Below are 52,913 nucleotides of genomic sequence, written 5' to 3' on the forward strand. Positions count from 1 at the left end.
TGCACACCAATCGTTGTATATCGTCGCATACCGTCGTATACCGTCGTATATCTTCGTATATCGTTGTATATCATCGTATATCGTCGTCTATCGTCGCATATTCTTCTCCTTTTTTCACAACGGGAACAAAAACTGTAATGAAATATTTATTTTAAAGTTCAACCGCCAGTTAATGCTAGTTGTACATCGTTCGTAAATCTTGCAATGGCTAGTTGACTTTCTTTTTCAGAAAAATTTTTAAAAAATCAAGCTAGTACTTCACCGAAGATAAGAAAACATTTTCATAAACAGCGCCATCTTATTTTGATTCTTCCACAAAAAGATTGCACGTTGAAATGTCAGCCCCAAACTTATTTTTAGCTACGCATGCTAGTTTTCCACCATCAGTTTTTTTAACTGATGTTATTGTCAGTTGTCTGGAGTTATTTTCTATAAGTATTCTACCATCTGCAGATGTACTTAGCAACACGTCATTTAGGAACCATTCGATTTCAGTCGGAAATAGCACGCTTGCTAAACACACTACTTCCAGCTTCTCACCGATAGGTTTCGATAAACTGTATGGCAACCGAGTTAGCAATCTTGGTTGTAAGCAAGTTTGAAAAAAACAGCTGAAATCTTCTTCTTTATCATCAACTTCTTTACACGGTTCTTCAATGCTGCTCAAATTAATGTTCTCATACGAACTATACAAGTTCTGAGCGGCTTTTTTTAAATGATATTCTTGCAGCTTATTTTCTATGTAATCTAAAAGTAGATGGTAACAAGCAATTAAAACTCTTAAAGTGTTAAGCATTAACCTAATAATCAAAAATATTTTTTGATCGGAAAATAAAATTCATATTAAAGGACCTCAAGAAGTTGAGATTTTTATTTTAGATTATTATCAGTACATACGTTCAACTTTGGTTAACGCATAATAAAAAGCGGGATCTGTAGAAAGTTCACGGTTATCGAGCATTGACTTCAGCATCCGCATTTGAACTGAAATAAAAAATTTTAATCAGGTTGAATTACAAACAAGTCATACAATTTTTGATAAGAAAAGGTGCATTTTTTTTCCAATCTAAAACTTTTCTTAAATTATATATTTTCGACCAATGTAAACAAACAAAAAAAACTCGTTACGAAATATTGTAAATATTAATGGGTTTGTCACGAAATAGATTTGACAACTATTTCGTGACAAACCCATTAATTACAGATCGATAGAAAAAGACTTAAAGCCAATTGTCTTGTAAAAAAAAAGAAAAGATTATATATAAAATGCAGAAATATGTCGACTAATTTATTCGGTAAAAGAAACCTCTTGAAATTAAGTTCTCTTCAAAGATATCTGTAAAAACCTCATTAAAAAAAATTGAAAGTAAGCCAATCAAGATAAGATAAGCCTTGATTCTTTTTATGTGCTTTTAAGATTTGTGTCGTCGCCTGTAAAACTTTCTTCTTAATTATTCATTCTTAACAATTAATTATGAAAATGTACGACTTCCTGTAATTTTGTTGCGAAAATGTTGAACTGCTAAATTTATTACATTTATTTAATGAGGTATTAGAGAGAATAAAGTCATTGAGCATAAATTGTAAATGGCATCCTAACATCATTTTTTAACTAGTGCTCACTTAACTCGTGATTAACAATAAAGTGTGACAATAGTCATGAGAAATGGATTTAAAATTATCTATCTAGAAACTTATAATAGCTGTTTTTTAAATGTAGTGTTAATAAATGTGTAAAACCAATGTTTCAAAGAGGAACTAAATCCAATTTATTTTAACTTATGTAAAGATTTTGTTTTTTTTAGTGGAAATGTAAAACTATTAAAATTATTTCAAGATTCTCTTTTGTTTTAGACGCTTCACTTAATCACTATGGCAACAAAATTTTTATTAAGACTAATAAAATATCTTTGAAAATCCAAGATTAAGAATGTTTGACGGGCGTAAAACTCATGAATGAAGAAATGTTGCAATAATCATACTGCTAACAAAATTTCTATAGTAACCAACAAAATCATAAGACAGAAAAAAAGTTTAAAATATTTACAAATAAATTTGATCACTGTCGTGAGCCCGTTATAAACAAACATTTCTCTGAAACCCACAAGTTAAGAATCAGCTGAATTAAGAAAAATTTACATTAAAAGTGTTTTCTAATATCGTCTCAACATCCGATTTAAAATAAATAGAAATATCTAATCGGAAGACATCTTACCAGTTAATCTTCTCAAGATAGCTAAATGACTGGATCAGGAATCTTTATCAGGAGGTAGTTCATTATATCCTAATAAAAATTCCTTCGGTTAAAATTTTATAAAAAAATAGATTAAAAATTCTAAGATACAAAAAACCTTAATAAAAAAAAGAAGAAGAAGAAGAAGAAGAAGAAAAAAAAAACGATGATAATGACAGCTTAAATATTTTCTTTACAATATTTTTGTAAATGTGTTTTTAGATTTCTAAAAAAGTTTGAGTTTTTTTTAGAAAATAAGTAAAGATGTGTTCAAACTTTAATATATTCAAATACCATGACAACCAACTTATACAAAAATACAAACAATCAACAGTTTAAAATGTGTTTAACGTAAGTTTTCCGCTAATTACAGGAGAAAAACTTCAGGAGAACTGTGTTGTAAGGTCCAACATAAATCTTGTGAACAGTTATCGTTATAAGGTCCAACATAAATCTTGTGAACAGTTATCGTTATACTGTTTTTTCGGTTTATTGCTCCTCGTGTTAATCGCTTACATTGTGTCTGTATGTATGCTTTTAAATTTCATTTTTCAGAATGTTTTATTAAAACTAAACAAAACGAGGGTGATGAGTCCAAACGGACTTTAAATTTAAAATCAACGTTCTCGAATTAGTATGAACCATATATTTGCTGTTGCATTCAAAGGTTCACCTTCATAAATTCTATTTTTCAGTTTTGCAAATTAATAACCAATGTAAAATTGTTTTTCAGTTTTGTAAATAAATAATTAACATAAAAGATATCATATTGTTTAAAGACACCTACCAAAGACTTTAGCAATCGGAGCCCATCTAATGCGTACATTTTTGCAACATTTGTAAAAGCACTTTGAACTACTATGATTATATAGCACAGCTTGATATCTACGTACGTAAGAAAACCTATTAACCGTTCCGTTAAATAATTTATTGCCATTGAAACTAAAATAGTTCTATTTTTAATCAGCAATACCTAATAAAGTTAAAGCAGAATAAAGTACCTGATTAAAACTTACTTAAAAGTAAAGCTAAAAAATTGCGAACATTTTTCACATTTAAAATGTTCAAATTAAAAATGGAAATGTTGTAACTTTTTTTTTTTACTGCTAATTTTTCCTATACCTGTTAATCCCGTTTCTAGCTGCTAAAATGTACAGTTGATCAGGATTTTAGAAATTTTTTTTTTTTTTTATAAGTAAAGCGTTAACAAACGCAGATTTGAATTTTATTTTCTTATTTGTAAGAAAAAAAAAAAAAAAAAAATCCAGACCTGTGTAAGACTTTTCTTGACGGTAGAAAGGAAAATCCGTTGAAAGCCGAACTTTTAATTTTAAACCCGTTGAAGTCTGCACCTTTAATTTTTATTTGTATGAAGACTTTCATGAATTTTTTCTTCGCTTATTAAAATTGCGGTGGTAACTAATCTAGGATTCCTTAATGAAGCGTCAGTCATCTTTTAAGATTTCTTAAAAAATGAGGTCACTTACGTGAATCAACATTTGCTGAAAAAAATTAATACTGGTTTTTAAAGAAAACAAAAAACTGGCAGAAAAACTAGAACTATTAAACTTAACTTTTTTTAGATTTTTTTCCAAGTCCCAAAAATTAAACATATTATTCTTTACTAGAGCTTAGTTAATAACGTCCTGAATAAAAGGGCAGACAAAAATTACAGTAAAACAGAACTAGAAACACCGCACACTTTAATAAAACACACATAAAAAATACGGTAAAAAAACGGCATCAACAATTTTATTGATAGGGCAATAAACAAAAACTGCGTTTCAACACAATTTATAGTGACAAGTGTCAATCATAACTTTTCTGTAAAGATAAACAAAAAAACACGAAAAGTGGACGTCGTGATTTTCAGCCGTCTTTAGTAATGAATCTTAAAGCTCTTACAATCCTAAAATATTGGTCGATTATTTACAAAAGGGTATTTTACAGAATTAATAAAGAAATTTCAAATAACATTTAAATTATGAAACGGTAAACGGCATTTTGAAGGCCTTAAGCAATTCAAAGATTACTACAATAGGATGGAGTTACTGGAGCTAAATTAAAATCATAGTAATTCTTGTTTAATTTCTCTCAGCAAATTAAAATCAACTTAAAAAACGGAAACAGAAAATTTAAACTTCATTGAAACTTTTTTGCCGAAGGAAAACGTACGCTATTACATGTTGCAGCAAAAGCCCTTTAGTATAATATACAATAAGACTGCCTCAAACGTTCATTTTTCATAGTTTATTAGTCATTTTATCTTGATTAAGAGCGACAAGATTTTATGTTTTCATACCTGCTTTTAGGATGAAACAATTTAGTTCGAATTAATAATAAATGACAAAAACCAACTTACTTTAATGCTAGAAATTTTCCAAGCTCCTGTTTTTAGCAGTTAAACCTTTGTCATAAGCATAACAAACAGATTCTAAAGTAAAAAAACTATATTCACTTAGAAGCGTTTTCATGGAGGAGAAGGAAGGGGGGGGGCATAGGGTGTCAATTAAAAGCTGTGCACGACACCCTTCCCCAGTTAAAAATAATTTGTAGAAATATATTTTGTATATTTTATCGGTGCCGGTAAAAACATTTTTATGACTTAAGTATATCATTAATCCCATACTTTGAAGCGACACGAAAAAATGTTCGAAAACATCGATGATTAATTAGTCAATTCGCTGATATGTATACCATCGTCCTGGGCATTATAATTCGGAAAAGTTAATATAATTATATATAATTGCGACAAAATTATTGATACCCCTGGCACGTTGTAAAATTTTGTTTTCATACTCTAACGTGTTTATTCTTTATTGGTATAAAAAAATAAAAAATATGTGAACATGATAATAAAGAATAATTCTGTGTTGATAATTATGTTGTTATGTCTGGTTATATTTAGTATGTAACATTAAAAGTGCAATTTTATATACGGTATAAATATTCATATTTTTTTGATTGTTTTTGCTGGTAAATTATTTAATTTTTTTTATCTGCACCACAGAAATAAAGTTTAAAATATTTTAGTAACTACTTCTTTTGTTTTAGTTTAAAAGTTTTCCAAAGTGCCTAAGACCAAAGAAATTAGTGTTGAGGTACAGCAAATTATTGTTGATGATCATGAAAGTGGCTTAGAGAAAAATTGCTGAAAAATATAATAAAATTATGGTAACGGTGCAAACAATCATACAAAAGGGTAAGAAAACTGAATGTGAGCAAAATAAAGCATATTCAGGCCGTCCACCAAAAACAACATCCAGAGAAAATAAACTTATTGTACGAGAAGTAAAGCGAAAATCTGTTATTTCTGCCAAAGCTGTTAAAGAGAAACAAAGCGTGAACGCTTCTGAACGAACAATACATCGTAGACTTTGCTCTGCAGCGTTTTATGGGTTCCGTGTCACAAAAAACCTTTCATTTTAAGAAAAAATAAAACGCCTTGCCTTTGCAAAAAAGTACTTTTTAAACCCGCTAGTTTTTTGAAAATCAGTTTTATGGTTTGATAAAAGTAAATTTGAACTAAAGAACTCCTAAAAAAGACTAAATGTATGGAAAAGACAAGGAAAACCCTTGGATAAAAAAGCTGTAAAAACAACCAACAAACAGAAAGGCGGTAATGTACTTGATTAGGACTGCTTCAGTTATAATGAAGTTGACAGGAACTGGATTTTTTTTGCTTTAGAGGCAGCTTGGCAAAATATACCTCAAAACTATTTACAAAAATTGATAGTATTCCTCGTCGCTTACTAACAGTAATCGATGCCCAAGAACTTCATACTAAATATTAACTGTAAAACAAAAAGCTTAATAAAATTTTGAAATGTATGAATATTTTTGACGTTTCATAATATCTCAATTTCTAAAAAGTTTTCATTCATTTTAAAAACAAGATATAATTTAGCAAATATTTTAGTTTATATTATTAATAGTTATACTAATTTTTTTTTTTAGTATCTACAAATATTTAAACCAATTTGGTTTTTTTTTTTTATTGCTAAAACATATTTTATACTGCTAAGCACAAAAGTGTATCAAAATGGTAACTTCAATCAAACTTTTCAGGGTTTTTTCAACTAAAAAAAATCGTGAAAATGAATTTAATTAATTTTTTTCACTTTTAAAAGAAAAATCAATTATATACTTTATCAACTATACAATTAACATTAGTAAGATAAGGTAGTTTTAAAAAAATAGTTAAAAAAAAATTAAATAGTTACATAATCATAAAATGAGCTGCATAAAAATTGAATCGAGTTAAGGTTGAGAACATAAAAAATTTTAAAAAAAATACGAATTCAACATTTAAAGTGTCCTCCTTTGGCTCGATAGCAAAGAAGAACTCGTCTCTGGATTGATTCGACCAACTTCATGCACATCTCCTGTGGCTTTTTTAACCAATACTCGTTTAAAAGTTGCTTCAAATGCTCATTTGATTGAATTTGTTGGTTTACCAATTGAGTGTTGTTCTATGACCAAATAGTTTCTATTTGGTTTGTATCTGGTGATCTAGGGTACCAAGGCAACAAATTAATCTTCTTTGTATTAAACCAGTGTGTTAAACTGTGTGCTGTGTGTGCTGGAGCCCCATCTTGCTAGAAGATGTATTGCATGCTTCTGCCATACAATTGCCTTATCGATGGAGTCAAACGTGTTTCAAGTGTGTTTTTGTAGGTATATTGATTGGTACAGCTATTATACAGCTTACAAATACCAATGCCTTTATTGGAAAAACATCCCCATATGCCTACTGAGCCTCCACCACCTTGTCGTCTTGCTTGCAAATAGCGCTCACAATATTTCTAAGTTGCAAATCATTTAAAGTATATATTCTTCCTTTGAGGTTCATAACCTGAAAATTTGACTCGTCGCTCCAAATCACTTTTGCCCAATCTTCAACTGCCCAACGAAACGTTCTTTGCGTCGATCCATGATTGACAGGATAGGCTTTCATATTGCAATGTAAGACCCAATGCATTTTTTTTCTAACGTTCTTCTAACGAGTTCTGCGCTTACATTTCGATTAGTTTAAAAATTTCAACATTGTAATGAGTCTTTGATTTGACCAGTCCAATAGTTTACCATTTGATGCTCTCTGACACAACTTTTCTACCCATTTGCAAGCGAGCTGAAATTTAAAATATTGCAGTGATTCTTTAGATAATTTTTAGCAATTAAAATGTTTTTTTGTAATTTTAAAATTATCTTTTTATTTAAGAATTACGAGTACTCACTATATTTATCATTTAAAGCGGTAATTAAGTATAATAATTATTTATGAAGTGTGAAAAATGTAAAGTAAAATAACTCGATGAAACTTTTATGTCATCAGTAAAATACATCGTCTAACGTTCAATTAGTTTTACAGCAGTAGTGTATGTGTGAATAATTTTTTTTCGTCTATTATATCAATACAAACATAAATAGAAAAAAAAAAAAAAGATAAAATTAAAATCTTTATCCGATAAACTTTAATGTTAGAAAAACTAGCATGTTGTTTTGAAAAACTCCATCCCTATTAAACTTTTGTGCATAGCTGTAGGAGGGTATGAATAATATTGTCGCGTACTGCAGATCAGTGATAATTAAGTTCTAAATATAATTTCAATTTCCATTTTTACTTCGTTCTTGTAGCATTGATTTAATTTCTAATTTTAATTTTACTTGTTTTGAATCAGTTCTGATGAAATTAATTTCAGTTCAGTTCTTACGATTTCAATAATTTTACTTCTTATTTTCAGTTACTAATTCAGTTCATATTTTACTTCAATCAAATTTTACAGCAATTAGTAATCTTAACGACACATTTGTTTGAAAAAATTTACACTTAACGTAATGACAAGCACGTGACCAGTTTTGTGGTCCAATTATACATTCTATAATCATTTCAAACATAATTCATTATGGTCAAAACATGTGCGCCAATTTTAAAGCAAGTAAAATTTGTAAACTTGTCAAAAAAAAAAAAAAATTTTTGTATTAAAATTTTTTTAACATTTAATAATTTTCGTTCGGTAATAATTCCTAATTCTATTCCTATTTTCGCTTTTTGATGCTTATATTCAATTCTATTTCAGTTTTCGTTCTTCAGATATATCCTAATTTTAAATTTTTATTCACATTAACGAAATCAATTACTTTTACTTCTGCTTTCACTTCACGTTAATGAAAATATCACTGCTGCAGATCGAATTTGTTTGATTTAAAATGAAGTTAAAACATTCTAAGTTTATTAGCTGCACGTCGTAAATAGTGTTTTTATAATAGTGCTATAGTGTTTTCAATATAATGCAATCATACGTCGATTACTTAATAAATATAAAACCAAAGGAACTGTTGAAACATCTAGGTGGACAATCAAAGAAAAGAGCTATTCATACTGATCGTAAAATTATTTGGTACGTGAAAACAAATCCGTTTGCTAGTGCCAGAGATACAACTTGCAACTTGGAACTCATACACTTCAGAAACACTACACTACAGAAATCATTTTTTTGCCCATTCATGCGGGACTGCCTACTAACCAAACTGAGTGTAAAAATGATTGCATCATTAAAAAATTGATTCCTATGATTAGCAAACATCAAACCAATGATTATTATGTATTTTGGCTTAACTTAGTCTCTTCGGACCTATTGAAGATATCCGGTAAATCCTCAATAGGTTCAAAGAACAAAGTTCTTCAATCTGATCAACTTTTTTAGCTTCCCAATTGTTTATAAAAACTACGCGTTTAAAAACAATTGGGAAGCTACAAAAATTTAAGAAAAGTTGACAAAAATCTTGTATAACGTATGTGCGAACATGTATACAGAAAATATTATTTTCGTTATTTCAGTCCCAACACTGATCTCTATAATAACTGGATAGCGCATCTCTAATATCAAAATTCACGCCAAAATCGCCATATTGGAAAGCCCCAGAACAATGAAATCTGATATGTGCGATAAAGCGATAAAGCGATAAGCCGAAAAACAGAACTTAAAGCTTACGGGATTAAAATTTTTGGGGCTTTCCAATATGGCGCATTTGGCGTCAAAAAATAAGAAGTTTTCTAAATCTAAAAAGGAATGACAAAATGATCTTTCAGCACGTCAACACTCGGTACCAAGTAGCAAAAGTCATCAAGGAAAAATTTTTTAGGTAACTTTTATAGGATGTCCTACCCTTTCCGCCATATTCGCTAGATGTTACTCCTTCCGACTACCACTTGTTTCGGTTGATGACTCATGGTCTGGCCGAGCAGCGCTTCAGTTTTTACGAAATAGCCAAAAATTGGGTTGGTTCTTGAACACCTTAAGAGATGAGAAATTTTTTCAATGCGAAATTCGTATGCTGCCTGAAAGATGGGGAAAAGTCGTTGCTAACGATGGACAATACTATGAAAAAAAAAAAAAAAAAATGGTACCAAAATCTCTAAACAATACTTCAATGTTCCTAAAAAAATTTCAAAACTTATTTCTACCCCCAATACTTAATATTGTAAATTTGATTTACTTTTTTTTAATTCAAGATAAGGATTAGACTGCTAAAGATCGATTTAAACATACCAGTATCCCAGGTGTCAGGCGAAAAAAACTTCCAAAAGTATCGAGACTTGATAGAGGAGGTATTTCAATAAACTTAGCTTTAGGCTGCATTTTTAAATAGTTTTTTATTTGATTTTCATTATTCATACTTATCTAAAGCTAAAGATATCATAACTGATAATTGCAAACTAAACAGAAGCTCAGCGTTATATCATTCGTAAAACACATAGGAAAGACTCATGAAGTGATTCCTAAGTTGATAAAAAAATTGAAGTTGGAAACTAAACTAAAAAAGTACTTTGAGGAGGGAGAACTAAATTAAAAACAACGATCGAAAAAACGTACACAAGATGACTCATCAACTCTTTATGTAAGTAAGTGATAAAACGTAAGAAGAAAAATTGAATACAACTGGAAAAAGACGTAAACACGAAAACGCATAAACGATAAAGCGTAAGAAAAGTTAAACACAACTGGGAAAAGAAGTAAACGCGAAGACTCATCAACCTGCTTCATAAATAAAAGATGAATAGGTATCGCAACCGAAAAACAACCAAAAGCTCAAAAAAAAAAAAAAAACAGTTGGACGTCTTTGGACGGAGAGTAGAAGAAAAGAAGATTAAGTTTTAAAGAGAAAGTTTTAAGAAGAGTTTTAGAAAGAGAGAGAATTTTGTGATTAAAAAAAAATAATTTGACGAACAAGCAGTTTAATAAACAGTTGAATAAAAGAGGAAAGGAAGAAGAAGATACTGATTGAAGAAGAATAACCAGAAGTTTTCAAACAAAGAAGAGATATTTGTGTAAAAAAAAGAACCAAGAAAAAACGAGTAACTGATATAAACAGTATTGAACATTGCAGGAGATGTAAGAGAATATTGTTTGTATTATATAAACGTAATGAACAAAAGAGTGCTAACCATTACACACTAATAGAACGTTTATTGAGTTTCATTGTATAAGAGAATTGAGAGCTTACGATAAGAAAACTGCAACGGCAACTTCTACAATTTATGATAAATATTTGACACTAGGTATGCGCAATGGATGGGATTCCCTGAAATGCCGTTTTAAAACTTTTTACGCAACGTCAAAACGTTGAAACTCGCATTTTCTGAAAACAGCTTATAAATAGATCAAAGTAGTACTTGCTCCAAAAGTGTAACAAAGTAATTATTTAATTTCTGATACAAATTTAGGATATATACATAAGTATAAATATATATATATATATATGTATATACTCGATATATTTATGTATATACTCGATATATTTATGTATATACTCGATATAATTATGCATATACTCGATATATATATATATATATATATTGAGTATCATATAGAGTAGGAAAATCGTTTTAAAAAAATATACAGTGCTTCCCACCGGAGTAACTTTTAACCCGTTATAACATACAAACTCTTGAGGTAGTTGAAGTACATTGAGTTAGCGATATATATCACTACGTAGAAATCACTTTTGCATTCATCATCAGACATGATTTCTAAACAAAATTGCTTAACTCCGAAACGGTAAATCTGGATTCTTAGACAAATTTAATTTGTACAGTTGTAAAAATTTTTCGTCGTCTATGATATTTGATTCTAATGAAAGTAATAAACTATTTCTAGCATTTCTTAAAGGAGCCATTTTTAAATTTTTTCTGTTTATTTCAAGATGTTTTCTTTTTTTTTGAAGCGGAAATTCGTAACTAATTTTATTGGAATACCGCAACTGCAAGTCGCAACCGCTCGATCCAGACCTTTGTCGTCTCCGTTGCCGATGCAGTTTTCATATCGTAAGCTCTCTAATTATAGTTACAGTAAAGAGCTTTATGTATATATGAGTTAAATCGTTTTCTTTTTGTTTATTTTTTAGTAGTTTTTACTTTTCTTTAGTTTAACAATTCTAGTTAAATATGTTAACCAAGAAAAGTTACAGAAAAAAGCTGAAGTATAGTTAGGGATTACTTTACTGACACTGTTGAAAACATAGCAAAATTTGAAATGTGCAAATAATGCAAAGTTCGGCTAATATGTCCTATGCCATGTCTAATTTGCGAGACTATTTACAAAAGAATGTTAGTCACCCTGTAATTCTTTTTTTAAGGACTCTGAGTTCTTAAAAAAAGAATTACAGGGTGACTAACATTGCCGTTGTAAAAGTAAAAGAGCCGCTGAAAAGATAAACTACCTTGATATTATACTGGACAGACCTCTTAACTGGTCCGTCCATTATCAAGGCTGAACATTCTAAAAAAATCTCTTAATGGCTTAATGGCTGATTCAAAATTAAAAAAGATATTCTCCTTTTTTGTATCAAAAACAATTATTCTAATATTCGCGTAGCATTAAGAGGTGAGTAGTTGTCTTTTCGAGACACTTTGGTATTAATCAAGTACATGGTCAGCTTTAGTTACCTAAGCTAAGCGTCTTGTCAGTGAGACATGAAAAGAGCAGTTGGTATTGAAATGGTTTTAGCTGGGGTCACAGAATTTAATCTAACTAAATCTGAATGAAATTTGGTTGAAGCATGCACAAAATTGTTGGGAATCCGAGTAACAAAAACTGAATCAGATGAAGTTTATTTACTAAAATTGATTACTCCCTGGCTTTATAATATGTTTTCTATGACACAAAATTTCATTAACTTTGCATGAGCAGTTTAGCAATTAATTTTGGAGAGGAATTGTTCAGAAACCGTTTTCCCCAATATGATGAGAATCTACCAAACCATAGTTTTATTTCATTACAGATGACGTTTTTTTCTTTATGAATAAGTATAATTTTTTTCTTTTTCGAACACCTCTATTTCAGACACCAAGAGTAAATCAAAAAAGGTCTGCAATTGCTTCTCTATCAGAAGTAGTAGCAAACCGCCAAACGACTTAGATTAACTTCAATGTCAAAGACTGGTCAGATGTTTAGGAAAATGTGGTCCCTAACTAAGAGGAAAACATGTTCATACTTAGAGACTCATTGAATTACTTAAGTGCAGCATGAGATATGTTGGCCTCCACTCTTTAAGGATATTGATAATAAAAATATTCAGACTGCCTTAATGCAGAGTGATTTTTTTTTTATTTGTGTGTGTGTTTCTACCAAAGTCTTACTTGGAAATAAAATTTAAGAAGTAATTAAGTATTATTTTCACTCGAATTATACAAAACAAAAAATGAGAATTTTTTGGTAAAAGTATTGCAAGTTTTATATATTTAGACAATTTTCTTCACTTGTCCACTGTTCATTCCTGAAAAAAAAAGTTGAAAATTTAACTTTTTCCAAACTGGCCGATATACTTTAAAGCTAAAGCATTAAATATAATTATCTCAAAAGATATTTTTTACAGGGTTTTTTGTTGTTATGAACTTAAAGAAATCAAACCTGCAATTAATTTTTGATAAAAACAAATTTTCAAATTAGATGGTAAAAAAAAAAAAAAAAAAGAAAAGAAAAAAAAAGCAAAGAAGTGTAAAAAACTTCTTAGATATTTAGATATACTTTTTCACGAGTTTTTCAAGATATAAAACTCACTCCAACAAAACGATAAAGCGCATTCTAAAACTGAAAGCTCGCTTCTCGTCGGTCAGCTTGTCTAAAGCATGAGGATTTCACTTTTAGCATAACAAATACCGTTAAATTTAACATAATCACAGAATGGATATCAGCAAACAAATTGATAATTTGGTACGTTTTGTTAGTTATGAAGCCAAAAAATCGACGATTACGTTATCAAGTATTTCTCTTAATCAAAAATTTTTTTTATGATGTGAATTTTTCCAAAAGCAAAAACATTAAGTTTTGAACACAATCTACTTTAAATTAGCGATTGTTTATCATGTAACGTTCAACTTATAGAGAAATGAGTGCAGTTGTTTATAACGAATTATTCATTTACAGTTAACTTCTCTTTTTTCAATTATCTGTTTTCAAATGATTTTTTTTTTCTTATGGAAGTTTTTTAAAACTTCAACTTGAGAAAATTTCTAATCCAAAAATTTTTAATCCTAAACCCTCAATAATTCAAAAATCAAGGTGAAAAATAAACTTTAAAGAATTTCTTGTTCTATAAATGTCAGTATAAACTGTATACTATGTGCTTTAAAAAGGTGGTTATCATGACCTAATTAAACAAAGATAAAAAATAAAAAACAACCTTTAAAAAAGTTAAGAGATTGAATTACAAAACAATCATGTAAATGAGCTGCAATCATTTTGAAATAAAGTAATTTGGTCAGATAAAAAAAATTTTCTTCAAAACATCAAGCCCAAGTGAACATTTTTTAGTTTTGTTAAATTCAGTAAACAATATTTTATTAGCCAATTTTTTTTATTGCATCAATTTCATTTAAAATATAAGACAGAATTCATTTGTCTAAATACTTCTTTTTTTAATTAATTTCATACATCACTGCATGCCATAATGATAAAAGTATTAATTAACAAATTATATTTGTTAATAGCTAGTTATATCTCAAAGAAATTGTTAGAGTTTTAGAAGTAAAAGAAAGAGAAACAAATCTAAGTGTTATTGAAAATATATATATTAAAAACATTTAAAGCTATTATACATATTCTAGTAAAAATTCTTTTTTTTTAAGAAATTTTCAGATGGAGTTAAAAGTGTAAATGATGTAAAATGTGAGAATGATGCAAATAATTATGTTAATGATGTAAGTTTTACAATTATTTATATAAAAGTTTCATGGAAATTAATTTATATAAGTTTTTTTTTCAATAAGAAGTTATGTAATTTCATATACATGGCATTAATTCTTTTTCTCCTTTAAAATTGGTATTGTATCTTCTGTTAAAGTTAGTATGGTTTTTTTTTTCTTTCAATTTTCAATTTAGACATCTGTTGAACTTTTATGGGCCATGAAAGCTCACAAGCATGCTGAAGTCTATATGAAGGTTGATCTATTTTTTGTGGTTTTAAAACTAAATGGTACATATTTAAAGGTTTAACATACACAAGTTTGCTTTTATACTAAAACTTGTAAGAAATGATAAAACATAAAATCTTCTTACATATTGTCAAGTACCTTGGATTTAAACTTTTCATATCAAGCATTCAGAAATCAAACAGAGTATTTAAAACAGCAACCCTTATATTTCAAAACTTTTGTAAATTTCTACATTAGCCCTAGCATTACATGTAGTGGTAGCATGCAATATATTCTGAAGATCAACTTGAGGTTTGTTAATGACATACTTTAATCTAACTGGGAATTCTTTTTTTTATATGGTTGCACTCTTCTCATTCAGTGTTTACTTTTATATCTGTCCATAAAAATAGAAAAATAAGCAGTTTGTAAATGCTGCTATCCAACCAAGAAATCCACAGAAAAGATCTCTATATTGTCACAAATAATCCAGCTGTGTAGTTTGTTCTATATTTTTTCTTCAGATATATCTAATTTGTAAACAAAACTAGTACAGAAGCAAACTGATCCTAAGTGTCTGACACACATTTAAGGCTTACCTTAACTATCTGTAAAAAGTCACCATTCAACTGCTTCAACACATGGCTTCCAAAATTATTAAAACCTGTAATCTTGATTTTGATTGAATTGTTGTTAAATGTCTCTATTTATCATACTGTCAAACTTAAAAGATTCATTTTTTAAACCATGAAGTTCTGCTTACAAAATTTGTAAACTATTTTGTAGACAAATTAATTAAATTTTGATTGTTTTGAAAACATGTTTTTAAAGTAAATATATAGTAATATTTGTTGTTATTATTGAAAAATTCTGTTTTTGCTATTGTCAACTTAAATTGGCATGTTAGATATCCTATGCTGATGCATTACCTCTGCTAAGTTTTCTGTTAACTTAAAAAATATTTTGTTAATTTTTTAATTCAAATTTTTTGATTTGCTTTTCAATATTGCATGGTAACATTTAGTTTTCTAAATACATTATGAGTAAGTTTTACAAATTTATATTTGTATTTTTTGTTACAGCTGTTGAAGGCAGTTGACTCCTCTAAAATTAAACTTACAAAGTAAGTTCTGATTGTTTTTAGGTAAATAGTATTATCTTAATTAACTGAATATTTTAGGTGCTTAGTTTCTTGGTTAAGAATGCTAGCTTTTTAGAAAGACAAAAAAAATAATTTAAAAACCTGCAAAATTTTGTATTCTACAACTAAGAAAGCAGTGGTATTTCTTAATTTTTATTTTATATGTTTTATGGCATTTTTTTCCCAATCAACAAATGTAACATTAAGTTTCATTGATGTGATCAACATTTCGATATTGTTCAATGTAATCGAGATAATATTAAAAAATCTAAATTAATCAAATGTTTAGTTTAATCAAAACTTTTAATTAATTATTAATTTATTTTTCCTCAAAGAATTAAAAAAATGTAATTTGCAGTATTTTGAAATGTTGATGAAACTGTTCTATTTTGTAACCAATTAATAAATATTGTTAATGCTTAAAGAATACTTTATACTTGTTGATAATTTCTTCCACAAAGAACAAGACTATTTTTATAGGTATGATGATTTGATATACCGTATGTTCAAGAGGGACTTCAGTGATATTAATGTATGCATACTTTTTTTTTGTATTTTTTTTTCAATTTAACAGGTGTTCACTGAAAAATGACACAAAATAAAATACAATGGTTTTGTATTTGAATGTTTTATTAAAAAAATATTTTTCTTTGTGCATTGAAACTTAAATAAATTATTTTTTGTTTCATCAGTGAGCAACCTTAGATCCAATTAAAACAATTATAATTGAAAAACAAAGGTAAAACAAACACTATGCAGTATGCTAATGAGTTATTTAATCAAATTCAATTGAACTGCCAATAAATAATAAAAAGTCACTAAAAAATATTGGAATAAGGCCTTGAAATTTTTAGGAGTTACTTTTTTTCATTAATTAACATTGTTTAAACTCCTTTTGAAAGTTGTAAAGAAGTGAAGATATTTCGATGTAAGTTATTGCAAAAATTTTCTTGTGAGATAGATTTAAACAGATTGAATCATCAATTTTTTCCAATTTTTACCTTAAAAAGAGTTATCAGCTGAATCATCATTCCAATATTTAGTGGCAGTTCAATTGAATTTGATTAAATAACTCATTAGCATACTGCATAGTGTTTGTTTTACCTTTGTTTTTCAATTATAACTGTTTTAATTGAGTCTAAGGTTGCTCATTGATCAAACAAAAAGTAATTTATCTAAGTTTCAATGTATATACTGCATTTGTGAGGCTGATAAATATTAAATTTTTAGAACCTACTTATACTTTAATATTAATCCCAAAGCTGTTTATTGGAATTTTAATATTAATCCCAAAGTTGTTTATTGGAATCCCAAAAAGATTTTTTCATGGGACATCCACAATAGAAAAAGCAATGTGTAAAAAAAAAATTATGACCTTTGACCTTTGCCATAAACTAGGATCAAAGGTCAAATGACCAAATGATCAATAGCTTTTTTTCTATTAAACTTATCACTTTTTTGTATAGATACAAAGTTGTTTGTCTGTGCAAGAGCTTCTGTTTGCCACCAAAATCAACTTCCTAAGTATAATAGCAAAAAAGTTATGACATTTTAAATATCCAAGGTCAAGTGAAATGGCCAAAACTTTGAAAGGTCATATCTCAGGAAATAATTGGCCTAAGTAAAAAAAAATTACAAGTTTTTCTTCTGTCCATATGCCCAACATGTGAGCCAATTTTCATCAAAATCCGAGTCGGTGATGTCAAATTTGACCAAAAAGTGGTTCCATTTGACGTGGAATGCCCCTAATACAGTATTTTTAACTGTTAATATTTGAGATTCTGATCTGAAATTTTATTTGGTCTAGTCAGAGTTTAAACAATTTCGTGGTGTCGTGGGAGCACTCTGATTAAATATACATTCATTATTTATCATTCTTCAATGCTAAAAAAAGTACCTATAAAAAAAAATTGTTAGTTATAAATTATAAATAATATAAGTATGGTGAAACTAATTTTCACATATTTCGTTTTGTTTTGCTAGGTAGAATACTTGGATGAGGATTTGTTTAAAAGCAAGTTGGCCAAAGAAGTAAGCTTTGTGTAGTAAGCAGATCCCTTTATTATTTCATAATGGGTTTCTTGCTTTATTTTTTATCTAAGTGCAAAATAGTTGAATAAGAAAAACAATTTTAACTAATGGAAGAGCATTTTTTCAAATGTAACATTTAAAAAGAAAAATTTAAATTCTAAAATAAATTTCATGATTGTCTTCTATACCTGTCGAAATTACTTTCTAAATTTAGAAATGGCGACCCTTCTGTGAAGATTTTAAAGGAAAAATTGAAAGTTACAATTTTGGAACACTTATAAGGTAAAGAATTTTAAAAATCAAGATGTTTTGAATTCTTGATTACAAACTTGATAAGTACTTCCTCTGTCCCAAACTACTGTTCCGATTTCTTTTCTAAGTCTGTTATGAAATCAGAACAGTATTTTGGGACAGAGGCAGTAATAAGAAATTAAAACGTTTCTTTTATTTAGAAAAAACGTTCACGAAGATTACAGCGAAGAAAATTCTTTTTTAAGTAAGTATCGCAATTAACTGCTGAAAAGTTCTTCGCACAATATTTTATACTAACAATTTTGTTTTTTTCTTTGTTACTTAAGCTACAAGAATCCAGTTTTTAGCTGTGGAGATCGTTCGCAATAGACACGGATTAAATTCCTTCTTTAAGACTGTTACCGAAACTCAAAACAAGTTGCAGCAGCTACGTGAAGAAAATAGTAATGTTAGGTAGTTCAAGGCTAATATATAACGTTTATAAATTTGCTGTTTTTGTATATGGGAGCGTGAGGGTACCTTAATACAGTTATAAATCTTTTTGGTAACTAATTATTGTAACTTTTAAGTTAAACCTTTATTTATAAAACAATTATTAAATCGAGAAAAAGTTTTGGAAATTTTTGTCACAAATTGATCTTTCAAAACCGACCGGTGCACTGTGCGTCGTTCTGATAATAAAAAAAGAAATAGCCTAATAACTAGAGAACTGTTCAATATTTTGAAGTAATTTTTTTCACAAAACATCAATTATGAGATATTGTTCGTTAATATATATATTTATAAAAAAAAGTCCGGTCTTTTTTAGAACTGTTTTCATTCCGGTTTTTTTAGCCGGTTAATCCGGACTAGTTCGATTTTTGATTAAAAAGATAAAAAAACCGTCAGCTTTTACATTTAAAAATCTAAGTCTGATATATCAGTTTATCTTTTTTAGGGATTCCAGGCTTTTTTTTTGTCTCCTGCTCATGTTATTTCCTTTTTTTATTTAACATGAAAATATAAACATTTTGTTGTAAATAAAAGTAAAATAAAAACTTCAAGAGTTCCATTCCCTTCAATTACAGAATGCATGCTGAAATTACACTTTCTCGATTTATTTGTTTAACATGAACCATTGCTTTATGACTTCCTAAAATATATAACAACAAACATTAAAATTTAAAGATTTCATCATTATAATAAATAGTATACTTTAAGCCATGATTATATGAAAAGACCTTAGAAATATTAGATTGGCTACGAACAGCATTTTCTCTAAAATGTATCAATAAAATTAAACGATAGCATTAAAATATCTAATTTTAAGGATACACATAATTTTCTCCAATTTTTACCTTAAAAAGAGTTATCAGCTGAATCATTTTGTTCTGACTTTTATACTCCTGCAATTTGTTCTTCTTGCAGTATAGGTATATATCAGATGTCAAATAAATAATTAGCTGAATTCCCAGTATTTTCGGTAAAAGAAGTTAAACGTGCATGACCTTTTCGTGCAGTTTTGTTGGCTTTGTTTCTGGCTTCAATGGCATTCTCAGACAAAGAGCCTATTGGATGCTTAAAATGTTTAATAAAAGTAACAGTATAAACTACCATCGTTTGCACAGACTGTGACATTGGAATGGCTTTTAAAAAGTGATTGATCGAAATGAGACCAAACAGACGTTCAAATTTCTACTTGAAAATTTTTATATATGGTCTTGTGGTTGTACTGTTCATATAAATAATTTAATCATACTGGTATCCAAGCTAAAAATTCTTCCAGTCACAGCTGAATTATTTTTTGTTTTCATTAAATTTATGGGTGTTCTTTGGTAGAATTCTTTTTGGTTTCATTTCTGAGAGTTAGCAAACAGTTTTGAAGAGCCCATCCTTGCTGCGTATCCACCATCATTCATTGTGGTATAAATAGTTGAATAACTTGAATTAACAAAAAAATAGTGTCATCATGTAGTGTAAACTAAATATTCCTTACAAAAAAAATTTCATTTTGTAAATGTTCAAATCTTTCCTGAATAAAAGCAGCCTCTTTGCAAAATAAAAGATATGATGACGGATTAAATTGAGACTGTTTGGATTACACCTTTTCCTTATTATTTATTTTCCACTTCAAATCTTTAACAGGACAAACACTATACTAAACACAGTGCGATCATCCACACCTCTCTTCATATGTGCTGCATTCTGAAACTCAGATTGATCAATTTGACCATCACCTCCCACCTAACAAATAATATGTATGTTATCACGTTCCTCTTCTGCTAAACCTTTAATAAAATTATCTTTATCCTCCAAAAGAGACTCAAACACTCTTAAGAAAATATGCTTTACGGAACACGTGTATTAAAAGTTGACGAAGAGTGATTGTACCATTTTAATTTATAAAAGCCATCGAAAGGTAAAACTTAAATGAAAAGTTAAAACAGAGAGTCCTGAGACTGAATCTTTATTATCCTATTTTATTTATGTTTATACGGAGTTTCCATTTATTACATAGAATTTAGCCAGTTTTTGAATAAAATTCACAAAAGTAAAAATGGTTTTAAGGCAGGTGGTCACAGAGGTCGCCTGAATATTTTTGCATGGCAATAAAGTCAATTTGCAGTAGATATTTTATTCAAAAGAAAATGAGGCGACCCATGTGGCCACATGCTCAAATCAATTGGTGTGTAAGAAATCAAAAAAGCGACAAAAAAATACTATGCATAAACTTTCTTTTTTTCTATTTCTAGTTTTACATTCAATTAAATATATGATTATTTTAATTTCGTATAAAAGTAATAAAGAAATTTAACATTCCTTTCAAAGTATATGATAATTATTCTTTTTAAAGTATATAATTTCATTCCTTCAAAGTATATGATATCAAAGTATATGATTTTATTATGTACTTTGAAAGGATTTTAACAAAAACATGAGTTTTTTAAACCTTAAAAAAACCCTTTAAATCTCAAAAATTAAAAATTAAAATATTTTTTTTAGAGAATTAAAAACTGAATGCAAAAAAAAACACAAAACCTTAAAAAGTCACCAAAAAATATGTTCAAAATCCTATTTCCACTTAGCGATGCATAGGGCGGTGTTGCTCGAACTTCAGATGGATTTATTTTGCGGCTAAAGTACTTTTGGAAAAGAATACCCGATCGCGCGAAAATTTTGCTCCAATGATCGGGTAATGTCATTACCCGATTTTCGGGTATTTCTACGGGTAATACTTCGGGTAGTTTATGCCTGGTAATAACCGACCCGAAGGCTAGGGTATCGGGTACCAAAACTTATTAAAATTGTCCGTCTACAGGTACCCTCGAGTATTCGGGTCGGTTTTTCACTCTCTAGACTAAAACTTGAGGCGAGTTGTAAAGAAATTAATTGATTACCTGACATTACAAAAGCACTTAAAAAAGAGGACATTTTTTATTTCGAGGTCGAGGAAAAATATATAATTATTATCTGATACTTCTTGATGAAAGAAAAATGTTTTAAAGTCAATTAAGGTACCTTGGTGAATATTCTAACCAATTTTCATCTACTACGCACATCTCTGATCTCTGAAGTGAACCTAAACCAACTTTTAATGATCAACAAATTTAATTTTTAGAGACTACAACTTACAAGTTATTGACTTAATAACTTTTGTTGCTGTTGTTAAAATTGAATGGTTTAAGATATTCTTTATGTATGTGTTTTATTGAAGTACATTACTCAGGATGGTAGACCACGATTAAGACACGATTCTGAGACAAAGATTATGAAAAATCGTTTAACTTATCTTATTCAAAATTTTACCCTCTTTCTTTTAATGTATGCATCAAGCATCAAGTTTATTTCTGAAAGTTTGATAAAAAAATCTTTATTGGTAATGTTAAATATCTTAGTAAAATCATAGCCAACTAAAAAGAAAATATGTTTTTTAATATTTGTTTTGTTTCATCTGATCAAATGGATCTTTTGTTGAAAAGGAAGTATTCCTAATAAGGTTAAAACTTTATTTGACAAAGTTTTTTTAAACTAAAAATATTGAGTTTTGAAAATTAAATTTCTTTAAATTGCTTGTTAATCTTTTGAATTCCGACTTTAAAAAACAGCTTGATTTTAACATACAAAAAGAATAATTCAAAATCTACCTCTCAAATCGTGTAAAGTAATATCAACTGGTCTGCAAAATTTAATTTAAATCACTTCAATGTAACTAAAGATAACGTGTTTTGCATTGTTTTTGCGCCGTTGTAGGTAAGGCTAATGTGGTCTACCATACAACTGTGTTTAAAAAATATTAATGACTAAAAATAGTAATGATTGAGAAAATACAGACTTTTCAGTTTTTTCTAGAATTTATGAAAAAACTTGCGAAATATTCACAGAAGAACAGTTAGTTGTAGCAACAACTAAGTTATTTCTAAGAGTGATTCCACAAGCTTCCAAAAACCGAAAACTTTAATTGAACACTTTTTTTGAGTGTATAAAAAAACAGTCGTACCATATCCACATGATTTGCTTTCCTGACGGGGAAACTTACCTGACGGGGAAGTAAACCTGATCAACATGGGTCTCGCCCACCCATAAGCGGTAATCAGGTCTATGTCTACTTTCTGAAGGGGGAGCAAACTCTGTGACGACGTTCACAGCGTCTCTTCCGGACGGAGTAGACATGTCTGCAAGGCAATTAGCTGGAGGACATTAAACCTTAATACATGATTTGCTTTCGATAGTTAAAAATGATAACAATTTGTTTTAGCTTTTACTGATACATTTTATACTTTCAGTCTCTAATTAAACTTTCAGATTATTTTAAACTTGCATTTAAAATACGCTATGGAAAGCATTGCAATAAGAAAAAAACGATTTATTGACCAGAAACCTCCGTAAACAACATAGAACCTATAAAGAAATTCAAGATATTGTCGAACCTACACCTAACCTTGTTGCTAAGCTATCAAACTTTGAATGGCAACGTAAATTTGATCAAAACAATACTTCTAGCAAGATCTAACAGGATTTAAATTTGACTGCTAATACTGTGAAAATAGTAAAACGTTTGATACAATCAAGCCTGAACACTTAGGAAAGTGACATGTTGAAAAAAGATAAGGCATTCGACAAAGAACGTGTCAATAGGCCTTTTAAAATATGGCGCAATATCTTGTGGTCTGAAGCAAAATTGTCCTTTCTGGTTCTGCTGATACTCGTCAATTTGTCCAAATATCAATTTTTAAGGCTGTTTCTCATACTGTAGAGTTGGGCTTACATTTTGGATTAAAAGTAATAGGTAATATGGATGAACACCTCTACGATGATATTCATTAAAAATTCACCCTTATAATATGTATTTATGAATAACATTGACCAGTACGGGAGCAAAACTTTGAAAAGTTGGCTTTAATCAAATAAGATTCAAATTATGGACTGTCCCTGTATGGATATAGAAAAGCTATAGACTGATATTAAAATAGTAGCTTTTAAAAATCCATTTAAAAATCCCACCACAACAACTGAATTTTCGGAGGTTGTGGAATTTCTCGGTACACAAAATCATCTGAAAGGTGTTCCCGAATTATAGACTCAGTGCAGAGCCGTTGTTCAGTCGTTATAGATAAAAAAGGATACTGTACTAAATGCTAATATATGCTTTTACAGCAAATTGCGAATTTTTAATAAATTAATATTATAAATTCGCCGTTGATAACTGTTCGTTTTTGAATAGTATTTAGAATTTAATTATGTTTACGATTAATCTAGGAGATGAAAATATTTTACTAAATCTGGAATAATAAGTTTTATTTTCTTAAACTACGTAATTTGTCAACTTTACTCGTTCCCATTCGGCACAAAATTTCCGGACTGGAGCTTTCTGGTACTTCTTTCTCCTTGTTTTGGTAAAGTGGTTTAAGTGTCTCCATAGCTCAAATATCTTTAAATAAAGTTCAGCGATTATTCAGACTATTTCCTGACTTTTTAAAATAATCGTGTTAAAATTTGAAGAAGTTCTTGCGGTACAAACATTTCGGAACAATTTCTGGAGAGCTTTTTAAAAAAAAAAAAATCACAAGTATTTACATATTTGCATGAAGAGTGTCTAAAGACATGTAATAATAATAATAAAAAAAAGTAAATTATTTGTCTATTATTTTCATTATTGATCTTCTTCATTGGTAAAACGCTGAAAATAAGAAGCATTCTAGTTTCACGTAATTTGTATTGGATGGCATGAGTTAACTCTTACAAATTTTAATATTTGTAAACCCGACAAATTATGCAACTTCTCAGCATTAAGTTTAAACCACCTTTACAGCCGCAAGAATGAAGAAAGCACAAAAATAAAAACAAAATATAGAACAAAGCAAATATTTCACAAATAGTTAAAAAATACTTTCAAAATTAATTTGTACCAATTGGTTGCAGTTTACTATCATTTATGAAATAATCAAGCCAGCGTGTTGGAAGAACGCAAAGGAATTCGAGGTCGATTATTGCCGATTTTGGAAGCAGAGGAGTAATTATTCGAAAGTGTATTTCTATTTTCTTTGTCTGAAGTAGTATCAACGGTTAGATCCTAAATCAACAATGTTACTATTTTTTAGGCTTGTCATAAAACTCGAGATTTGTGTTGGAGTGTACTCACACTCATTTTTAACAACTAAAATATCGATTACTAACAGCCAAAATACTGTAAATTATTTTTTATGTACCCAAAAAAACATCTTGCTCAAAATAAGATGAGCAAAACTGGTCACAACTTCAAGAACAACTGGTTTACATTTTTGCTAATTTTTGATATTCACTTTTAATTATAACTCCAACGCAAAGTTGCTAAAAATTTACACAAGGACTAGATTACAGGATTGGGTACCTTTTCATAAACAATGTCACATTTCTGAGAAAACCAAATTACGTTAAAAAGATTTTGATGGTACAAGTTTTAAGGTTTTTATACAATGTTATGACGATATTGGTTTTAATAAATTGAAAAAAAACTTCAACATTAATTAGTATTACTTTGTAAAAGTTATCTGTTATCAGACAGTTTGCAATCGCCCTAAATACGTCTTCAGAAAAGTTCTGAGAAACTAAGACAAATCTATAAAATAATAAATCTTTGAAAAAATCATCTTACCGCATTTCCGGTCTCCTCAGAACTGGTAGATAATTGATTTCCCTCCTCATTTTCTTGTAGGAAAGATCCATCGTGATTCTATTTTTTAATTAAAGCAAAATTAGTTTTTTTTGGTTAAGGAGATATGAAGAGAGAACTAAAAAATTTTATTGTTTGTGATAAAATTGCTAAGCGAATACAAAACAAAAAAATTACGCTAGGTTACCTCGTCTGATTCATACTCTAACAAAGAGGGTAGAGGAGGAATATCATGGCGTCGACGATATTCGTTTACAATCTGTTCGTGTTCCAAAGTACGTTGCAGGGAACGAGGGTAGTTGTAATCTTTTTGGCTTGGAGTCAAACCTATTGGTTAAAATCAAGTTGAACAAAATTGAAAAGATAAATATCGAAATATAAAAAATATTTATGGTTCATACCGAATTAGAGAGAGAGCAAGAAAGAAATTATAATGAGAGATTAAAGCATCGTTTTGTATATTTAGAGCTGAACCGGATTTATGTTTCAGAAAAAATCTAAATATTTTATAAATAATTAATAAATCACATTTAATAAAATTATGAAGCGAAAGCGATATTTTAGAATTAGAAAATTGAACATACCATGTATGTTTGTATGTATGTATGTATGTATGTATGTATGTATGTATGTATGTATGTATGTATGTATGTATGTATGTATGTATGTATGTATGTATGTATGTATGTATGTATGTATGTATGTATGTATGTATGTATGGATAGAGCATAGCATTCTTGACTATATCTAAATATAAATTCTGATCCATTATGTCTTCAATGTGATGAAGTGGACAAATAGAATCACAACTGAAAGATCCCCAAATCATTATATTGCCTTCACCATGCTTAACTGTTGCATTTCATACTTAGAAGCAAATCTTTCATCTTTCGGACATCTCATGTAATTGACAACATTGTTTCCAAACATACAAAACTTTGATTTGTCACTGAATAAGACTTTTGACCATTCTTTTGAAATCCAATCCAAACAATCTTTTGCAAATTTCATTTGGACTGAGCAATCATTTTATAATACCTATGGTTTCTTGGCAGGACAAGTAACAAACAAATTAAGCAGATGCAGAAAAGTTTTGTAGTATCTATGCTGCACTTAACACCATAATTATTGGTCAAAATGCTATTTAATTGACAACACTTCTGGGGGAATCTTGTTTTGATTTTTTAACCAAAGTTCTATCTTGATGTTCTCTAATTATCTTTGGCCTATCTGGACGATGCTTATTTTCAAGTGTCTTTTGGTCTCTATATCTCTTTACTTGTACGCTAATTGTTGATTTAGCCACATCATAAGGCTCAAAAATCTGCTTACAAGGAATCCTTCTCAATAGCAAGTGTTATTAAAATTTTCTTTTCTCTTGAAAATTCATTTGGCATGGTTATGTTTTCAATGAAATTACTCCCTTCCAGTTATCATTTTTTTGAATAATTATACTATAGAATTAAATTATAGCAAAAATTGTTGAAAACTTCATTCATTTCCAGTGAAAAGTCAAAAAGTCATGACAAAAAAACTTAAATTTAGCTGTTTATAAACTTTTGCATGCTACTGTATATATATATATATATATATATATATATATATATATATATATATATATATATATATATATATATATATATATATATATATATATATAGTAACAATTTAAAACATTACCAGTTGGAGAGTCTTGCTTGAGTTCTTCTTCAACAAATTCAGTAATCTCATTCTCCAAAGCATTTAAACTGTTTTCAAGACATAGACTGTGAGATAGCAAGTTGGTTTGATTTTTTTCCACGTTTGTAATTAGTCCACCTATTGTGTTATCAGTGTTAAGCACTTGTTGCTCAATGCTTGAGATGCATTGATTGCCAGAACAATTGTATGAAGATCGAAGTTCCTGAAAATCAAAACCATGGAATTCAGCAGCTTTACAATATATAAAATTAACTATATTATTCAATCAAAAGTTGACTCATAAATATTTTTAACTCTAGAAACTCTAAGATTAACATAATTTTTATCAAGCTTTGACATTAAAATTTTTTTTTGACATTTACTACAAAGATTGAAATTGTCACGTAAATTATATTATAAAGTAAATATGAAAAAAAGAAAGTACAAAAGTATAAAAAGTATATAATTACATCTATCTTCTTGTGATTTTCAGATATCAGATTATCAGATAAGAACACAAGGTCTTTGTAGCTTTTTACAATTAAATCGCTATGCTGCTTATCATTCTAAGAATAGGAAATTAAAAGCAATAAACTACATTTTGACTTAATAATAAGCAAATTCAACTGCAAAGTAAAGCAACTTACATCCAACAAAGCACTTTCAAATGAACTCTCATTTCTTTCCAATTTGTCTAATTCAGTTTTTAAGGTATGAGCACATGATTTTAACTTGAAAGAAAAAAATATATAAACAAAAAAGTAATTAGGGAAGGGATTTTTTTATTTAAAAAAAAAATGTTAAGAGTTGTTAAGAGTTAGGGTATAAGGAAAAAATCTATATATCAATATTCTAGAAACAACAATTTGTGAAACTACTTTAAAATGTTCTGCCCATTGAATAAAGGAAGGAGAAAAAAAAACTTACAGCATTGATGTCTTCAGTTGCTCCTAGAAGATTATGACGGGTAGATGTTGTGATATTTTCAAGTAGAGATTTGGCTGAGAGATTCATCTCTGTTAGTTTGCTAATTTAACAATAGCAATTAAAATTGTTTTAAAAACACTCTTAAAACAAAAACCTATCAGCTACTGAGGCAAAGCTACTTAGATTGTAAATTCAGTACCTGGACATACTATCCTTCAAAGTCGTTTCATTTTCTGTCTGACAAGATAACTCTGATAAAACCTAAAAATATTATTTATCTGAATAAAAATAAGTTACAATATTATAATTATAGTTTATAGAGATAAACAAAAAACTATAGTTAATAAAGATAAACAAAAAATATTTGATCCTAATACCAAGTGGGTAAAAATAAACCATGAAGAGGTAGAGTTAAAAAGTTGTTTACAAATAGTTTTAAATTAAGGTAAAAGGCAATTTATTTAAATACTTTTTTTTTAACTTTATTTTCAACGTATCATAAAAAATTAACCAAATATTACATATTTAGTTTTGAGTTGATTTGGCTTTTTAGGATGTTTATGTTTTTAATATTGATCCTCTCCTATTTATATGACTAAAGTTCACTAATATTTTTATAATTTCAGTTTTGAGAAGTGCTTATATAAAATTAGGGAATTAACAAGAAGATTATCAGTTTCATAAATTTGCATAAAAAATACTCTAAAAAGAATTATAACAAAACAGGTGGTATTCAGTATCATTATAGGCACAAAAGGACTAAAAAAACTGCATCAACTCAAGTATATCTTTACTTTTAACCAAAAGTGTAAAATAATTAAGGAAAAGAGGAGGCTAGTAAAATTTAGTAAAGGATACAACTTGGAGAAAAAAGGTTCTTCTAAAAAAATTTTAATTGAATTATATAAAATTTTTTTTTGCTGTATAAAGGTTGCAAGGTAAAAGTGATAGCATTCATAATGAGGGATGCTTAAATTTTAATGAAATAGAGGTTGAATCAACCAACACTCTTACATAGAGACACTAGTGAACAATATGATTCCATCAGTAGACATGCTGATTGATTTAAATGAAAGGTAACAGCTCCAAAATTTTATCTCCTGCCCAAAACTCTCAATCATGCATTTTTTTTAAGTAGAAGATGAATAAAGAATTAGTCAAGCTCAGGGTAACTTCAACCTGAAACAAGAACTGAGAGCATATGAAAAACGGTTCTACAACAATCTAGTAAAATGGATCCAAATAGATACCTTGATATGTGGGAGCATTTCAAATACTATCTATTTATTACTGTTATTGTTTGGACTATATAGATTCATCATGAAAATATCATTTATTCAACTTAGCAGCATGGAATACAGTTGTTTTTTTTAAACAAAAAATGATACTAATTATAGAAGGGAAATTATTTTAAGAACCTATATGAGTGGACACAATTTACTGTTTAAATTACAAAAATCATGTGTAAATTAAAAAGTAAGCCTTGTTTAAATTAAGTGTTTAACAAATAAGTTTACCATTTGTGTATCTTCTTGAAGCTGAGTTTGCTGCATTTTGAACAATTTGGAGAAATTTTCTTCCACCACATTTAGTATACTTGCTTGCAGACTTTCAATAAAACCATCTTTAAGTTGCTTAAAGAGGAAAAAAGAAATAACTATTCATCTTATTTGAAAAAACATAAGCAACATTTCAATTTGATTGTCTGGTATAGATATATACCTTTTGCATTTTGTCATGATTTTGCACTGTTTTTTCTACATGAGAAGTAACCTTTTCAATTGCTTCTTTCTATCAACAAAAAAAAAAAAAAAGAAAAAAAGAAAGAATAGAAATAGAAAAGCATATCTAAAAAAAAACAAAGACAAAACAAACAAAAAAAAAAACAAAACAAAACATTTCAAATTGTGAGTACCAAAACAATTGCAAAATTCTAAAAAATTATAAAAAATACTTAAATAATTATTTTGCATGCGAGTGGTTAACATTGGCTTCCTACTTTTTCTTACCATCATCTCTACAAGTATGAACTTAAAGAGATAATGGTAAGCATAAGTAGTGGAATAAGAAATGGAAACAGTTGTTAGCCAATTTTGATTACTAAAACATTTTTAGCCCCATTTTTCTGAAATATTTTGCTTTGCTTTAAAATTTACTTTAGTAGTATTTTAAGCATTTCTGTTAACTAACATGTTTGTGTTTATTTTCCTTATGTTACATTCTTAATAAAGTAGAATAAATTTATTACATAATGGTATTGTCATATTTTTATTTTATCATTTTCAGATATTTACTTTCATCAAAAGAATGCTAAAAATCTTCAGAGTTTTCCCTAAAACACATCTCACTTTTGTTCTTTGATACCTACAACTTCAACCATGATCATAATTCATTAAAATATTTAAACACATTTCAACACTTTTTTTTTCCAATGGCCAATATACCAAAAGTAAAAATGATGCTAATCACCATTAAAAGTCTATATTTTATTGCTTTTTTCGTGTAAAACAAATAATTAGAAGGTAAGAAGAGTAAATTTTAACAAAAGATTACTTTCCAGATTTTAAAATGAGGACATAAACTTAAATAATATGAATAGAAAAAAATAATTTAAAAATAAAACAATTATGTCATACCTGACAGCATATATGCTCATCTAAGGTTTGACCAAGATCTCGAAACTCAAAAGATTGTTTTTCAAAAATGCTATTTGTTGATTCACAAAAATGTTCAGCCTAATATTAGAGCAATACCTGATGATAATATTAGTTCAATTGCTAGTAAAACAAAAGGACCATTTTGACTTATATCACAACTATTATATTAAAGAAGAAAAATAAATACCATTTCATTAACAGATTTCATGAGCCTATCATCATGCTCTTTCATTTGTTCAATACATTCATGAAATTGTTTTAAAGAGTTTGCAAAAACTTCTGTGTGATAGTTGTTGATAATTTCCAATGTTTGATTCTAAAAAAAGAACCAACCTTCATTTTATTTGAATTTAAATTGTTTTGTTATGATTATAAATGCAGAATGCAGTGTTATTGTCCTTTTTTGTACAAACTAAGAAGAAATATTGCATAGAAATTGAAAACCTTTTAGGGAACTGTGCAAAGTGTTGTGAAAATAATGAAAAAAACTAATAGCTACAAATACAGAAAAAGCACTGAAGACGTTATAAAACCACAAAATTAAAAAAAACAACAAAAAAAACAGTTAATTATGGAATGGATTTATCAGTTAAATATGGAATGGAATTTTCAGATTTAAATCCCATCTATTTATTATGGAACATGTAGATTAAAATTGCTTGTGTGAAATCAGCATCTTTCAGGTATTGACGGAGAGATTTATATAATGGCATTTATAACATTCATCAAAGGCGTTTTGAAGAAAAGAGCATTTAAATCAAATTGTATTAATTACTGTATATAAAATGACATCATACTTTTAATTGAAAAGACTTGTTTAAAATGTTACAATTTATAATATGGGTATATTTTTTGTTTCATAGATAAATACATTATCTTCTTGAGAAAATTCAATTTTTCATTGAGGATTCATAATCAGTGGTACTGTATATTAGATATAAAATTAAAGAATATAACAGCATGAGCCTGATGAAAAAACTTACTTTGCATTGTTCAACCTTCTGAGAAAACGAAACACTTTTTTCAGAACACTCAGATTTAAACTCATTCTGATGTCTTTGTAAGATTTCAAGGAGCTTAGAATTATTGTCAATGGAGAAATTTATCATACCAATCAAATGATTGTAAGATGAAGTTCTCTCTGTTTTAAAGTTAGCTATAAGAAAAAACAAATTAATCGTCAAAAAAATTTATACCTTTTAAATATCCTGTAAATAATGACCAAAAAACTTACTAAGTTCTGAGACAATATTTTTGTGAAAAACATGACTTGCATCTCTTCTATTTACAATGCCTTCATTTAAATTGGCCAGTTTTTGGTGCGCATCTTCTTTAAATTTCTGACTGCTTTGCAGATTCACAGCTTGCAAATTCTTGTTACGATCCAATGAAGAATGTAAGATGTTTTTTTGAGTTATTGTCTCTTCCACTGTACCAAGTAATTCAGTGGCTTGAGAATAAAGCTGCTGTTCTGTTTCCACATGCTTTGATACCAGCACTTTTGTCTCATCTCGCTCCTGTTTCACCCACTTTAAATGCTGTGTAGTTTTTTCTAGTTTTTGTTGTGTTGTTGCAAAAAGCTGTTCTGTTTTTTTCATTTCCTCCTCCATAAATTGTATCTTTTCAATATATTCACGCAAACTTGATTTCTGAGATGAAAGCTGATTTTGCATGATTCTAAACAAAACAAAACCATACTTGAAACTTAATATAAAATAAATTTTGTATTACTGAGAAAACTGAATCAATGATTTTCAATAATTTTTTTTTTTTAATGGCGCTGTAATAAATGAACATTCATACTAAAATTTTTAAAACTAAAATTTAAACAAGCTTTTTACATATAATTTTCTTCAGCAATAAAAATTCCATTTTTTTCACGAGCAGCAACCAAATCTTTTTTCAGCTTCTCAATTTCCTCAGTGTACTCCTAAATATAGAGAAATGCAGTTCAAGGTATCATTTTATACCAACTTAAAAAAAAACAACATCACTTACAATCCAGAATTTTATTCTTATTGAAGAAATGTATTTTGCACTTAATACTCATGAAGAAACAATTTTTCTACCTTGATGAGAGCTTTCTTTGTTAGTTTTTGATTTATTTCTGGTTTATTTGTAATATTCTTTGCTCTTTGAGCATAGTCAAGTGTGCTCAATGTTTCCTTGAAAGTAAAGTAGAAAAACAAATAAGGTTTTCTGTTATTTACTTTAAAACAAAATCTAGAAACTAATAAGAAAAAAACCTGTAACACACTTTCCATCTTGGTACTTATGTCAAGTTGCTTTTATGTATTATTATAGACATTGTTAATGACTAAATAACACTATTAACACTGTTAATGATTAAATTACAAAAACAAATTGAACTTTCAAGAAAATCTTAGTTTAACTTAATTATACTTTTTGCAGTGGCAGTTGTAGGTGCTTTTAATGAAAATTTTGAGAAAAATGGTTAGTTAATTGCAAAATAAAATGTCACTACTTTTTTATAACAAATTATCATAGAATAGCAAAAAGAGTAAATAAAAATTAAACAAACACCATTTTTTGTTTCAGAAAGATAAACTTCTTAGCTAGAATGATAAGAGATTCACCTCTAAGTTACATGCAGCAGGTGATATTGTAGCAATAATTGACGTTTTAGTTCTTCCTCCCAAGGAATCTTTAAGTAAGCGTGTCAACTTACTTTCTCTATAAGGGACATGAGGAGCGTTTTCTACTAGAGCTGTTATGACACGACCAAGAGTTAGTAAACTTTGATTTATTGTTCCTAAAACAAGACATTCATTATCAAATGGAAATGTTCAGCATGCAAAGTTAAAGTAAACAAGAAATTAAATTTTATTCCTACTTTTCAAATATTTTATTTGTATTTTTATTTGATTGCATTTTCAAATTTATATTGAAAGTCTAGATTGACTGCAGTAGAAAAAAAAGATGAACCTGCTTCTCTTGCTCTTTTTTCAACTGCACCTGACCTTCCAATATTCTCACTACCAGCTAAGTCAACCTACAAAATAAAAAAAGTAATGAACAAATCCAGGATCTTTAAAAAAAATCCCAAAAAACTATTACTTTTTTATTAACCTTTTTCAATATATTAATGAAAAATTTACAAAAACTATAAACTATAAAGAAAATATAACTATATAGAAAGAACTGTTAAAATCAACTATCAAGAACTATAAAGAAAAACAAAGCCTTTAGCTAAACCTTTTTTTTTTATGTCTTATTTTTGTCACTTAGAAAATCATGGTGTTTTGAGATGCAAGATAAGAGTGAATACAAAAAACATCCTTATGCTTGTTAAAGCATAACCATGTTTTTTATTTTTAATAGAAAGCTCATTGAAAAGGTTGCTTTTAAAAAAAAATTTCTTCATATTCTCTTAGTTTCTATCATTAACTTGTCATACTGAATTGAAATTGATGGGTATAGGTCATCTTTAAATAATAAGACTTTTTTTTTCCCATCTAAATGGTACACATAAGTCATATGAACTACAATAACCCATTAGAAATTCACATGACTGGTTTATGTAGGGGGACTTTTGTCTTTCATTGTGTGCATGCAAAAATAATAAATTATAGTAAAAACTGCAATACAAAAGTTATTTACTAAATTTAGTTTTCCAGTCTTTAAAAACTCTTCACCATTAATATTATTTTCTTTCATATGTATTGTCACCATAAACAGAGAATGTGAACGACTAAAAAAAAAAAGCTTTATGGTAGTTACAAAGATTCTTACAAAGTTTAAACTCTTGCATGGCTTCCATTAACTAAAGACTGTTAGTGAGAGCATCACATACATTGTTTTCTGTAATTTTAATAAATAAACATTAGCCTAACCTGTTCATTTTTTAAAACTACTGTTTTAGCAATCAAATAAAGTGTTTTTTAAAGCACATATTAAGTTAAAAACTATTGTGGCATAATAAAGTGGCAAAAAATACTGACTGAATACTTTCATTTTTTAATCTATGAAATTTTTTATGTTATCAGCTTCTAAATGTATCTAACTGATTCAAAAGCATTCTGAAACCATTTTACAAACACAAACCAAATAATTTAATATAGTTTAAAATTGTAAAAGTTTTTTAACTGAATTAAACAAAATGTTAACAAAAAATATCAAATTTATAATAATAAATTAAAGATTTCTACCTAAGGATTTTTACATGGTCAAAATTATACACAAATATTTTTAAACATTTGTTACCTTGATTGAGCATTTAACAAAGTTGCAGCTGTCTGACGTCTGGCTGCTCCTCGTTCCAAAATATGATAAACTTCATTTCGACTATGAACTATTACTTCCTCTAAACCTTGAATTACTACTGATCCCTTAGAACAAAATAAAATAATAAATTATTTTCATGATTAAAGTAACTTATAGTACTTTTTTGTAATATAGATATTAGGTAAGACTTAATAAAACAATTTATTAAAGAGAAGAGACCAGGAGATCTACAAAAGAAACGATAAACTGTATACTTTGCAAAATGTTGTTTAATAGAAAGAAAGTCTCTAATTGTATGTTAGACAAGAGACATTCTAACTGGCATTTGTGTTTTGGGTTCATGATTTATTTTCAAAATCTATCATTAACCTTCATATAGATTGCTACAACAATTAGTTTAACTGATCATTAGCATGAAAAAATTAGGGTATATTATTTTGAACACTAAGCTTACTATAAAATAAATTTTCTGAATTTTAAAATTGTAAACTCATTAGTTATTGTAACTTATCTTGCCCAAAAAAACACACCTTTTTTGTGGTATCTTCAAACAACCTCAATTTTTGAGAGTCAAGAGATGTGCCTAGCAAATCAAATAGTTCCTCATTATAAATTTCTAGGAATGATACACGCACAGAAAATTCTGCACACTCCTCCATAGTGTTAAGCAGTTCAAATAGTTGATGCATTGCACGAGGAATAATTCCAGCTAATGGATCATCTTGCCATGAAAATTCCTCTGAATCTAATCTATCACCTTCCATTGTAAAAGTTTTTCCTGTTCCAGTTTGTCCATATCTATGTATATGTAATGTGAATACATATATATTACATTACATTACATTACATTACATACATACATACATACAAGTATAAAATATTTCTAACCTAACAATTTAAAAATTTTTTAAATTATGAAAATTGTTTAAGAAGCTTGTTGCAAGAGTATAACGATCACTTTTTTTTTTAATTTCCAATTAGGACAAACTTAACATAACCTTTTGTAAACCTGTAATTAATACTGAAAATTGCAAAATTATTAAGCCATACGCAAATATTGTGCAATTGTATCCTTGAAGTACTTCATCAATAACAGGACAAACCATAGACTGGTATATATCTATTTGTTTAGACTTTGGCCCAAATACTTTATCAAATGAAAAAGTTCTATTGTTGCCTTTGTCCATGTAATTCATATCCTGACGTACAGTTATCTCTTTAGTTTGATTATTGATATCAACCACATCTGCAGAACCAGACTTTATTTCATGGCTGTTCCTTGGCCTAGGAATAAAATAAATAGGTGTGTGTGGGTATATATATATATATATATATATATATATATATATATATATATATATATATATATATATATATATATATATATATATATATATATATATATATATATATATATGTATAGTTTGTAACTTTGAAAACTACAAACAACTAAAATTGATAATAATCAATTTATGTAAAAATACAGATAAATAGTTCACTATTAATGTAATAACTTATAACAATATACTAGTAATGTAATAACTGTATATGTAATTCCATATCTTGTTGCAAATTTTATTTAAAACTTCAAATCTTATTTATATCGGGCAATAACTTATTTGGTATTAAGGCACTTAGATTGATGAATATTAACCAAACATTTAGAACTTCATGAACTAATACAATAATTTACAGTAGCAAGAGTAATATAAGTTTAAAAAGCTTAAAGTTAAGTACATTCTTATCAGAATGTTAAATACATAATAATCAATGTTCTTACCGACATCGAACAGCAACTTGAATGTTTTGATTTTTATCTGTTTTTATAATAGACTTGCCCATAATTTTTTTTTATATATCTTAGCTAAAAAAAAAAAAGGGTAGTTTCAACAATTTTGGTTAATAGATCTACATATACAGAGATCTTAACTTTAAAATATCCATATAAATACTATGAAATGAAAATGGAGCCAAAATTTAAACCAAAACATGAACAGCCAATTAAATTCGACTTTAGATTTTAGAGCGTCGCATAACGTAAATAAAAAAAACCGATCAATCGCTTTTCGCCGTTTTTTATTCCAATAAACGTTTGCGGGGCTCATCAAAGACCCTAACCTAAAAATCGACCATGTTGAGTAGTTGGATTGAGATTCTGTAATTTATCTCTAAAACTGATGAGATTCGGAAAATACGTGTCTTTAAACTGAATCCCCAATTTCCATTTTTAATCATTGAATGCTGCTGGTATAAAGGAAGCAACAAGCGGTACGATGGAGAAATATGGATTCTACTTAAACCTGCGTATGTACCTTGAGGTGTTTGACACCCCAAATACTTTAATTTTTATATTATTAATTGACAGTTCCTTCAGCTGGAGGTTTCTAGTAGCTTCCCAGATATATAAAATAGAGCAACCACAGCGATTTAAACAGTCCCGCTAGAGTCAGTGTGTGGGGTAATCCCATTTTCATGCATAAAAATTGCTGGATTGGCTCACTGGAAAGGCTAAAGTGTGTGATATTCAAATTAACAGCACTCATTTAAATGGACTTCGATATTGTAAGCATAGCCATTGAGAGAAATTTCGGCCCCTGGGGAGGTTTTCTTAAGGTGCCCTCATTATGATCAATTATATACCCAGGACAAATAGAAGCGTGCTCTGGTCATTGAAAATTAAAAACGAAAGTTAATTTTATTATATAATTATAAAATTATATAACTATTTAAATTAAATCTTTTAAAGTTAAAACTATTTAAATCTTTTAAAAATTATTTTAAAACATTATTTGTACACACATGGGGCCCCGGGAACCTTCCCCGTCAACCCCCCCCCCCTCTCGACGGCCACGACTGTAAGTACACTAGAAGGTTTGCATTCACCCAAAAAATAACAAAAAAGATCAAACTTCTGAACGCGTTGAAATGGAGGCAGTTATAAACACGAAAGAGCGTACAGAAAATTCATGCAATAATTTTTTATTTTCATGATGATCATTCCACAAGAAAATGTTGGGATAGATTTTGTGTATTTTTCACAGTATAAAAACATTATCCTATGAAATTCGTAACACAAAAGACATTACATCTGGAGGACTTAAGTACATTTTCTATTTTCAAATAAAACTATAACTACATAAGCTTTTTTTTTGTTTTTTTTTGTTTTTGTTTTCTTCTTTTACATCACGAAACAATATACCAATTATGGGAAAACAAAATATAAGACTGCTGCTTGCCATTTTTAACAAATGCGATTAAAATTCAGTCATTCTCATACTACAAGGGTTTTGTCGACATGCCAAAGTCACCTTCGCTGACGAAGCGTTTGCGACCCCTATAATAACAATAGACACTTCATCAAATTAAACTCTAAAATTGAAAAACATAGAAAACACTTTTATTATAAACTTACCTTGAAGGTGCTTTTTGTCTCAGAGATAAAGGAATGATGTGTACACGGCAACACATTTCCAGTAAACTATCCAAGTATTTGTACGCGCGTGGAATGTCAAGCACCAAATCACTGATAATATCAAATATACGCTGAAAACCCTGTTTTGAAATATAAAGTAAAAAAAATCAATATATATACTCATGAAAAAATATATCAATAAATGTATAAATTTTAACAATATATAAACATAATTATATATTTTCAAATATATATAAATTTTTGAGATTTTAAATTTCCTTACTGAAATCATTTGATCTTCAGTTATCATTGTTGCGTCAGACAAATGATGAAGTAGATTCACAATAGCTTTAATAGTGTAATCAGAACCACATTCCAAAGCTTTGATAACAGCCTCGTATACAATTTCGTGATGAAAATGTGGCACATCAAGATCCACAATACACCGCTCAATTTCTCTCAAATCATTTGACAATAAATACTCTTTTATCATCAAATCAATCTATAACATAACTGAGCCTATTTAGCATGAATAGTTGTTTCAGGCTAAATAAGAAAGACTTAATTCTATTATCTTTTTCAGTAATGTTTTTATACATGTTACAAATTTTTCTACTTTTTAAACTCATGTTATAACTCATGAACATGTGTATATACAACATTTATTTCTGCTGTAAAATTAGTCAAAAAAAAACAACAACAAAAAAAAACAACAAAAAAAAACAGGTTTTTGGTTGAAAATATATGCTCACCTCTTTCACAAGTGTTTTAACTGGTCTTGTGCCACCACCTAATCCCCATACAGTATCTAATCTTACCAAACCATGCTTCATTTGAAGGTAGCTGCTTGCAATGTCTAAAGAAATTCTAAAAGAAACAATAAAATAAAATTAGCAAAACAAAAAAAACAAAAATACTAAAAAACTAACAAAAAGTATGAAATGTCATACTTAGAAAGTTTGTCAGGATGCTCCAAATGTTGTTCTATGTATCGTGGGTTTAAACAATCGTCAGCTACACATCTTGCCATAAACCGACCTAATACCTAGAAAGACATGATTTAATACTGATACATATATATTTATAAACTCTTATGTCTTTTAAAAAACCAGCAGTGTTTGACTTTGAGTAACTACTTTATACTTACATGGGGAGCATCAGGAGTATCTAGCTGAAGATCTTCTAATGAATTCATAAGAGCCTGAAATCCTAAAATAAACTACAAAGATGGAAAAAAAAAAAACTGCACATAAAATTAAGTATGTGCATTCTTTTTAATTAATTTAAATGACATTAAATAAAGCATTGACTTTTTCATTTGTTACTAAATGAATATTAAAACCTACCCAGCTCAATATCTGGTTCACTAAGAATATGTAGCCCAAACAAATCAGATATAAGTACTGATGTCAGCTCCCTTTGTGCACCCTAAAAAAAAGACAACGAAAATTTAGAAACAACATTCAAAACAATATTCAACAATAAAACACAATCCAACAACATTCCCATAATTCAATTTTCAATAATTTTTTCAATTGTTATCTAATATCTAAACCTTACTTTTTTCTCAAGTGCCAAAGTAACTGCTAGATGCACAATCTGTTAAAAAAAACATCTCTTAAGGTTTGTTATTCAATTCATTTTATTTGTTTTTCTATGTATTTAAGTAAATTTGTTTAATTTGATTTAAATTAATGGCACTTGATTTAAATTAATGGCATTAATTTTGCAAAAATTTTGAAATACCCTGTGCTTTAAATGTATAATATTCAATTCCTCCAAAGATGTCTAAACAAAAACATTAGGTATAAAGTTAAAGTATTAAGGTAATAAAAATAATTAAAATACATTTAAATTATTATTTGAGAAACTAAAACAACAAAAGCTTTAACTTAATTCAAAAACAAAAAACAAAAAAGAAAGTTTTTAAGCAATTCATGAAAGAAATTTAGAAACCTTTGAGCTATTTTGTATAAATCAGAATTCAAAAATATTCCCAACTTACAGCAACCTCTCCTGTAATACCATGATTAAAATATTCCTAAAAAGAATCAATACAAATTTGTCTAAAAAAACAAAGTTTCTTTGTTTTATCTAAACAAATCAAGTTAATTTGTAAATTCATATTTTTAAACAAATAAATATGTGCTATGTGTTACACCCTTTACATTTTTATATACATACAACTTGCTTAGCTTATATAAATTTTAAAAAAAATCTTAAAAGAAAGAATACTTTTAGCATACTTGAAGCAAATTAATAACAGTATAACATATAAAATAGACAACACATACGTATGTATAAAGCAAGACTTTAAGCCACTAAGAAAAGGTAAAAAAACTTTAATTATACACTAAGCCAGGTTTGGAAAAAGCCCAACCCAGTGGTTTTTTTGTGGTTTTTGAACTTAAAAAAAGATAACTTTAGGTTTTTTTTTTTTAGAGTTTAGTTGTAGAAATAAATTGAACCTTTGGAAAAAGACTGCTCCTTTTCAGCAACTAAAAGCCTACAAAACTTTAAGCATAATTAAATGAATTCCATTTTGAAGTTGGAGAAAAAGAGGGTTTAAGTGATAGGGAGATAGCCTAGTAAGAAAATAATTAAGAGTGATCATTATAAACTGCAAATCAGTAAAAAAGTAGAGTGTATTGATGCACATCAAGAGAAATGTAAGACAAGGAAAAGCAACAATTATGAACCAGAATATATACTTTGAAGCTCAACAACCAATATTAGTGTTGCTTCTAATGCTTCAGATCTGAAGAATCGATTGGTTTCTGAAAGTTTCTTCCCCAACTCAAGTAAACTGAAACCTTCTAATGAACAATTTTGCTGTCAGAACACCTATCTATCAGAAAGATTCTTTAGGTAAGGTTGCACAGTTTTTCTTTAGCTCAAACCTATTGTTCAACTCAGTTGAGGGACAAAACTTTGCTCACTTCTGCAGCCTACATATGATCCCCCAAATCACAAGAAATGAGAAGAGATGCTGATGATGTGTACAATGATTTCTCTATTGAGATTTGGAAGGAACATGAGAAAAAAATCATACAGATTATCTGCCAAGATGGGTGGTTAAGAGTTTATAATATTCTGATCAGCTCTCACTCTCATGATTGGTAAAATAGTTTTTGTACAACATGTTGATTCTGGAGTAGAGAAAAAAACTGCAGATTACTGCTTCATTATCCTTAAAGAATCATAGAAATAAATACAGAGTAAGGCAAAGATGTATTTGCTATATAAAAATGAATCTATTTAAAAGTTGCAGACTTGATTAAATTTTAAAGAATCCTTGTTTTTATAATATTATTGGTTTAAACCTGCAAAAAGACTTTATGTTAGAGGGTAAGGAAAGTTTGATTTTTAGTAATTAAAAAAAAAAAAAAAACCTTTAAAAAACTTTTTGGTGAATTTTTTAATACCAACCCTGCATCAACACTTAAAAGTTCACTCAACTTCAGGAGTAAAAATTTATAATTTAAAATCTTACTTTTTTAAACCGAAAATATAAAACATAAGGTTGGTTAAAAAAAAAAAGATTAAATTTCTTATATAACTTAAGTAATTTAATGATAACAGGGATACAAGTAAATAAATTTTTTTTTTTCTTTTACAAATAAAATCATGTTTACTTTGGAAATGCCGGAAATAACTAAAAAATTAAAATAAATTTTCTCATGTTTTGTTGTGATCCAAGAATTGACACAAATTTTCCATGTCTTCATAATTGTGGAAGTGCAGTCTATGAGCTATTAATAAGTACAAATCTGACAGAGCAACATCAGCCAAATTTGGTGGCTAGGGTAACATATTCCATCGAAGTGCTTTCAAGAGTTCTTTAACTGGTTTTGCCTCATAACAATGAGCATTTGACATGAAAAGCAATCACTTTTCCATGTCTGTTAGCCCATTATGGTCACTTTACTTTCAGTGCACAACTCAATCAATTAGTGTTTGAAAATTATCAAAATGAATTCATTTTTACTTACTTCCTTTGCTGCTTTTCAATCAAAATTTCACACATGGTTTTTTGCTTTTCTTTGCTTCTTTAAATTTATTTATATGAAAGCAATTTTCTTTTCTTTTGCACCTTTCACATTGAGTGTAATTGATAAGAAATCCTACATTGACTTACATTTAATGAATCTGACAGTTGTTGTTAAGTTTGCAAATCACCTTCATCCAATTATGCTTGTAATTTTGTGTCTTCAAATTATTTTGGTGATTTACCATGGTCTTTATAATTCAAATTAAAATCATGACTATTGAATTGTAGAAACTACGCTCTACACTTTTTTTTTTTTTCAGATAAAGTATGTTCACCATTAGTTTCAACAAGATTTTGATGACTTTCAATAGCAGTTTTTAAATTAAACAGTAACAACAAACCTCTCCACAAGTCACATTTTTCTGGTACAAAACATGAAATTTTCAACAAGCAAAAAAATGTTGTTTAGACTTACAGCTCAAAACAAATGCAGAATGATATAGATTTTTGACTGTACTTTAAGACAAAATGTTTCTCAGTTGATACCAACATTACTATGTGCATTAGAGGGGTTAATTTGTGAGTGGACTATATGTACTTACATACCTGTTATATTGACTAATTTAGAAATTGATTTAAGCTGATTGTTGCAAAAGCTTTGGATATCCTGATATCTGGAGAAAAAGTCTGCTAAAATGGAATTCTTTTAAAGCTCATTTGATTGAACCAGTAAATTCAATATTAAAAAATTATTCCAACATAGATACTGCTGTAACACAAAGGATCTTACCATTATTGTTTAACCACTTGATATTTGCTTAAGTATTTCAAGGACAAGTTAATGCAAAAATCGACACTGGGTTATGTTAGTAGAAAAATCTTTTGCAGCCGGTAATGTCATGAAAGTATCTGTCATTATCAACAATTTCTTATTGGATAAAAGAAGAGTTGGTTGATATATCAGAAGAAAATATACTAAAATCATTTCTAAAAAATACTTCTATTTCTAGGCTCTTTGTTAACTTAAAGTGATCAAATAGCATGTAAATAAATGTTAGACCTTTTTGGTGCTAAAAGAGCACAAAGAATTATTTCAATGCCTTTCATAGCAAACCAATTGGTGAAAAGCTGTTAAAACAAATGTTTTTTAATCTTTTATTATCAAGTTTAAGAAAATTATAGTTTTCATTTTAAAAATACTTCTTAAGGATGCAAGAAGAAAAAATAAGCATTTTTGGAAAAACCACAATTTATACATTGGTTATAAAATATTAAACTACTCTTTTCAGTTAAAAATAGGTGGTCAATTTATAGCATATCAAGTTTAAAAACCAATATTGTATTAACAGGTAGAAAATTAGTGGTAAGTTAATGCTAATTAATAAACAAACCAGTATAATGGGAGTAACAATCTTATCAAACTCTGCAGATGTCAAATCTGGAGTTACTTCATAAAGAACAATGTCCTCATTCTATAACAAAAAATTTAAAACTCACATCAAATACTTTCTGCTACCCTTTTCCTATAAGCTGAACAAAGCTAAATATCTCTCAAATGAATTTTGAAGAACTAAATAAAACAATAAGTTAAACAAATTTATAAACTTATAGAAATAATTTATTAAAAAAAAAAATTTTAATAATTAATAACTTTTATTTACTTCAACTTCTTCAGAATCATAGTTTGGATCATCTGGATTAGTTTCTTCTTCCTCATAAACTTCACCATTTTTGCCCCATGTTCCTTTTCCCCCAGCACCTGCTAAAAAAAGCAAAAAAAAAACAGCACACTCAAATTCAAATCTACACGACAAACATTTAACATAATATTTTTTAAAAAAAACTAACTAATCAGAGGTTATTAAATAGTAGATGCATAAAAGTAAAATATCTTAAACCAAGAAAAAAAAAGTTATTATACATTTGACATAATAACTTTAAAAAACATATTAACTATTTATTTACTTCTGCTTTAAATAATTGAAAAGATATTCAGACAAACTTGACAAACTTAAATTGATTTGTTAGAGATAAAAGTTTAAGTTTTAAAAGTTCATATGTAAAGCAGTATTTTTTTAAGCAAATCACTTTAAAAAGCTTATACTAAAAACATTTACTACTGCATATAACATTCACAATGAGTTGCATAATCCATAATTGAAAATACCAATTCTATAATCTAGTAACACAAATATCAGTAAGGCTAAAGTAAATCAATTTTATCTAAAAATTGCATTGCTAGCAGCTCTCAGCCAAAAAGCTATATAACCCCAATCATCATTAAATTTTCAGAATAAAAAAAACATTTTTTATGATAATAACACAAATTAATAAATAAATGGTATAGACAATAAATATTGAAATAATTCTCAGCATTCAAATAGTTTTTTTTTAAATTTTAAGATCATGTATTTCTTGCAAAACATAAAAAATACATACATTTCTTTGGTTTTCCTTGACCTTTTATATTCTTTGGTTTTCGATCATGTGCTTTATCCTTAACAGACTTAACTACATTTCCAGCAGCAGACTTAACTACATTTCCAGCAGCACCATTTGATTTTTCTAATGCTGAAAAATTATTACTCTCACTTTTGCTTCTTACTCGAGTACTTTTGTGTATCTTTTTAAGCAGAGCTCCGTTTGTTAGCATATTTCGTTCTGATATGGAGGTTGGTTGAAGCATATTACCAGAAGCAGTAGGAACTAGCCTTGATTCTGTTTCCTCAATATCCATTTTTCAAGAAAAACACTGTTTCGAAAATTGAATTTTGTGGCCTATAGTAATGTATTATATATTGCTTTTTAGAAACTTAGAATACGTTCTAGTTTTTGCTATCTAAATTTTCAGCAAAGTACAAGTTTCCACGAATCACATTTAAATCAATTTCTAGAAATCTGAATTTTCATGAGATAACACAATTTTTATCACCATGCAAATAAAGTTTTTGTTACTTCTAAATAAAATCCCTCCAAAAAAATATTCATGTATTTGAGCTTTTGTAGTTGCAACGTGAAACCAAGCACTTTAACAACACCATTCAATTCGGATCTAAAAACGTGTCTTGTTTACGATATGCGTCATAAAAAGAATCACGTGCATTGCCCATATTTGGTTTTAGTTCGGGTTTACACTTACACATTCACTCTCTTAAAAGGCACAAAACATTTTATGTGTAAAAAAATACCAGAACTCAAATATTTCTAAAAATTAAAAATAAATAGTTTATAAAATACTTATTCATTCACGAATTAAAAAAGTATACTCACTTCTTTACCAAAGCTCTCTTCTTCCTATTTAGTTACGCAAAAAATATATTTTTCAACTTCAATTCTTTTGTAAAAGAAACAAAAAATGCAAACAACATAAACAATACAATATGAATTAGATTCAGTTATACAAAATGAATTATATATATATATATATATATATATATATATATATATATATATATATATATATATATATATATATATATATATATATATTATATTATATTATATTATATTATATTATATTATATTATATTATATTATATTATATTATATTATATTATATTATATTATATTATATTATATTATACTATATTATATTATATTATATTCTTTCAATCGCTGTTTTTATATTTACAATTATAACCTACATTAAAAGCTTAAAAGTTCGGACGATTTTTAATTTAAAAAACCTTAGACTAATATTCTATTGTCCAACTATTTTGAATTTTGAACGTTTCCCTCCCCCTAAAAACATAAACAAAAACAAATATTGATTTTATATCAGGACATCACGCCAGTTAGCAAAGAGACGATGAACGGCATGTTTTAATATTAGTTTCCTTTTTTTTTTTTTTGCAAATGAACAAACTTCGCGTCTACCTTGCATTCACACCACTAAGAAAAAAATACAATTGAAAATATTTATCTGAGTTTAATAAGACCATTTTCAATTCTAATAAAACATTAAAAAAATTTTCGAAAAATAACTTATTTGATGCTTAAAATATTTGGTTGAAAATATTTGAGTTAAATGTTTCCACAAACCTTTTAAACAAATGAAAAATTTTCTTCTTAATGATTTAGCTAGGATTAACTTTTTAAAGAATCTTTTTCTTTATGAAACTAAGGATGAAACCTTTGAAAACTTAACTCTTCATTACCCGTATAAATATTTATTTGTTTCACGAAGAAAATAAGGTTTGATATTGTTTTAAATCGTTTCGAACTCTGAATTCATGCATGATTGACATTATTTGATATTAATAGTTGAATTTAGTTTTAAAAGGACAGCATTTTTGAGAGGCGGCCCCCGTTAGCTGCGAAAAAAACGTGGAGGCGAGAAGACTTTCGCCGTTTATCAACTCTGCTGAAAACTACTGAAAAGGTGGATCATGAGGGTCTCTTTTTACCATCCTTTAACACCGTTAGATAACATAACAACAGTCAAATACATAAATATTGTTTTTTCAATATTTTAGTGGTAAAGTTTCATTTAAGCGAGCTGAAATAATTTTATTTTTTCGCAATTTGCTCTCTCGCTCGATGAGACTTTAAAAGTATCAAAAGAAACAATATTTACTAAAAGCAAAGTAGATAAATTTAAAAGTAGTTTTTTTCTTATTATTTAGTAATTTTTTATTAATAGGTAATTTTAATAAATTGAAATGATGAAAAATTTATTGCAACAAATAATTAAATTAGTAAGATTAAAACAAGTATTTTCCAAATAATATTATATAGAAATGTAATGATTATATTTATAATGAATATATAATTCTAAAGATGTAATACAATATTACAATAAATAATAACATAATAACAAATATATAACAGTTTAAAATCAAGCGCATAGCACTATTTTTATTCAGCTATTAGCTTTCAAGTTTTAACTTATTTTTAAAATAATTAACGCATGCATCCTATCATTCTATTTAAATGCATTTAAATTCTCTCTAACGTATTTTTAAAACGAAATATTTAAAATATTTTAGTCCGCTTAACTATAGCATTAACGTTGTAGTTGTCATTACGTCTTGTCATAAAATATTTCTTTGGCATTTCTCATGTTTTATATTACCTATAAATATAAAGAATGCTATCAGAATAAGCGATAAGTTTTTATCATTTTAACTCTTCAATACTTATGTACTATATGCACAACTTCTTAAGAATTTTTACATTTTTAAAATGACATCCATTAAAGTCAATCTTATACTTACTTAATATAGAGTATAAAGATTTAGTTAGCATAAGGATCGCCTTGCATCTATGAATTTGTATCATTTCAACTCTTCAAGTTCAATTAATACACAGCTTCTCGTTTACACAACTAGTTTAAACTGGCCTCTAGTTGAAAGAGTTAATCGACCGTTTACACGGTCGGTTAGTATAAAGATTGCATCGTGTTTTACAATTTTCTGTTTATATTAGATCGAAAAGCTTAGAATTCTTTTATTATTTTTAAGTAAGATAACGTCCCCATTCGAAATTTTATAGAATTCTATGCATTTTATGAGCGCTTGCAGAAAAAATTACAGTTAAAGGAAAGGGGACAAAATAGAAACTATTTTGTATTTACTAACTATTACAATATTAACTATTTTGTAATCAATCATGTTTATTTTTTGAAAGTTTTTTACTTATCGGTATTTTCCACTTAATAAAATCTTTCAAAAAAAGCGGAAACAAATAATTTTGTGCACAGTATTTTTCCGGAAAAATATGTATACGAAAAAAATATTTGTTGGCTTAACAAGTTTTCAGACAAGTTAGCATTAGGAAAAAGTTTATATCATACTTAAAAAAAAAAAAAGAAAAAAAAAAAAGGTTTGTAATAAGCATTTCATGTTATTTTGTTTGTTAACTTTTATACTTAAGTTTTACGTGGTGTAAAATGTAAACTTGAAAATGATGAGTATTTATTCTTATCATTTTTAACAATACTGCTCTCTAAATAAACAGCACATAAATAGAATCTCAGATATTTAAGAGTATTCTGCAAATTAAACAAAGCATTTTCTCAGTACCGGATGCAATTGGCATGGATTGAATTAATTGATACATAATATAGGACTTCTAATAAATCTCATATTAATCAAGGATATTTTAATTAAAATTTGATTAAACTGATGTCTCGGAAAAACTAAAAATAGACCGATTAAACTCTTGCCAATCATTACAAACGCATCTTGCCAAGTCCAAGTGATCAATTAAAAATCCTTCAACCGCTTAAGGAAAAAAGGATCTTTAAATATGCTGGAATAAATAGTCTGTAGTAGGAAATTTCATAACTTTGAATTTAGACTTTTTAGACATACATCGGAATATGCGTACAAATTAGGATAAATAAGACATTAGCGCTCTCAATAATTACAACAGATAAGAAATACATAAAATGACCGAAAATCATGCGCCATATTTGCTCACAATATCAACGAACACAAACACAAAATATTTGTGCAATATTATTATTAACTAAACATCTAGAAACTATTTTTGAAAAACAAGGAGAATAAAAAAAGAAAGAAAAGAATCTAAGCTACATAGTAAATGAAAGATACTATTAAAAACTATGTATTTCATGTCTCGGCCTGTTGAACCTTATTGCAGATTGATCTGCAATAAGGTAGGTTCAAAAAAGTTTAACTTCGTAAGCAATTCATGACTTACGGTGAAATGCAAACAGTGAACCCTATCAAATATTACATTATTATTAGCTGAAGTTGGTTTGTGTAGCAAATAGAGCTTAGTTGAAAGAACCCACTTTCAATACTGAAAACAGTAGCAATATAAACACTAAGAAATTGATGAGTCATTCTTATTACCTCCTCCTGAGAGAAAACCCTCAACAGAAGAACATTGTTTTTTAAGTAACAAATCTTGAGAGGAAGTTGAATTAAAAGAATTCTCCGTCAATACCAGACAACCGCTGACTACTTGATTATCGACTAAACAATCCCCTTCAGTTGAGTTCACAGGACAAAGGGTACTACTTCTATCAGAGTTAGAGCATGCAATATTGAAGTCAGATTTTCCTGTGACATCTATAACGGACATTTCTGGAGAAATTAATGAATATACAAGGTCTTTTGTAAAATCACTCTGCATCTGCTGCTCCTCGATATCTTCATCATTTCTTTCTTTAGTACTTATTTCTGAGTAATATCTGAAAGTGTAAAATAGACTTAAAAAACCTATAGCAAGCAATAATACAGAAATGCAAAAATTAAAAATAGTAAGAATAACTGAAAATCTAAATTTACTCAAATATAAGATACTTACTGAGATAAAAGATACTTATTTTCATTGCTAGTAGTGCTTGTTTCTATTTTAGTAGATTTTTTTGTCGTAATAGTTACTGCTGATGTTGATGTGGGAGTTGGCTGTTTGCGTGGCAGCCGCTCTAGCCTTTCACGAGCTTGCTGAACCTGAAAACAAAAATAAAATATTAAAACTAACAATTGATGCAAATAGAAGTTGTATATGTTAAAAAATTAGTAGATTGAATTATGAGCTAATAGTTAGTTTAATACTTTGGCTATATAATACCTTTTAACCTAATATCTTGAACCATTAATATGTGTTACAAACGTTTAGTATAAACATTTGATATATTTGTAAACATTTTAAAAGTTCATAAAACTAATACCTGTTGTCGCTCAAACTGCAACTTTTGCTGCAAAAGTTGCAGATGGGATGCTGATATAGCAGCCGATTGCTGTTGTGCCACTCTTCTCACTCCTGAAAGTTGTGTGAGTAATTCAGCTATAGGATCAATACTTTCACGAGCTGAAGAAAATGTGGCATTATCATTGGAAAGAGCATTGATTTCAGATGAAGATGCACTAAGATTAGCAGCAAGTTGTGAAACAGCACGACGTGAACGCGGTGCTTGAACACTCCTTGTAGTAGGGTGAAAAAGCCTTCGAATATTTCTACTTAAAGGTTCTTCCTGTAAAAAAGTTAAAAGACATAAGTACAACTTTAACTTTTTTAGAGCTTATACAAAATCTCCATTTATGCACGAATTGCACTGCAGAGGGTCTAATTTTTAAACATCTGAAAAACTATTTTTGTAAGGAATATTGGTAACAAGTATTACTGAAGAGCATTTTTATAGTTGATCAACTACTAATAACATTCAAAGTTTTAAATGCTCACAGAATAAGAGCTTTTTATCAATAAAAACTAACCATCAATTAGTAAAGAATAAAACCAGTAATGATACATAGCTTATCTTTCAAACTACCTTTTAAATTGATATGGAACAAAGACTTCATGGTGGATTGATGTAAAACATATTTTTTAGTCATTTATATAGGCAATAAAAAAATACACTCATGTTTTACTGTAAGTCACCATTTCTGAGAATTTGTGAATATAAAATAACTGATTATTTCCTATCAAAACAACAAATGCAGTGCAGTACATGAAAAATTGCAGGTAGCTATAACAGCCTCTCAAACAAGATATTGAACAGAATGTTTTTCATTTACAAAGGTAATTAAAAAAGTATAAATTTTTCTTTTGCTGGCTAATAATATTTGCTTAAAAAAGATTCATTTTGAAAAACCATTTAACCATTTATCTAAAGTTATCAAATTACTAAATAATTGATGTCTTTTTTAAGTTATTTTTTTCAATAACTTAAGCTTAATTATACTTCAATGCTACATTTTTCATAACCAAAATATCTTATTCCACAACAATTGGTACAGGAAGTTAGGGCTGCCTCATTTCAAAATTCTAAAGTACCCTTTAAATTATATAAACAATGCTCCCCTAATGTATTTAAAAAATAAACATGTCTGGGGAAACCTGGACTGGCCACAACTTAAACTAAACTTAATTTTTTTTAAAATTTAGTAAGTTTAGAAAAACTTTAGCATATATTTTACCATTTCTCTGTTTGATTCCGGTCTATGCTCAATAGAAAGATGATTGATAAGATCATCTGTTACATGGTTAGGATCACCGCCTGGAAGTGCTGCACATATTGGACAGATCTAAAAGTTAAAGTAAACAGTTTATGGTTAATTTATATAGCAAACTAAAATAAAATTTTACAAACCTTACATCAACTTACCACTTCAATTGTTGCATTACCATGACTTTCTGATACATGTTCAAAAAGAAGGGTCTCACTTAGACCTAATTTACCACAATGCGGACAAACAAATGAAAATGAAGATGGTTGCTGATCTAACAAAATAGATGATTCCCCACCGTAAAATAATTCTAAAAGTAAACAAACTTTTTCAAGATAAAATATTTCACTAATAAAGTATATTTGCTTCTCTTGGTAAAAAAAACTTTAATTATACAGGAAAATGATAAGAAAGATTAACTATAATAGTTAATTTAATTATTTATCTATAATCAAAATATGTGAATTTATGATAATACTGACAAAATTAGTTATATGTAAATATATGTTTGATCAAATAGAGCAAATTAACTAAATGTTAATATACTTTACAATAACTTTTGAGATTGATAAATATTAAATCAGATATGACGGAAAGTAACCATATAAATAAACTTACCAAAGTCTGACCTTGTATTTATACACTGCATTGGATGACTAGAAGAGTGTCTCGTAGTAGTTGTGCAGTTGTCATGACATGTTGAACATAAATCATAATCAAAGCATATAAGACATTTATAGCGTTTACCTCCAAAGTTGCTTTTGCTGCAAAAATCACAGCTTACACCTATGAAAATAAAAAATAAAACTTTTCAAATATTCTTTACTTGGTGAATTTTAGACAACAACTACTCAACAAAAATTGTAAATTGGTGTAACTAATTTCTTTTTAGTAAATCATATTATAATAGTGACTAACAAATAGAAACCAAAAAATATGAAACAGATGTCATAAAAGTAAAAGACATATATATCTTTTTTAACTACTAAATAGTTTTAATCAATTGAAATTAATTTTTTCAATAACTATATTCAATATTTTCATAAACCGTATATTGTTTTATTGACTTATTGAAAAAATACCTATTTGCTATCTACTTCTGTTACTTAAAAATGAGTTTTAGAAGTTATGTGTATTAAAAATTACAAAACTTAATGCAAGATAAAGTTGGATTTATTATTTTAGGGATATCTAAAAAAATTCAAAGAGCTACAAATGTAGATTGTCAAGCTGTAACAAAAATATTGCAAAATAGATCACCTTCATGCCGGGACATTAGTGGACATTGAAACTTTGATACTCCTTTAATATTTAGTATCTTTAGTAAGTGCTAATATCTAATAAAAATAAGTAACATAACATATAAAAATTGCTCAGATACTCATAGTTTAGGCATAGAAGTATATATACAATTAAAAACTTTCTTGTTAGTTAAATGTGTATCTATTTATACTCAACAAATAGATGCAACAAAAACATATAAGCAATTCAAATTTTCCATTAAAATCACATGTCTTAAACATATGTTAAAATCTTCTATTTTCAACAAGATTACTATTTTTCAAAACATTTACATAGCTACATAGCAGAATCTTTAGGTATTTACAGATTCTGATGCTCTTAATTATCTATCTAGTAAGCAGTTTAAACGTCTAAACAAACATGGGAGGCGATAACTTAGCGCTTTTACTTAATATAAGCTAGATGTAGAAGCTATATCTGAAGCTGTAAGTTACCTTAATTTGTCAATAAATAGCTACATAGGCATCATTAGTCACCTACTAGATAGTAGATCAAGCACATAAAGATGTATAATATATTCATAAATAAAAATATAAAATGAATATATTTTGTATACGACGTATATTTACATCAT

General features: G+C 28.1%; 5 protein-coding genes across 9 annotated transcripts in view; 1 reads left to right on the forward strand and 4 right to left on the reverse strand.

Moving 5' to 3' along the window:
- The window catches only part of LOC149891118 (myopalladin-like), a 5,070-nt gene extending 450 nt beyond the window's left edge, over positions 1 to 4,620 (reverse strand). Inside the window, exons 1-6 of one of the 3 annotated variants that reach the window (XM_090083288.1) lie at positions 3,504 to 3,750; positions 3,021 to 3,118; positions 2,216 to 2,284; positions 2,048 to 2,119; positions 898 to 984; positions 1 to 747 (exon numbers count right to left, since the gene is read on the reverse strand). The exon at positions 1 to 747 is cut by the window's left edge and continues 450 nt beyond it. In XM_090083288.1, coding sequence (XP_089939414.1) covers positions 299 to 747; positions 898 to 984; positions 2,048 to 2,090 — 579 coding nt within the window. In that variant the 5' untranslated portion in view covers positions 2,091 to 2,119; positions 2,216 to 2,284; positions 3,021 to 3,118; positions 3,504 to 3,750 and the 3' untranslated portion in view covers positions 1 to 298. Of the gene's footprint in view, positions 748 to 897; positions 985 to 2,047; positions 2,120 to 2,215; positions 2,285 to 3,020; positions 3,119 to 3,503; positions 3,751 to 4,595 lie in introns of those variants that run through there. The other 2 variants (XM_090083289.1, XM_090083290.1) reach the window with 2 other exon arrangements.
- Positions 4,621 to 13,309: 8,689 nt separating this feature from the next.
- On the forward strand, positions 13,310 to 18,557 carry LOC145202474 (protein PBDC1-like). The gene is made up of 9 exons (XM_090083322.1): positions 13,310 to 13,449; positions 14,364 to 14,435; positions 14,617 to 14,676; positions 15,731 to 15,771; positions 16,270 to 16,321; positions 17,773 to 17,820; positions 18,035 to 18,102; positions 18,273 to 18,316; positions 18,399 to 18,557. The coding sequence occupies exons 1-9, from the start codon at positions 13,420 to 13,422 to the stop codon at positions 18,527 to 18,529; spliced, it is 546 nt and encodes a 181-aa protein (XP_089939448.1). The 5' UTR covers positions 13,310 to 13,419; the 3' UTR covers positions 18,530 to 18,557.
- Positions 18,558 to 23,832: 5,275 nt separating this feature from the next.
- LOC145180506 (kinesin-like protein KIF11) lies at positions 23,833 to 36,641 on the reverse strand. Of its 3 annotated transcripts, none has more exons than XM_090080981.1 (24): positions 36,491 to 36,641; positions 35,761 to 35,994; positions 35,241 to 35,508; positions 34,690 to 34,814; positions 34,087 to 34,177; positions 33,412 to 33,478; positions 33,063 to 33,238; positions 32,535 to 32,630; positions 32,307 to 32,395; positions 31,700 to 32,142; positions 31,449 to 31,621; positions 30,653 to 30,781; positions 30,445 to 30,543; positions 29,531 to 29,599; positions 29,326 to 29,442; positions 28,008 to 28,069; positions 27,809 to 27,908; positions 27,529 to 27,612; positions 27,352 to 27,447; positions 26,882 to 27,104; positions 25,389 to 25,528; positions 25,184 to 25,261; positions 24,459 to 24,622; positions 23,833 to 24,093 (listed from the first exon to the last, which is right to left on the reverse strand). In XM_090080981.1, exons 1-23 carry the CDS (start codon positions 36,550 to 36,552, stop codon positions 24,494 to 24,496), a joined length of 3,150 nt encoding a protein of 1,049 aa, XP_089937107.1. In that variant the 5' UTR covers positions 36,553 to 36,641; the 3' UTR covers positions 23,833 to 24,093; positions 24,459 to 24,493. The 3 variants fall into 3 exon arrangements, with proteins under 3 accessions (XP_089937107.1, XP_089937106.1, XP_089937105.1); XM_090080980.1 differs by lacking the exon at positions 23,833 to 24,093 and adding an exon at positions 24,249 to 24,353; XM_090080979.1 differs by lacking the exon at positions 23,833 to 24,093 and having other exon boundaries at positions 24,401 to 24,622.
- A 1,158-nt stretch (positions 36,642 to 37,799) lies between these two features.
- On the reverse strand, positions 37,800 to 45,445 carry LOC145202372 (programmed cell death protein 4-like). The gene is made up of 14 exons (XM_090080872.1): positions 45,384 to 45,445; positions 44,553 to 45,165; positions 43,775 to 43,875; positions 43,505 to 43,585; positions 40,128 to 40,163; positions 39,869 to 39,910; positions 39,683 to 39,721; positions 39,469 to 39,550; positions 39,270 to 39,331; positions 39,073 to 39,167; positions 38,875 to 38,989; positions 38,406 to 38,624; positions 38,123 to 38,262; positions 37,800 to 38,044 (listed from the first exon to the last, which is right to left on the reverse strand). The coding sequence occupies exons 2-14, from the start codon at positions 44,848 to 44,850 to the stop codon at positions 37,987 to 37,989; spliced, it is 1,368 nt and encodes a 455-aa protein (XP_089936998.1). The 5' UTR covers positions 44,851 to 45,165; positions 45,384 to 45,445; the 3' UTR covers positions 37,800 to 37,986.
- Positions 45,446 to 48,385: 2,940 nt separating this feature from the next.
- Positions 48,386 to 52,417, reverse strand: LOC145202589 (E3 ubiquitin-protein ligase KCMF1-like). The gene is made up of 7 exons (XM_090082923.1): positions 52,298 to 52,417; positions 51,656 to 51,823; positions 51,196 to 51,347; positions 51,008 to 51,115; positions 49,759 to 50,061; positions 49,392 to 49,537; positions 48,386 to 49,275 (listed from the first exon to the last, which is right to left on the reverse strand). Exons 1-7 carry the CDS (start codon positions 52,311 to 52,313, stop codon positions 48,906 to 48,908), a joined length of 1,263 nt encoding a protein of 420 aa, XP_089939049.1. The 5' UTR covers positions 52,314 to 52,417; the 3' UTR covers positions 48,386 to 48,905.
- Between the last annotated feature and the right edge of the window lie 496 nt (positions 52,418 to 52,913).

Source organism: Hydra viridissima, unplaced genomic scaffold, assembly GCF_058129835.1.
Source record: "Hydra viridissima isolate aposymbiotic clone 2 unplaced genomic scaffold, HvirCarnegie_v1 scaffold_3, whole genome shotgun sequence".
Lineage (NCBI taxonomy): Eukaryota > Metazoa > Cnidaria > Hydrozoa > Anthoathecata > Hydridae > Hydra > Hydra viridissima.

Excerpts from the sequence above, each read along its gene's own strand:
- LOC145202474 (XM_090083322.1), top strand. The coding sequence starts at position 13,420 with ATGGATATCAGCAAACAAATTGATAATTTG. Across the intron at positions 14,677-15,730 it reads ATGCTGAAGTCTATATGAAG|CTGTTGAAGGCAGTTGACTC; the intron begins GTTGATCTATTT and ends TTTTTGTTACAG. Across the intron at positions 16,322-17,772 it reads GGGACTTCAGTGATATTAAT|GTAGAATACTTGGATGAGGA; the intron begins GTATGCATACTT and ends TTGTTTTGCTAG.
- LOC145180506 (XM_090080981.1), bottom strand. The coding sequence starts at position 36,552 with ATGGGCAAGTCTATTATAAAAACAGATAAAAATCAAAACATTCAAGTT. Across the intron at positions 34,815-35,240 it reads TTGAAGATACCACAAAAAAG|GGATCAGTAGTAATTCAAGG; the intron begins GTGTGTTTTTTT and ends TTTTGTTCTAAG. Across the intron at positions 25,262-25,388 it reads TAGAGTATGAATCAGACGAG|AATCACGATGGATCTTTCCT; the intron begins GTAACCTAGCGT and ends ATTAAAAAATAG.
- LOC145202372 (XM_090080872.1), bottom strand. The coding sequence starts at position 44,850 with ATGGATATTGAGGAAACAGAATCAAGGCTAGTTCCTACTGCTTCTGGT. Across the intron at positions 39,332-39,468 it reads TGAACCAGATATTGAGCTGG|GATTTCAGGCTCTTATGAAT; the intron begins GTAGGTTTTAAT and ends AGTTTATTTTAG. Across the intron at positions 38,263-38,405 it reads CTGAAGATCAAATGATTTCA|GGTTTTCAGCGTATATTTGA; the intron begins GTAAGGAAATTT and ends ATTTCAAAACAG.
- LOC145202589 (XM_090082923.1), bottom strand. Across the intron at positions 51,348-51,655 it reads AAATACAAGGTCAGACTTTG|AATTATTTTACGGTGGGGAA; the intron begins GTAAGTTTATTT and ends GTTTACTTTTAG. Across the intron at positions 51,116-51,195 it reads GTAATGCAACAATTGAAGTG|ATCTGTCCAATATGTGCAGC; the intron begins GTAAGTTGATGT and ends TTTAACTTTTAG.